We start from the raw sequence: 70,116 nt of genomic DNA on the forward strand, positions 1-70,116 counted from the left end.
CTGTAGGCCTAATGTTAAATGACGTTGGGCGCTTTTCCGCTGACTTGAAGTTTTTCAACTCGAGGCTTTAGGGGTGCTCCTGCAAAAATGCGAGGTGTATAGAGTGGAAAAACCAGAGGCGCCCAGCAACGCAAAAGAAAAAAAGAAAAAGAAAAAGTTTCAATCTCATTTAAAACAATTACAACATGCCACCCCCAGCTGCTAACTGCTCTGTCTGTTCAAGGCCTAAAACTGCTGTGCATTGTGCTATTAATAGGTGCAGGTTATAAACAATGCGGTTGTTATAAACAAGTAGCTTATCATAAAAACAGCAGAAAAGAAAAGGGCAGCTTCATGTCAGGCTTAACTGGGCACACTTGGGAACCAACCATGGTAACGTGTTTATGCTGCTTATTAGTTTGACAGGTTCAGTGTATAGGGAAGAAAGTTCAGAACATCCAAATTCAAAGGAATGGCACTTTCCTGAACACTGACCAACTTAAAGTATGCAGAGCTAAAGTGAGCCAGTTATTTACCGCGGAGTGACTCATCCTCTCTACACAGGATCTTGGACGCCTTCTTCCCTCCTCTGGGAATGTAAGCTTTTGACCCGTAGTGAAACTCTAACGGTGTCAGCAGTTCTGAGCCCGATATAAACCGTCGCCTGCTGCCTTTCACTCCCTCTTCTGTGTGTAGACACAGACTGCCAAACCGTTCACCAGAACTAAACAACCACCACTGCGTTCCTCCATACCAAAACAAAATGAGCACCGCTGCTCAGCCCATATTCAGCAAGGGAGAGAACTGCAAGGCCTCCTGGCACGACGCTAGCGCCGGATACAATGAGACGGATACACACCTGGAGATCATGGGCAAACCCGTGATGGAACGCTGGGAGACCCCGTACATGCACTCACTGTCGACCGTTGCAGCCTCAAAAGGTAAAAATCGAACCTCAGATCAGGAAAGCGAAGGCTAATAAGTCCGATAATGGACTCCTGCCCCACAAATAGCCGTTTTGAGATGGTGATTTACAAGTATAACAAGTTAATGTCATAAATTATAGATATTAGTTTTGTAAACAGGTATTAGGTATTAGGCCATTCATATGTTATATCATTCAAAATGTAGCTGTCAGGTGAATATAACCTTGAATCACAGAAAACAAGTACACATTCTCAGTAAGCTATGTATTAAATCAGCACACTACCTGCACACTGTTGCTTGAGTGGAGTGGGGTGTAAAAGACAAGGTAATTGTGTTTTTAAAAAGGGTCAGAGGAAATAAAAACACTTGAATCACACAAAATGGATTATTGTCATACATGTACCCTACCTTTTGGAAAACAAAAATCTAACATTTTCATTTATAAAAGTGTTTACAATCGTGTTTTGATTTATTTTTCGATATTTAAAATGGTGTGATAATGTACTAAGTACCAGGGTAATTTTTTACAGATTTTAGCCTTTTCCTTAATTTTTTTGAGGACGTGTGAGAGTGCTTGCATGGTGCTCAGTGCTCTGTGAGTACTACAGCAGCTGTTTTCTCTACTCATGGGAACGGCCACAAAGTCTGCAGGGGGGAACAGGCTCATCTGCCCTGAGCTTTATGTGAAAATAGACTGTTCCACACACTGCAGACATGTGGGAAGGCCTTTTAGCATAGTATGTAGTTTAATTGGGAATTTTGGACACTGAATATGCATTTCTCACCATAATGTTGTCCACTAATCTGCATTATTTCTGCAAGTATATTCCATCTACGATGCATTCTGGCCAGTCAAAATATATTTGGATAATACTTAATTGCAAGTTTTGATTGATTGATTAATTTCATGATTCTACAAAACCAACATGCAAACCCCACTTATAAAAATACATGCATTTAAAGCAGTGGACAGTTTGCACTTTTTTTTTAATCATATAAAAAAATGTTTGCCTGCCATTACATGCACGAATTGTGAAAATTGTATTTCATGTAGAGGATGTAAAAAAAATCAAATTGAAAATTTCGCATATTTTTCAAGTGTCTCTGTTGACTTGTGAAAATGTGAAGCTGAGCTGCCGATTAAAGGTTAAGAAAGTCATCATGAAGGGGTCAAGGTACAACAAGTAGCCTTTACCCCACCTCTATTAATAGATCCATATTCTGAAAGGATATGAAACCCTTGGGCCTTCTGTCCACCACGTTACAGCCTATACAGTGAGTCTATGGTTACAACTTACTGGCTTTCCCTCCACACCCAACAGAGGGAGAAACCTTAAACTACAAAAATCAGAGAGTATGGTCCTTCTAGTCCATGAGAGCAATGGCTCAAAAATGATTGAGTCCCAACAACCCCCTTTATTAAAGGGGGTTTTCGTTTTCACTATTCTTTCAACATTTCATAGTGAACACACACAAACGCACAGACACTTGTATAACATAGTGATGTTTTTTGTGTCGAGTTTGACACATTAGACCACTGGTCAACAGAATGCCTGAGAATCAACTTTCAATGGAAAATGAATGCCACAGTGCTCATAGACATTCCGAAGTTGTACCAATTTGTCATACACAGTATCATAGCACCCAAGCTTTCCAAGGACATTTCTAATAAAGCTCTTGGAGCCGCTGGAAAGCTTCAATAGATTTACATTTTCTGTTTGTTGCGTTATGTCTGGTAGGCGGTCGGGTTCTGGAGATCGGTTTTGGCATGGCCATCGCCGCCACTAAGGTTGAGTCTTTCCCCATCGAGGAGCACTGGATCATTGAGTGCAACGACGGTGTCTTTGCCAGACTGGAGAACTGGGCCAAGTCTCAGCCACATAAGGTCAGTAGACCCAATCACCAATATTATCTGGCAGTGTTGGTTCATCACAGATGTTTGTTGCACTGCATGCTTACACATCTAGTTAACCATTACTGTCCTTAAAGATGAGTGATGTTTCTGTTGCTGCAGGTTGTCCCTCTGAAGGGCCTTTGGGAGAACGTTGTTCCCACACTTCCAGATAACCACTTTGATGGTAAGAAATGAGTGGGGTATCAGTAACCACATTAGGGAAAAACATTACTGAACTTTGGTTTGGCCACTCAGTTTAAGTTATTGATTGTTGAAAGTCAGTGTTGTCAGGATGTTGAAAGTCAGGATGCATAATCCACTCAAGGGTCATCCAAACTTCAGCCACTGAGGTCTAAGAACTCCTGTTTGATGAACACACTCTGAGACCATGTCCCATTTTACTTACTTGACGGATAAAAAGATATTAAGAAACGATTAAAAAAAAAACCTGCAGAAAACTGAATAATTACCTTGTATGCACTCTGCTAACTGTGTTCCTCTCTCAGGTATCCTGTATGACACATACCCTTTGTCAGAAGAGACATGGCACACTCACCAGTTTGACTTCATTAAGGTATGTAGTTAAAATCCACATAAAACACCCCAGTAAGTTACACAAAGCCCTAAAAAGGATACAAATTCCGAAAGAGGACAATTGCTGGATTCTTGGAATTGTTTGCATGAAAAGTGTATGTAAGATACTGAGTAATAGTACACACTGTAGAGTGTGCAACCCACATAGGCTGAGTCCTTGGCAGTGGCCCAGGTTCGAAAGGACTGTTTGATTTGGTCTGTGTGTCTCTGCAGGGTCACGCTCACAGGATGTTGAAGTCTGGCGGGGTCCTCACCTACTGCAACCTGACCTCCTGGGGCGAGCTACTCAAGACCAAATACGACAACATTGAGAAGATGTTTGAGGTTGGTCACCTTCATTACCTCAAGTAGGGTTATATGAAGTACTTATCCATAGTCAGTCTTTAACCTACAGTAGACGGCGATCAGCATGCCCCCAGTTTGGAGGAGAGCTAAGTAATGTACTGCTGTGGACGGGGGCAGCAGCAACTAGCATATTACCAACCTAAAGTGTACACTATATTTAGAATATTTTTAAATTGCTTTACCTTACCCCATATGGCCCTTTTTGTCAGGGAAGTGAAGCCATTATTTTCATCTATGCTTGCTTCACAACCACTAGACTCCTTTGACAAAAGCAGTCATTTTAGCTTGCAGAACAAAGGAGCTGCCTCGATCGGTTAGTTTATTTGTTCTATTGTGTTACCTTGGTGAATCCGAACTAATCCTTTAAAACACCAAAATCACAAACTAACCTATTTAGGCATCGTAGACCAGCCTGTTCTGCAAGGAAAAGTTACTATTTTTGTCAAAAGAGTCTGGTAGTTTTGAAGTGAGTATCATTTTTTTTTCTGTATTTGTTGTTTATTTTATATTAATGTTTAATATGTTTGTTTTAGGGCTTTCAGCATTAACGCGTTAATTGCGGTGTGATTAAGGGCCGAGCATAACGCGTACATTTTTTTTTAATCGCATGCCGCCATTTATTAATTTATTTTACACTTCACTCGGCTTTGCGTCGTGCCTAACAACGGCCCTTAGCTGTTCTAAAATCACTAGACTCCAGCTAGGCTACTATTTTGACCCTTTGCTGCACCTTTACTTATCATCAAGTTGCCATATTTCCTCGTAACACATCCTGCTGCTGCAGGCATGATGGAGAAAGACAGCAGCAACGCAATTCGGAATGGCGCTTTTTATTTTCCAAAACTCCCGTACGGCGCAGTAGACAAGTCGAAAGCCATATGCACATTGTGTAAAGCTGAATTAAAATATCACCGAAGCACATCAAGCTTGAGCTACCACCTACGAACTAAGCATAGTACAGTAAACGTGACTGAGGTTGATGCTAGCGGGCTCAGGCAAAGCACTATTTTGGAGAGTGCTACTAGTTGCCGACCTGTGGATGAAACCAAATCCCAAAAAATTACTACAGCTCTTGCAAAATGGGTGACAACTAACTGCAGACCTGTCAGCATCGTAGAAGTCTCGGGTCTTAAAGACATACTACAGTTGGCATGTTCTGAATTGTGCAATAATGACAGATTCACACATTTTTCTTTTGTTTACAGTAAATAAATAATAAACAAATACAAATCTTAAAGTCAAGTTTATAAAGCAACTTTCGTTGCATTCATTTGATTCCCAATCAAGATACACTGGTAAGAATTGCTTTTCATTGTTAATATGTACTTAAAAACAGTTCTGAAATGCAAAAGAATAGAATTTTAATCATGTGATAAAACATGCGATTAATCGCAATTAACTATAGAAATTCAGCGATTAATTGCGATTAAGAAAAAATTAATCGTTTGACAGCCCTAGTTTGTTTGTTTGTTTATGTATGCACCTTTCACCAAGGCAAATTCCACATGAGTGTACTTATTGTGGCAATAAAACATTTCCTGATTCTAATGAGTTCAAGTTATTGAATACTGACAGTCATAATACATTTCAGTAATTATAGGATCGGTACGTGTGAATCTCCACAGTGTGATTGTCCTTCCTGGCCTGGAACATGTGTTTCAACAGGACTGTCTAGACTTTACTGTTGATCTTTAACCATGTAGAACAGCGCTGAGTGTAACCTGCATTACATGTTGCGATAATTTCAAGGTTAACAATAAACAGGATCAGGCTGAAGGGCCTGATAAAGCCACCGAGCCGCCTCACACTGACCAGCATCTGATTTTCAGGAGACTCAGGTGCCTCATCTGCTCCAAGCCGGCTTCAAGAGGGAGAAGATTAGCACCACCGCCATGGACATTGCACCACCCACCGAATGCAAATACTATTCCTTCAATAAGATGATCACTCCCACCATCATCAAGGAGTAAAGTTTGAAAATGCTGCTGCAACCTTTTTTCTTTCTTTTTTAACGATAATGTGCCTTTTCATCTGACCATCCTGACCTCCTCACCGTTTATTTCAAGGTCTGCAATAATTCAATAAACTCAAGTCCATCCCAACTCAGATTACAGGTGCTCGTAATTTTTATACATTTATCGTAGCATTAGTTCCTTTACCTCTGTGGTTTTAATTTCAAAATGTCAAGCTATTTACAGACTAACTTCTTGATTTGAATTGAAGTTTTGTTGTTCAGTGTGGTCGTGTAGCTACAGACTGTTCTTTATCAATCCATTGATACATTTTACTCTTCACAGCAGCAAATATGTGAAACAACAGCAGACTGAAACCACCAAAAATGCATATACAGCCCACCCAGCCTCATCTGTTTTAGGTCTTAAATCACCCAGTATCTTTCTTGCCACACATTTAGCAATTTTAGACCAAGCAGTAAATATATCACGGCATTCTTAAATGTTTAACTTGTCATGAACTTCAGAAAGTCTTCTCTACTCTCAGTGTTAAACACTCCAGACTGTTATTCCTGTGGGAACTTGTCTATGAAATGCCAAATCAATGAATAATTGCTTAACGGCCTGTAGGTCAAGAGCAGTGGTGGAGGAAATACTCAGATTGTTTACTTGAAGTGCTCATATTATGGTGTTTCCTTTTCCTTCATTGTGTTATATATATTTTTTGTGCATGTAATAGGTTTACAAAGTGAAAAAGCCCAAAGTCCACCCCAAAGGGACTTACCATCTCCAACAGAAAACACAAACTGCTCCAAACTGCTCTATTGTAGTCCAGCCTTTACTTCCGTGACGAACGTGCGTCACTTTGTAACACAATTATAATGCTCGCCTAGGCTAGCTGCTAGCGTGGCACGCCCTCATACTCTGCAACTGACTAGCTTGTAGTGCTGACCTAGGTACTGTGCATGTGCGACTCCCAACAAAGATGGAACAGAAGTGTGATGTCTCACTCTGTAGCTAAAACAGAGAGCTCAATACACAGGGTGAAAAAAGGAGCTGCAGCGATGTGCAGTACAACAAAAATATGGTGTTTTTTTGAAAATTAAACCATGTAAACCTATTCTGATTTAACAGCTAAATACAATTATTATTTGACAGGGACAATGCAAAGCTCCTTAGAAGTACCAGAGTTAGCTATAAACTAATTTTCATCTGCAGTCCCTGGGCAGGAAATGGAGAATAACAACTTGGTCAGAAGGGAAACCTAACAGTGGAGTATATGGATACGTTGTTTACTACTGGGAAGATTGGTAGCACAGTACTACATCATATATAAGCATTTGTTTTTTTATGTAAAAGTAACCAGTAACCTCTTTAATTTTACCTAAGTTACAATACACCTGTAAAGTGAGGTTAAGTTTATTGACAATATGAACAATATGCATATTGTACTCTTGTCACGGACCTTTAATGTGTTCTGCTATTAAATAGTCCACTGAGATGGACACAGAGTACAGCACACAGCGTGTTTTAATTTATAGTTGTAGATAAGATAACAGTGCATGTTATCTGAACACCACCTGGCAAGGACACATTAATCATTAGATGTATGGATGATGCAACACCAGGCTACAGTCAGTTGGGAATCTACAGCAGCTGGCAGATCTCGGATCTGAATCAGGAGCAGATAACTGTTATATTTTAAGAAGTTAAGTCAACAGTCTTATACAGAGAAATATGAGGAGGCAGAAACACTTCTTGTAGCTAAGAGTGCAAGACATATCCAAATACAAATCTTGTTATAGCTTCTCAAATGTGAAGATTTGCTTTTCTTTGTCTTATTATCTTTGAGGTTTTATACTGAGGTTCTCCTGACAAAAGACCAATACCCACTCAGTGCTTTATCAAAGTCTTTCAGTAAACTGGCTGCTCTCTCCATGTTAAGCAAGTCTCTGTAATCCTCCAGCCATGACTCCTTTAAGAAGCAAGCTGGCTTTTGTTCCGGTTCTTTCCAGTTGAGAAGTATCAATCTCTTAACTGAGAGGCAACCTAATCCCCAAAGGTATGTAATCATTGGACTAGTTTTGTCAAGCTTTTTACCCAGAATGCATACAAGATAGGGGAAGCTCAACATCAAGAAATAAAACACTCCGTCATCATGGCATGCATTTCTAACCACAAAGATTTCACAGCAGGATAGTCCCATAACAAATTAATTAATTAACCATGACTACCACAGTTATGGCAACGCAAATCAGAGGCATCGGCAATCATCTTTGCTAGTATGATAGGAGTCACATAAGCTCTACCTAGAATCACTGCTTTTTTTTTTTTTGTAATTTCCCAATTTGGGATTAATAAAGTCCATCTATCTATATTGAATGATCTTGTATCCAACATATTTGGATATATGTGTGCCTGATCTCCATACAGAGGCCCAGTGTGACGTGGTGATGAGTTGTATTGAGGTTATGTTCCAAACCCACCTGAGTGACAACTCTTTGATGTGTTTTAATGTGTAAAACAATCCCAGTAAGAGGGTGTACATTATAGATGCAGTTATAAAACAGAACATGTCAATCTTTAACCAGCACATGGCAATCATCAACATAACAATGTTTCGCTTTTAATTGTTTTGGTGCTGCACAGCCATCACAACACAGAAGCACACAGTTATTCAGAGCAACTTAAAACAAACTGGTGAAGGAATTAAGTGTCTCACTCAAGAACCCTTCAACAGCACAGAGGACTGAACCTACGAGTCTGTTGATTCACACTGAAGATGCTTAAAAGCAACTCTGCCTTCTCTCTGCATGCATAATCACAGCAGCTGGTTTACAGTTCTAGCTGAATATACATTACATGTCATTTAGCTGACGCTTTTTATCAAAAGTGACTTACAATTGCTATATATATATATATGTCAGAGGTTGCATGCCTCTGGAGTAACTAGGGGTTAAGTGTCTTGCTCAAGGATACATTGGTTGATGTATTGCAGTGGCAATTGAACCCAAGTCTCCCACACCAAAGGAATGTGTCATAGCCACTGCGCCATCACCACCACCCCTCCTATACAAAATACTGCAGCTTTGTTAACAGAAATCCACGTTTGACTTTGTGCTCTAGCATTTCACTTTGTGGGTTTGCATAGTGTTTTAGCAGACCATGACTTCTGAGTTAAATAAAAAGTGTGGTTTGCTTCGAACCACTACAGAGCGGACACAGAGCAGTGAAGGTCAGAGTTGGTGATCACAGGAGCCACCTAGTGGTTTAACTTGGCTTTAGTGGTCACATTGGAAAGAATGACACGCTAGATGTTAAAATAATATATTTTCATGTGAGCCCAATTTATTCAAAACGATATTTAAGATAATACAGTATGACACTCATCTTACAGTCATGACTGACTGAGAATTTGTTTTCAAAAATGAGAAAATATGGCTAGTTGATTGAAGAATTATAATTTAAACTGTGGGTAATATGCTGTTACATAAACAGTTTCTAGATATTAATACTGAACTAAAGAAGCAGACAAACTGAACTGAGTGACCGCTGCTGTGTTTGGTTGAAAATAAGCAGAAGTGCACTGTGTGTAAATTACAATGATGATTTTATTGAGGTTGGTTCCTGCAGCTCTACATTGAGGAGGAGCAGCGCTCCAAATGAAACCAGAAATACAACATTTACATACCAGATACAAACACACATATAACACATTCACTTCCGATACCAGATCTTCAATTTCTTCTCACGTTTGATTTTCTTCTGCAGCTGTAAAGTCCCGTAGAGGAGAGCCTCTGCAGTGGGGGGACAACCTGAGGACAGGTGGGGAAAAACAGAGCAACTCTTATTATTGTTTGGTAGAGATTTACTACCACCAGTACTACTTATATTACCAGTAATTATTAATAATCCAAGTATATATAGTATTATATTTGGTAATAAATCTACTACTGCTACATTACAGCTGCTACCAATAAGAACAATAATTACTAGTGCTTTTATTACTACTACTACTACTACTACTACTACTAGTTATAAACTACTTCTACTGTTCCTAAATGTGATCCTTAATTGTGCACCAGAGCGATGATACAATGATCACTGACATTTAGCAGTTACAACAGCTGACAGGAACATGTCTGGACTCAACCTACACGGCCAAAAGTATGCGGACGAAACCCAATGGGCCTGGCTTTGTGCACGGGGCATTGTTATGTTGAAACAGAAAAGGGTTTTATCCAAAGTGTTGTCACAAAGTTGAAAGCACACGACTGTCTCAAATATCACTGTATGCTGTAGCATTCACATTTCTCAAACACCAAGGCCGTCGACATACTTTTGGCAATAAAGTGTATGTTGGAAATAACCTCGTTTTAATGGACAGTCTTTTTCATTGCCGTTTATAAAGGAATTTGTAGATTTTGTCATTTTCATATAGTGCAGTAAATGTTTACCTGGAACATAAATGTCTACCGGGACGATTCGGTCGCAACCTCTGACGACAGCATAGGAGTAGTGGTAGTAGCCGCCACCATTAGCACAGCTGGAAGAGGAAAATTATGAGGACACTTTTATTAAGACACCCTAACCCTAAACACACACAGTAGGTATTAGACAGCTATAAAAATGCAAAATCATTTCACTTGCAGCACACCATGACCACAATTAAAAGACACAACCAAATATGACATATTTACATTTCATGTAAATGTTTGTGGCCATAAAACAGAAATAAGGAACATTGGACAAAATCAGTAATTAACCAAGTCACAGAAACGCAGTAACAGCTGTGGAGACTATGGAAACAGGAAAGACTACAGATGACTGGCAGGTGTTGGTGCATGAAAAAGATTTGCTGAGGAAGAGGAGGGCACTGCTGTTAACTTACCTTCCCATGGATATGACGTATCTGGGCTCAGGCATCTGGTCGTACACCTGTTGGAAAGAAGATGCAGTTCAGTCAGTCTTATATAATGTCTGACTAAGATCTAATCTGTCCTTTCAGCTGGAGGAAAGCTTAATGCCAGTCTACCAATCCTGCGACAGACTGGTCATAATCCAGCCAGCATTTAAACAGCTATACTGTTCTCAGCGCCCCCATCCTGCAGACAGAAAAGGCTGAGAGAGAGTAACTTGCAATGTCTATGAGCAGGAAACCAGGTTTATCCATAGTTTTTCCTTCATGTCACAGACCTGAATCAAACCTGAGACAGCTGTTGGGATGTGGTTTGGAGCATCATTTGTTGAATTACACAAAAAAAAAAAAAGCTGATTAGCTGTGGTTACATCCCAACCGTTCCCTCCCTCACCTTCCGCAGAGCCGGAGCCATCTTATTGGTAAGCGTTCCTGCCACAATCATGACATCCGCCTGTCGGGGACTTGCTCTGAACACCACTCCGAAACGGTCCATGTCGTAACGAGGTGCCGCCATGTGCATCATCTCCACTGCGCAGCATGCCAGGCCAAAGGTCATAGGCCACAGAGAGCTCTGATGGGGTCGCAGAGCAGCGATAAGTCAGCAAAACACAACAGAGCAGCCACATTAACACAGTTACTTAGGGTACCGTCCAAAACACACATCTTCAAAGCATTGTGTTCAACTAGTTTGAGACCAGCAGGGAGCACATCAATATATCAGCTTTAAGAGGCAAAGCCAATATAGATTGACATTATTATCTGCTGACATTTGGCAGATTTTGAAGTTTATTCTTTTTTAGATTTTTTCCAAGAAATTCATGGACATGGACAAAATAACACCTGCAAATGCAGCAGCCTGGCAGTAAATAACAGTTTGATGAAGCTCATGAGGGTCAAGTTATGTTTTATTGAGACCCCATAACTACATTCCAGTCAGTGTTTGTGAGGATCCACTTAGAAACCCGCGTTTTGGCATGTGGTTGTTTTTAGGATTTTTCCTTGTTGCTAAATTACTCAGGTGTGCTGTGTTTGCGGGCAACAACTCTCTAGCTTGTTAATACCTCTTTCATTTGACTTTTGTTCCCTTAAAAACTTAAAATCTGTGACCATCAGACCTCTGGTCAGTCAGTGGTATTCATCTGATTAAATATTCCCTTAATTGCTGTGTGTGTGTGTGTGTGTGTGTGTATATATATATATATATATTTTTTAAATCTTTTAAGAAATACCTCATCTAAAAATTGCTGGGGAACATGGTGCAAAACTAAGGCTAATGAGCAGTTAGAAGGCTCAGATTGTTTACAAGCTCAGGAAGATGAACCTTCAGATTACAAATTGACGGTGGCAATTTTAAGTGAAAGACAAAAAGATCCATTTACAAAAGGCAACAGCACTGACAATATGATATTTCAAAGCCCTGACACACCAACCCGATGGTCGGCGTTGGTCAAAGTTAGACTGGTGACCAAACAGTAACACGCTGCAAGCTGAAGTCACATCACGTCTCGAGATAGAAAAACACTGCAAACTTTGATTGATTCACTGCCAACATCCTCTCATCTACTCACCCTGCGTGCCCAGTTAACCAAGTCGTCCAGCTTAGTGATAACATACTCCCCTTTGCTGCTGGCTACAGCTGCTGGTTTGGCTGCTGCTACTGCCGTGCTCTTCTCTCTGACTGGAACCACACTGCAACAGAAGGATGGAGGGGATCGTTACTGTGCAGTGTTTACCGAGTGTCCGTTTCTTCATTCTGATATTTACAGCAGAGTATATTTTGTAAACTCACCTTGTGGTGGTATTCTCGCTTTTTGCACTGTTGTGCAGACTTCTCTGATGACTAGCAAACACTGAAATAGGCCTGTAAAAAAATAATTGAATGCCAATGAATTAAATGACCCATGAATTAATGGGATAAGTTGTAAGTTGAGTTTCAGCTTGCTATTATCTTCAATAGGAAATACTATGAGCTCTCCAAATAACAGGAACTGATAAAATATAACAAAATAAAAACTGTATAGGTTGGAAGTGAGTTGTTAGAAACAGAAAATACTTATCAGTGCTACATGACCTACTGTGTGATGTGGTGAATAAATATAATCTTGGTGGATATACCACTCTGTATTTAGCCTACTGAGGTTAACTTCAATTAGTAGGCTCTTTATAGCTGAGTAATAAATGTATTAATGTGGGTATGCAAGACCAACTCCACCTCTGTAATACTAGAGCAGCTGTGTGACCAGCAGGAAGGAGTGGGATTACATTAAGGGTTAACAAGAGATACAGGATTAGAAGGTTCTTACCTTGTTGAAAAGCAGCCAAACATGGCCAGGCGAGGCGCTGCAAAATAAAAGCATTAAACAAACTGAAGAAATTTTATGATAGTGATGTATTTATATAAGTAGTACTTTATGTTTAATCAGATGTATTGTCCAATCACTGACCAAGGGGTGTCCTTGCTTAAAACAGTGCATTTAGTTGTGACATAAATCGTTACTTTACTGTCAAGCGGCACAGACAATTTAGTCAGTGATGTATGTCTACAAAAGTTTAACCCTGGTGAGATTACCAACCTAAAGATTTACTCCACAGTGCTGTGGAGATAGGACTGCCTCAAGACAAACACTTTTGCAATTGTGGCCTCAGCCAACAGGTAGAACGTAAACCGTCTGAATCATTCAGCTCTTCTGGTTAATTGGCGACACTGTGCTTTGCAATTAAATGTACCCGTCGTATTGTAACAACAGTACAATAATACGTAATTTATGGACATTGTTTTTACTGTATTAAGTGCTGGTTAGTGTGTTTAATGCATGCCGAATTGGAGACTAGCCACTTGCGAATTGTGAAAGCCCCTAAGTACTATACTTCACACAGCATAATGTTCGCAAATACAGATGAGACCCTTAAAATTGTAGAGTTTCCAAAAGTAGTTTGGCTTAACAATCTTATCGATAGCGGGTGACACGCACTGGGGCTAACGACATATCTGACATTGTAGTCCACCCACAATGTAAATGAACATTTACTGATAAAACAGGCACCCTGGTTAGTTTAAAGTTGAGGGGTGTTAGCTAACGGTAGCTTTGCGCTTTGACTGCTACTGGGATTGCAGCTGGAGTTCATATCAGCGCTAACCTGGTTAGCCGCCATGCTAACGCAGACAGAGCAAGGTCAGTGTGCGCATTCACTAAAAGCTACAAATCCGATTACCGACACAGTCAACTCACTGGTTCGTGCACTTGTATGTAGTTAACGTTTTAAATACTGTACATCACATAAGTCTGACAGCACTGTAATGTTTATTAAAAGCAAGTTAGTTTGATCAAAACATCACTTACCAGCTAACGCCGCCATCTTTGGGAATGGTTACGTCAAACTGCTTCCTGTGCGTATGACCTCGAGCTGCTGAGGGCGCTGCTGTATCAGAAAATCCTGACCAGATACTACAAAGAATTACTTTAAGAATATTTAAATGTATTTTTCTTATTCATCTTATTCAGTCATTCCTCATTGCCAGGACTAAAATTCTGGAAAAACTAAATCCTTTATTTGTGTGTTAGTTTAAAGCATATACTTTTTATGGACTTTATGTTAATAAGTGTCTGTGCAGAGGTGCAGAAGCAGAACGTGGCTGGACTATTGGCAGCTGGAAAGCAGGATTAATGACTTTAGAAAATAAAACAGCCTGTTTTATGTCATGCAATGTATTTTAGAGCCCTTATCAACTTCTTTATAGCATGCAACACATAATATTTAAGCATATACTTGACTACCTTAAAAATACAATAGTAACAATCACTTCCACAATGTGTCTGTGGATTAAATTAACAACTGCACTTTTATTTAAACATAATCTGCCCCGGTTACTCACAGTAGTCTTTAAAATAACTGGTTTTGTACTTTCACTTAAGAGGTTAAGACTTGACCCAGATAATCAAATTTGGAGCGACAGCCAGGATCTACTGGTTTAGCTTCACATGTTGCCATAACAAACACATTTATTAAACTACACATATCAGAATCACATTATACCTCTCATGTCAGACAGAACTACCTGACTATGATTCCCAAACCCTCTGTTACAACTGTGGTTGTGTTTTGGAGCTCATGAGCAAGGCACTGACTGGAGCTGCTCAGTGGCTCGCAGCAGCCGACTGTGGTTTTACTGGGCAGCTTCCAGTGGAGAGAAAGAAAGAGAGAGAGAAGAGAATGGAAAGTGAAGTTCAGCTGTCTTTCCATGGATTTAAAAAAATACTGTATATCCTAAATCCCAGAGGGCTGTGGCAAAACAGCATCACAGGCAGAGCAGCCTGGCACTGCAGCTAATAGAGTAATAATTAATCAGACAATTATTATTTGATGAATCATTTAGTCTATAACAAGAGTCGAGAGCTCAAATTACCTCAGTGGAAAAAATAAAACTCCAGTTGAGATCGAAAGTTCATGCCAAACTGGAAAAAGTCACATCAGATGCAAGTTGGCCTAGTTGTCATGGAAATGTCGATTTAGCTGAGCATTTTTAAGGACACCTCATCTTCAGAAAGATTGTGTAATATGGATCAAGAAGAAGACATTTCACCTGCACAATACCTCTCCATCATACCTGTCAAACTGCTCTGCATGCAATACTGTAATGTATGCAATGTAATTCTAGAGAAATTAGATGCAGATGAGACAGGAAGCAGTCACATTAAACTCCATGAACAAATATTTAGTCATCTACCTGTCTTTAAATCGTCTAAACCTAAAACAAAGGTTGAAGTGTAGAGACAAAAAGGTACATTTTGGTGTCAGGTTGGTATTGTCCCAGTACTGTCCCTTTTATGGACTGTTTTACTTTATGTGTTTTCTGTACTGTTACCTTTTTGTACCGTTTTCACCCCTCTATGCACCTCTGACCAAATTAATTTCCACTTTGGATAATAAAGTTATATTTGATTTTGTTATGGGTTTGGTGTATTTTGTCTTGTTTTGGTAGGTTTTTCTGTCTTGTCTCCTTGTGATTTTCGGTCTTGTCTTGTTTTATGTTCTGTTTCCTGTTTTATTTTGATAGTCTGGTTTTCTTGTCTGGTTTTACTTCATGTCTTGTGTTTTCCCGCTCTTGTGATTGCCTGATGTTTTCCACCTGTTTCCCAGCCCTTGTGTCACCTGCCTCTTGTTACCTCGTTACCCTCTGTATTTAGTCTTTGTGTTTCCCTTGTCCTGTGTCAGATCATCGTATGTTGTTTGGAATGTCTGTGTGTCATCTACCATGTTGATCTCGGTGTTCCTGATGTTTTCCCTGTTCCTGTTTTTGTTGGATTTTTTTTGCCTGCTGTTCCAGGACACCTTTTGTTTGTTGGATTTTATTTAAATAAATCCTTGAGCTTACTCGTGTGTCTGCCATCTTGCATTTGGGTCCTACATCCCCTGAAACTCCCGACAGATTGAGATGGATTTGAGTGCTGCTGGCTGTAGTTTAAGAGTTTTGTCACTGTAACTCATTGCACAGATAGGCACAGCTAATTAATTGTTAAATTTGACTTTTTATGCTCAGATTTTGCAAAGAGAAATACCCAAAATGATATTATATTACCTAAATTTGTCTAAAGTTTTGACAGTAAATTCTAAACATGCAGTAAGTGCTTATGAGATGTTTCGTGGTCTGGATCTAGTCCCCAGACAGCTAGTTTGAGACCCCTGGTTTACTCAATATCAAATATGATGACATTGCCCAAACTTCAAACTTGATTACTTAGTCTGACCTGCAGGCAAAAACAAGATTTATTTTAATTTTATACTGGTATTAAATTGGTAAAATGTGGTGCGTAGGCACTGTCAGCACTGCGTTTATTAGAGACACAACGCTTCAGTCGTGTACCTTTGTCTGGCAATTGGTAAAAGCAAGTAAATCTTTGCATTTGAGGCTGACGAATGTCAAATGAATTGCCTTTAATTAAAGTAATTTGGAAAGCTCTTTAATCTCCTGTTGACTAAGTGTTCAAAAGAAAGTAAGTGCATCCTGTTTTTGTTTTGCCCTCATTTTGCTCCACAAAGCAGAGTGAGCAGCATCAGCATCAGCAGCAGCAGCGTGGACGCCAGCAGGGTGGAGATAGAGAGCAACCAGAGAACATTGAAAGCATGTTATCACGTAATGATAGTCCCAGCACTGAAAACACACACTGCAGTTTCTCCAGGAATAGCTGCTCAGTTAAACTTGTCCACATCAGCGAGGGAACTGAGAACTGGCTGGAAAAGATGAAAAAAAGTTTTTACAAATGGCTTTTATTCTGTCTTCATCATGTACAAACTTTTTGGACAAGTTAAAATAATAAAGTCTGACAACTGCAGTTGCTTTGCTTGTGGTTTTCTAGGTCAAACCAAATTCAGCCATATATATATATATATATATATATGAGAGATTTTATGTACTTAGAGTTCAAAACATTAAATATAGGGACTGGAATAGCGTAAAAGGACAAATGTTTCAAGACTACAGCATTGTTCAAAGGCGTCCCCTGCCACTAGCAGACAAAGAGCTTTGGCATTTCAGATAATAAGCATGAATCCACATTTTAAAAAAGTCCTGTATAGGAGGAGCAAAAATACAAGTTAAGCCGTCACAGACTTGGAGGTTATAGTGGCAGCGTGTGTTGCTGTGCTGAACTGCAGACCACAGGAATGGCCTATTTTGGGAAAAGATCTCCTCCTCTGAAAGAAGAAAGCGCAGCTCGCCTCCTCATTGAGCGTCCAGGATGTCTGTGGGTAGGATGTCTGGTTTGCCACTCGGGCTCTGTGATGTCTCCCCTGACCAGGAAGAGGGGGTGACCTGATTATAGAGGACGTCCTGAGAGCCAAAAAGTGGCTCTTTGAGATTCAGGGTGTACATGAGGAACAGATTGAGAGCCACCATGGCGAGAAGCGGGAAGACGGTCAGGCCGGAGCCGAAGCCTCTCCAGGAGCTGCATGTGTTCAGGCTGATCCAGTAAACAAGCCTGTAGAGGATTAAACACAAAACAGGAAATCAGGTCAAGTTCAAACTTCACTGATAACCACGCACAACCTCCCTGACGGTGTTTAATAAAGCAAGATTACCAGTTAAACTACCTCAGCAGAAGTATTCAGGAAACCTAAAAGGACCAAATACAACAATGCAAAATTACTCCATCACATTTGTGGTTTTGATTTTATTCTTTATATCAAATAAAAATAAGTTTAATATGTGCTGCTTTGTGGTCATGAACATCACAGTTCTGTCTTTACATGTCAGTTTTCTTTATTGTGAACTGATGTGACCTGTGTTTAATGTCTGTGTATCAAAGTCACAAAGGATCAGTTTATTTATTTTTTTAAAGATTATTTTTTTGGGGCTTTTCCGCCTTTAGGACAGGACAGCTAGGTGAGAGAAGGGAGAGAGAGGGGGAAGACATGAAGTAAATCGTCACAGGTCGGACTCGAACCCTGGACCTCTGCATCGAGGCATAAACCTCCACGTCTATGTGTGCCTGCTGCACCCACTGATCCAACCCGGCCACACAAAGGATCAGTTTTTAAACCAGAATTAACACAGTTTAATTCTGGATCAGTTTCCTTTATCAAACACCCCTTCGGTCCACATTTGGGCCTCACCTTCCAAAGATGAACATGGCGACCAGTATGGGCACCAACTTCAGCTGGTCTTGAGGCAGTAAAGCGGCCATAACGACGAGGTTGAGGACGTAGAGGAGTAACTGTTCCAAGGACGCCGTGACAAACAGTTGCTGCAGCGCCCGTCTTCTGGGAAACGACTCCTGCAGACTGAAGGAGCCTTTGCAGAACTGGCAGGCTGCACCCATGAGCATCGCTGCGAGGGATGAAAGAGCAATAAGTCAGTTAGCATCTTGACTCTTGGCCATCTTTCCGCAAACAACTCCTAGCTGCACTTGATCTCGTCTGACAGCATATTTTGTCAATATCTTCAATTGAATACAGCAACTGCCAGCAGAATGGCCTACATGCAAGTACTCCTCACTGTCATCAGCTTGACAAATAGGTGAGAGGAAAATGGTCTTTGGTTTGGATGTTTTTGCCACCTGCCCTCTCCTTTCTGGTCGCCCAGATTGGAAAATGATTAAAATATTCTGAAACAATTAGGCCACAGCCTGGGAGACGACAGACGCTGCCAACCTCTTATTGTAGTTTCCATTTAAAACTATGCGCAGGAGAAGGAAATTATGCTTCTCTCTAGAGGCCCTGGGAGACGTCTGCTGCACTGAGGTTGAAAGCGCATGAAATTAAAGGGGACAGGATACAGTGAAACATTCCAAGACAAGGCGGCTAGACAAACCAAATCCTCTCTTAATCTTTATCTTTCATTTGTGGCGCTCACATGGCTGTTTTTCTATGTCAGTGTACAGGTGTTTGAAGCGTACCGAGCAGGATGGGGACGGCTGCCACCACGCAGCAGCAGAAGGTGAAAACGATGCGGCTGGCTATGTCGGGGCAGTCGGGGGGTTTAATGGGGACATAGAAATAGAGTGCATAGAGGATCCCAGCTGCACACAGAAGAGAAGCCAGGACTGAAAAGAAAGCAGGAACTCGGCCGCTTTGACAGCATTTACACTGGCAGCAGCGACAGCAGCATCGTCCCCGATCTGAAGCCTCCTCTGCGGCCTCGCAAGTCTCTCCCCGCCCCACTGAGCTCCACACAGTCAGCTCCACGCTCTCTGGCAGCGGGCCTATCAGAGGTCGACCCTCGTCCACAGTGCAGTCCAGATTGGTGGATTCTGGACTCCATCTTGGTGTGTCTGTGCCGTTGGACATGTCTCCCTGAGAGGCTGGGGTTGGAAAGCTGATGCAGTTTTCCGTGGCGGCATCCAAATTGTGCGCTGTGATGATCGGACTGGAAAGAGTTTGATTGAGCTCTCCCTCCTCTGTCTGATCTGCTCGTGGCTCATCTGGGAGGTCGTCGCCGGGCTGCTGGTGGCAGGGAGCAGAGCCTGTTCAAACCAGAGCACATTTTACTACACAATCCAAAACCAGATACTGAGAGCAATCAACTGCATACTCATACTAATCCATCATTCCCTTACTTCATGTAAGGCCTGGCCTCATGTAACATTGCAGAGGGGTGGCCCCATGGATTAACCTAATAGCAGGCCCCGGGGCCAATAATTGCTGTTGGGCCCCTATTGACCCACCCTCTGTGTGTTTATGCCCTGTCCCCTCCTCCACGTTCCTACAGTTTCAGTGGACACAGAGACCCAGAAACCAACCAGTACTCCTGTGCAAGAATATTATAACATGATCACAAGTTTTCTTTGTGTCAATTAATTTGTGATAATTTGATCAAACATTAAGTAATTTAGGAATATGCACCACATAAACACAATATAAATAAACATAACTACAGTACTGAAACTAGAGCCTCTACAATACATGAGCACACTGGGGATCTGGGGCCCTGGCCGGTTGATAATCCAGCTTTGGGCATCTTGTTAAACTGATAAAGTTCCCTCTTCACCTTTTAATCAATAGAATCATATTATATAGAATCAATTATTTACTTTCTATCAAGCATCTGGTGGCAATGTGCCGAAAGACGACTTGTGGACATCTACGGATGTTCTCTCAACTTTTACAAGTGTTTTTATCGTTGCTACAGGCGATCGTATCAACATCCATGACACTTCTAAATTATTTCTTGGTTGAAGGATTGCAAACATTCACCCACTTCACATTATAGATGATGTCTCCCTCCTGCAGGACTGCAGCACTTCAGACTCTAAATACGTCTGAAACTTGTCTCACTTTTTTTCTAATAAGTTAAGTTTGTTACGTTATTATATGCATGTGCCTGGTCCACCTGGACTTCATAAGCCACTACAAATACAAAGAACATAACTTTTTATATATAACCAACAAACAAAGAACTTTGTCTCCTGTCCTGAGCTTGACAAACAAAGGCTCCTTTCCTATAACACAACTCAAGTTTTTTTTATTATTTTTTTTATATTCCATCCAGAAGAAATCATGCAGGGCATTTTACTAAAAAGTTCATTTCTTAAATCGGCATACAATGAGCAATTAAATATAGTCTTCAATCTCACATAACTTACATAAGAAAACGAAACCCTTTCTTTTCAGGGAGACACTAAAGCAACACTAAAGCACTTTTCCCGCTTTGCTCCCCCTACAGGTTGGAAGCGGAATTGTTCATTACATTACATTATGTAAGTTTGCCAGATCAGGCAGCGGATCTGTAGTTCGAATGAGACATAATGAGACATTACGACAGCGGTAATGAACAATTCCGCTTCCAACCTGTAGGGCGACCGAAGCGGGAAAAGTGCTTTAGTGTTGCTTTAAATCTGCCTGTTTCTAAAGCTAATGGTTATGTAGCTGAATGTAACTGTACTGGACTCAACTTATTACTAATTTTCACCTCACAGTGCTTTGTTATGTCCTCACTAGCACTACAAACAACTTATACAATTTCAACCTGTATAAAAATCTTTTATGCAAGGCATAAATGTCGATTTAGTCCAGAGCTCATGTAGGTACATCTACACATGTGTTTAACCTTAAAAAACTCATTTTATTGTGCATTGCTTAATAACTGTTACTTTGCTTTAATTAGCCCTGACTCTGTCTCAACTCTCTTTGGATCCAGTCTGGACTCAAACTCCACTTCACTTCTATGCTAATTTGCTCTGGCCTCCCCTCAAATCCTGCAGCTCCATCAGACAGACAGTAAAAAACAGCAGTAATAACTCACTCCTTGGTTGATTGGTTGCTGGTGGTGGTTCAAGGGAGCGCTGGGAGCCGGAGACAGAGTGGGAGGACGAGTGCAGCTCCTCCACCGAGGACTCGGGACTGTCTGACACAGGCGCCAAGGAGATCTGAGTGTCCAGGTCCAGGAAGGGGGAGAAGGAGAGCCTGGTCGGGTCGATGTCCTGGAGCTGGTTGATAATGTCGCTGATGGACTCCTTCATGCTGTCGAGCTCCTTCACATTCTGCCGCTTAGTGGCCTGAAGCCCCGAGGTGCTCATAGTCACACAGCCTGAGAGGAGCAGGAAAAGGTCCAGACAAAAAAAAACCAGACCAGAAACCAGTTAAAAACACCAAAGCAGGGACTGACAGGGCAATAAAACCTCCTCCATTCTGCTCCAAGTGTCAGGGAAGCCAAATCAGTACACGTCTTCCCACAGTTCCACACTTTTTATTAAATAGAGTAAAATAGTCACTTTCTTTCAAGCATCAGGTGGCACTTGGGAAAAGAAACCACCTCAGAATAAATCCTGACAGAATATTTAAGGTCATTAAAAAAAAGCTTTGGAAACCAAAAACATTTAACATGTGAAGCACTTAGTAACTTCTGTTTTAGAAAAACATTTAGTTTACCACTTTTTATTAACAAAGGTAGCATTTAAAAATTAGCAATATAAAAATTCTTAAAACCCGAAACTTCACAGGGACTTTATGTGGTTATGTTATGTGAGGAAAGGGGCTTTTTTGGGAGGGAATAAAGGAAATCAGTGTTGATATGTCTGTATGTGGCTGTACAATAATCAGCACTGACAGGAAGTCAAAGTTTATCTTCCTCTGCAAGGTAACGCTGCCTGTGCAGGTTTGAACTGTTATCATTTTTAAGTTTTTAGTTTTCTTGAGATCATTTTCCCCAGAAAAATCAACACACATGTAAGGAATTATATTCTGATGTAATTTTGATTTTGATTTCTTTTAGGAATAACAAGAAGTAAGACTGATGAACAGTTCCAAATAAGAACAGATTGGCACACACTAAGAGGTTGAAGATGCTGCAACATTTGATCATGCAGCCGGGACAATGAGGTCATGTCCTCTGTGTTTTTTTCTAAGAATCTGGAGGCTTCAACAACCTGGGGAGAGTTTACGTTCGACAATTAAAAACATATTCATGGTGGGTGGTACAGGCTAATTCCAGTGTGTTTAGACTCAATACGTACATTTGACTGAAGTATTTGAAGAACTATGGTTCAAAAATGAATATGAGTGTCTGTAAAACACTTAAGTTTGGGGAATATTTCACTTTCTTTCTAAAAGTTAAATGAGAAGAATGATACTCTCATATCTGTACGTTAAATATAAATCTACAGCTGGCTGGCGTATTTCCCAAAATGTTGAACTATTTCTTTGACAAAATGTATCAAACTGCTAAATGAATCAGGGTTAAATAAAAAGCTTTGCCTATATTTATACATTTATGTTTATATATTTATGCATTTCCTGCTTTAAAGCCAAGAAGCTTTAGATGTCACGTTAATGGAAATAATGGAGCAATATTTTAGCACAGTGGTTTCCAAACTTCATGTTGTGTGGTTGTGAGCAGTGATCTTTGTCTTCCAGGATTTTTAGGGGCCTAAAGAGGTTAAAGTATCCAGTATTACACTTATTTTGAGGATGTTTAGAAGCCCAAGGAAGTGAAATATATAGTATTTCACAAAAAATAGCAAACTATATAAATATGTTTCTATAAAATGTTTTTTCTTGATCCCTTTAATCATCTGGTGACCTCTCAGATAAATGTTGGGATCCATTTATTTATTTATTTTTTTTGGGGGGGGGGGGGCTCTGAAAAAGCATATAGCAGATAGGATGATCACTAAGCAGGATTACGTCACTAAATACAGTGAAAGTTAATGCACAGGAAAAATATTTTCATGATTTCTTACATTTTTGTTGCCAATCCTAATGTACATCTGAGTACAATTTGAATGCAAGACTTTTACTTTAATACTTTACTTTTGCTACTTTACTTAAAGTAAATGATCTGAATACTTCTTTTAGCACTGTTTGTTACTTTTTCAGTCACTTCTTACCAGTGGTGGAAAATAACTTAAGTACATTTACTCAAGTAGGCCACTGTACAATTTTGAGGTACTTGTATTAATACCTTGAGTATTTACTTTATACTTCTACGCCACTCCACTCCATCTCAGAGGGAACTATTGTATTTTACTGCACTACATTTATTTAATGACTTTAGTTACTTAAATTTAGATTATAAATATAATCAATTCATAAATGATGATGTGATATTAGCCTGTAAGCTACCCAAGTCAAATTAGATACCAGCTGCAAGTGATGAGCACATGCATCAATAATTATAATCCAATAATATACATTATTCTGTATAATGAGTTCTTTTGGTACTCAAAATATATGTTGATGCTAATAATTTTGTATTTTTACTGTAAAATATGTCATATTTGATGTAATACTTTGAATGCAGGACTTTTACTTGTAAAAGAGTATTTCTACATTGTGGTATTGCTACTTTTACTTAAGTACAAGTTCTGAGGAGGCTACTTATTTTATCACTGCTTTTTACAGTTAGACGATTTGGACAAAACTAAAGCGTCTGACAAATGAATGTAAAACAACACCAACCACGCGCCTTTGTTGGTCTGCCGTTATTTGAACTGCATGGTGAATTTCAAAGTTTTTTATTAACATCTGCAGATTGCATTTGGAGCATTTTCTTCTGGATGTTTTTGGCGCACATCCAACTGTGGCGCAGAATAAGCACGCTAAATCTGCGGCGGGGATCTTTCTCCAAACAATTGGGGCTTTTACCATGTATAGAGCGCAAATTAGGACTCGTCGGGCTTTGGTTCGCAGGGGAATAAATCTCGGTGGTTATCAGAGTTGGCGTGGATGTAGAAACGCGCGTAGGGGGCAATGTGCTTATACCCCCCGCTGAAAAATGACTTTTCTCCCGCTGCTGAGCAGCAATTTCTTTTTTTATGATTCCTCTTCCACAAAGCAAGTAAAGTCTGGTCTTGTGTGGTTTAGTGTAGGGGCTGCAGGAAATGCCTAATTTAGTGATAAATAAATCAAACGCGCCCGCATGAATCTGCGCGTAAAGGATACACAAGTCTTTCTCAAATAGCAGCGCTGAAACCTTATATTGTGTGGCCATTCAGCAGCAATTACAGCAGTTAACAGTCAGATCTCAGACACAATTGAGATACATAGCTGCATGAAATGGCATTCAATTAGAAACATGCCGCGTATAAATGGACTTACTTTAGTCGGAGGTTGCAGAGTATTTGGTGAGTTTAATCTTCTCGCAGTTAAAAAAAAAACCTCTCCGTCCTTCTCTGCTTTTCTTCCCTCCCCCTCCGTTTGCTTTTTGTCTTTCAGGATCCTGAACTTCTGAATCAAATTTCAGGACGGACAAAATACTAGGATTTTCCTCCGCCCACAAGTTTTTTTCTTTTCTTTCCTGGGTACCATGTCCAACACCATATGGAGCAAATAAAGCCAGGAGGAGGAGGAGGAGGAGGAGGCACTTTCTCTCAGTTTACCTCCAAATTCAACATTAACAATCACATCCATGACAAACACGAGTTTAACTAAACAGGACAGTAAACATTTACACTCAAACTAAACCTCAGCACTCCTCTAATATTCATACACAAGTGTGTACTACTGTGTAATGACTTTCCTGTACTGTGTTTAAGACCTGTATTACTATTATGTCATTATAATGAACTACAAGATGGTCACAGGGACTTTTGTTTTTATCTACTGTAAAATACATCATGTCTTCCCTTTGTTTTCTTTAGCATTGATTTGGTATTATTAATCAATGGATAGATAATATTATATACCTATATACAGTGTATACATTACAATGACCAACATTGTGTTAAAACAGTGCATATTGATTGTATTGTACTTTGCTTCTTTTCTATAATATTCCTACAATGATTTTGATTAGACGATTGACAGACTAACTATTTTAATAACCGCTTAATCGTTTTAAGTCAGTAATGTAAAGTTATAAAGCATACATGCCAAACAATTTGCTGGGTCCACACTCTTCAATGTGAAGATCTGCTACTTTATAGCACTGTAGATTGAATATTTGTGTTCAGGACCGCAGAAAATACTATTTGATCAGGTCATCTTAGGCCTTTTTTTTTTTTTTTTTTACCATTTAATACTTTATAGTGTAAAGGACTCGTCTGTTCATAGGGTTTTCATTTTCTTTGGTAGCACTATATATTCATATAACTTTCCTAAACTGTTAAATATAGTTTAGTTTTGGCATTTCTATATTATAGCTCTAAAACTTGGGTGTGGTTTATTATTAAACATGAATACTTTTGTCTTATAAGGTTTAGGATATCTGTCAGAGATAGCAGACAACTTTAGATCCCCATCTGCTGTTAAAAATCTGATAAATGGTATAGTTTAATATGATAGCAGCAATACAACTTGAAGCTGTAATCTACCTCCGATAGTGATCCTACCTATTTCACACATCTTTTCCATTTGCTCTTCTAAACCCTCACACTCAAGGTTTTTCCTGCTGCACAGGAAGCGATGAGTTTTCATTTGTTCAACAGCAGGGACGGCATTTCTTTTTTTTTAGAAAATAACTACTACTGTCACAACACCACAGAAACCCTGCTGAAAACTAAGGGAATATGTCCAAAATATAAAACCATGACAAATACCTGACTATAGTTTCTGACTTTGAGGGAACAAACCGGCAGAGGATGTTGACCAGGTTCAGGCAGTCCTGTGGAATATGTATTCTTTCATCATTTTAAACAGTGACAGCATGACACAAATGTGATTCTCATTCTGCTGCATCACTTTACCTATCTGACAATATTCACAGCTGTGCACTTAAACACCTTCCTCCTCCTCTTCATCATTCTGAAGCTTTCATGACAAACCGCTCACCTCACATGTTGAGAGACGTACATGTAGTATTAAATCAAATATTTCAAAGAACTGAAACATATTGTATACAATGTACTGAAAGTAAAGCCAATATGACGTATTTATTATCAGGGTGATTCCATTGCATAAAAAGCATATCTAAAATATACAGAGAAAACAGCAGTTGATTAGCATATAATCAATAAATAAAAAATCATGACTATAAACATCATATTTCAAGTTTTGTCGTGTAAATGTACACAAACACTGGGCAGCAGTTCATTGTCCTGTGGAATGAGTCTTCGGGAAACAGGGTTTTGGTGACAAACGACCAGCAGCATGTTTGAAATACCGATCTGCCGTCCTTTAAAGTCATCAGGGAGGAGAGAGGAGGGAGAGCAGGTCCACCACAAAGGTTAGCTAGTTCCAACTGGATTCTGCTTTTAGCCAAAGCATAAAGAAAGCAAACAATGAGCTGGGAAAGTCACATAAAGTAGTTAAAGTGAGGGAGGGGGTGGGTGAGTCCTGTTAGTCCTCCGACAGCAGCCTGTGGAAGTGATCCTTCCTCTTCTTCAGCACCTCCCGAAAATCCTCCTGAAAAAACAACAGGAGATATTCGACTGAATGATGAAAGCGGGGGAGGAAAGACAGTAGATGCTGCTGCAGATAACCAGCTGTTTTATTCACAACTGACTGGAACATCTAGAGGCTGCACTGACACACACACAGAGAGAGAGAGAGAGAGAGAGAGAGAGAGAGAGAGAGAGAGAGAGAGAGAGAGAGAGAGAGAGAGAGAGAGAGAGAGAGAGAGAGAGAGAGAGAGATAAAAGTGGTTCACACTTTAAACAATAGTCCTCACACAGTGCTGAAACAAATCAACGTTTAACACTTTTACATATTAATGGACCAATTCTTTAACACTGGAAATACTTTTACTTTTGATACCCAAGTACATTTTAGGGATCCGACCTTTTCTCTTCCGATATTGATTCCGATATTCCAACTCAGGATGTTTTCTAAAATAGGATTACCCATCTGATGCCAGTGCTGTCTTTCTTCCTAATCTTCAAATCTGTAGGGCTGCAACTAACGGTTATCCATTATCCTGCCAATTATTTTCTCGATTAATTGTCTATATGTTGGAGCTGCAAACATTAGTCGATTCATTGATTGGTGATTGTCGCTCTAACAACCTGTAAACGTTTTATGCAAGATAACATGAGGCCAGCAGTTGCTGTGGCACTATTAAAAATGAGTCAGTAGCTCGCTGTGGCTGAATGAATGTTCAGTGACGTCAACAAAAAGCCCTGTATTTAATACGGCTCAGAAACATTGAGGCCGATACTCAGTCTGCTTAATAAGATCAGTATCACTGACACTGATCCAGCGTATCAGATCTGTGCATCCCTACACATTTAGCTTGTAACAATTATATAACTTTAATTCTAAGTAATGACAACAAAACTGTCAGCGCGTCCACATGATATAGCCTTCCGTGACCGCTGCTCCCCCCCCCATCCACGCAGTTGCTAGTAGCCAAGGAGGACACGGAGGATTAAAAAGAACATGATGACTCTTCAGAAGAGGTAATTATCTTTACTTGAGTTTCTGCGCGGGAAAGTCACCGGACGCCACAATCTTCTGAACGTAGCCATGCTGAGAAATACAGTGTTGTGTGGAGCCAATTGTCTTAATTAGCTTTGTAACAACTCATTTGCCAATGACTTGAATGAAACAGACGTTCATTAAAAGGTGCTCTAAGCGATGTCACGTGTTTTTTAGGCTACAACATTTTTTGTCACATACAGCAAACATCTCCTCACTATCTGCCTGTCCCCTGAACACACTGTAAAGAAACACAGTCTCTGTAGACAGCCCAGGCTCCACAAACGGCAAGAAAAACAAACTGGCCAACCTGCACCACTAAACATAACAGAGTTCCAGACTTCCAGCCAATAACCGACAAGACGGATTTGGGGGTGGGGGTTGGGGACTTAGTGCGCGGAAGTACGGAAGGGTGGGGGAGGGGACGGGAGGAGGAGGAGGGAGGGGCGAGCTAGCCTCGTTTTGTTTGACAATACTTCGAACGTCAACAAGAAGTAACGTCACCCAACATCGCTTAGAGCACCTTTAATATCAAAAAGTTACGCACTAAAGCTTTAAATCCCCCATTTATAAGACCTGAAAATGTCTAACTTTGTTCGTATAAAAAAAAAACAACAACACATAAGCAGAAATCTACAACCTGATGCCTACATGTAATATGTAATAATCAGAGAAGCTGATAAATGACGTACCGCCGCAGACATTTTCTCCATGTAGGGGACGAGCTTCTGGAGCTCTCGGTCCTCCGGCTCCCCGGACCAGCTTTTGATGGGAACCGTGTTCATCAGCTGCAAAAACACCACAAAAACTTAAATGAATAAAAACGGTCTTGTATTTGTTTTCACTGTGAAGTTGCAATTGCAAGATGATACTATCACCGGAGAACCAATATGGAGGAATTTCACTTACAAGTCTGACAAAAAAACAAACAAAACCTCAATAACATTTCTGATGTTAATAAAAGACAAGTCTGGTGATATTCTGTTTCTTATCGTCAGCAAAAACTATACATTTGTGTCTCATTTTTAATTAGCTCTGTCTGTTAAAAGCAATGAAAATGACAGTGTTAGATTCCGAACTGGCATCTAAAATCACAGTGCTGGGAGCCCAGATAGCTCAGTTGGTAGAGTGGGCGCCCATATATAGAGGTTTACTCCTTGACGCAGCGGGCCGGGTTCAACTCCGACCTGCGGCCCTTTACTGCATGTCATTCCCCCCTCTCTCCCATTTCATGTCTTCAGCTGTCCTGTCAAAAATAAAGGCCGAAAAATGCCCAACAAAAAAGAAAGAAAAAAAAAAATCAGTGCTTACATGGTACGGGTATGTGTGGGGTGCGTTGTCCAGGACGACCGTCTTGGCGAGATCCCTCCCGAGAACGCTGAGATCTTTGATGTAGTGGCCGAGAACGCAGGCACAGTCGTCCTGATACAGACGATGTCTACAAGAGAAATCATCAACATGTGAAAAACAGTTGCACCCGTTTCTGTGAACCAAGTGTGTCAGTATGTTATGTGTAAGTTGTTGATGTCTGCATCTGAAACATGTCTATGTGGAGGAGTGCATCTCTCCCTCTCAGATTATACAATATGCATCTCCACTCAGTGACGGCACCGTCAGTGCACACGTCACCTTCGTAAACCTGCATTAACTGAACTGCCTGAGCGCCGAGAGTGAACCAAAAACAGTAAAGTTGTCGGCCGGACAGTTAAACAATGACCTAAAACTCGCTATAAACTCCGTAAAGCCGTGGGGAACTTCAGATCCGGATGATAATTATCTGTAGCTTCATCACTACAAGTGACCCCTTTCACATTGTTTTCACACTTCTGTCACTATAATACATTATGGAATACAGCCGCTTTAAATGAGTAGCGCGGTTTGAGGAATATTCTATTATACAGGCCACATTGTACACGGAAATACAACATTTCTTTCAGTGCGGGGATGTTGCACACCAACACGCCTTTTTTCTGAATTTCATGTAGAATTTGGGTTCTGGAATCTGTGGGGTTTTTATCAATCTGACTCTTATGTCGTTTTTTTTTTGTAAATTATCTGTTCATCTTCACATCCCTTCTTCTAAGTCACATTAACCACCTGAAGCCAAAAGGAAAACTAATCTCTACTGTCCTCACCATATGGCACAGACACATCTGCACTCATTGTTATTCACTGTGGGTAACAAGTCAGCTACATCCCTCACACTGTTAAATGAGAACATCACAGAGTAACCGACAACGTTTCAGAGCGGAGTCCAAAGGTCAGCGTGCTGGTCACAGACGGGTCAGCAGCAGGCTAACACTCGCCGCCTGAGTGTGATAAACCTGACAGAGTGCACGTCTCTGAGGTCGAGCAAAGAGTTTATGAAACACAAGTGGAAGCAGATCTTCGGAACAGAGACATACCGAAACAGTTTTCTCTGCGGGTCCAGGATGTCCAGTATCTTCTCAGCGTATTCCTTCTTTGCACATGTGTAAACAAACAGCTGGAACAGAACACAAACAGCAGCTGGAACCGATTGCAAGAAACCAAAACTCAACGGGCATCGGGATGCCACGAAAACTACATTTTGTTTCCATTTATTTTCATATACAAAGAAAAATAAGATACGGTGGAAATAAATTGGTTCCGAATAATTCAATTAACAATAAAGGGGTTAGGTATGATAGATTATCTGTGTGCAAAGACGGGGTTCTGAAAACTGAAGCAGATCAGTTCATCAGTTCAAGTTTTGCAGAATAAAACATTACATGAATTCACTAAAAACAAACAGACTGTAGACAGCATTTGCCTTGAGCCAGTCGTGTCAATTCTAAATTTTATATCAGATTAGCACATACCTCATAGACTTTTGCCATGGACTGCAGAAACTCTTTGACATGTGGTCGTAGGATCATGAACACCTGTTGATAGCAGGGGAGCAGAGAGGATGACAGAATAAATTAAGTTCATACATATTCAGTTCCTATTTAATTATCTAAAAAAGGTCAAATTGTTCACTAAATCTGCAATTTAGAAAATTGTCTTTTTCTGCAATTTAGTGCAGCAAATCACTGATTACTGAATGAAATCAGAGACAACATGGTGGAGAAGATTGCTTGCTTGTCCCACCAGTGTGTTATTGTTAGTTCTGGTATTTCTCCACATTAAGACTAGATTCCCTCTATCTCCTGCTTCCTGTCATCCCTCACGGAAGAGGACAAACACACTGAAGCGATTCGTCCATCATCCTGTCTGTCTTGTGCAAATAACCCCAAGTCTGTCTAGTGCAATATTTTTTTAAGTGCAATAACTGTATATGTAATTAGTGCCACCTTATTGTGTTTATTTATCTTGAGTTTTATATTTCACTACTCAAATTTTGCTATTTTATATTTTTGTTTGTGATTCTTATCTTTTACTATTTAAATGCTGCTATTTTATATTTATACTGTCAACTGAGAGCTGCTTAACCGGGTTTCGTTGCTGTGAAACAATGACAATAAAGATTATATTCTATTCCATCTGCTCAGTGTGCTTCAGATTCACAAACCTTGTACTGATGGTCCTGGAAAGCTGTGTGGAAGGTGTGCTCTGCTTCCTCGATCACATTCAGAGAGCTGAACATCAAGGTCTCCTCCTGGAAGGACATAGATCAATGTGACTTAGGGTACGTCCCATAGCACTCAAATTGCATCCCTGACTCCTCCACTTGTCTCCCTTTAGGAGGAAATCATCGGAGGAGAGAGGCAACGAGCAAATGTGTTTTAGAGGGATGAGACGTCCTTTCCTCTGAAGCGTCACATGAATTTGTCAGCTGTTTGGGCGGAGTTAGCAACTCCTTCCGCTGCGCGGCTAAAACTCACTCCTCTGTCTTCGGGGCAGAAATAAGAGCTTTGAGACGGCCTTCACCGAGGAGGGACAGAACAACTTCCGGTTCAGCTGAGGACCGAGGAGTCGAGGAGCTATCGAATAAGGGTGATGAGATTCAGCCCTAGTTTATTTCAGTATTAAAACCCAAGAATGCTCCGATTATGGTTATGGTGCTAGGTCTCTGCTTTAACTAGCCACATAGAGAAATAAACTGCCAGATCGACCCACCATAATCAACTCCTTGTTACATTCATACCAGTTAACACAATTTAGATCACAAAACAAACCAGATATAATATATTTCTGGCAACTGAACTCTGTCACAGACTTAGCCTAAAACCAAAGCACATACATGAACTCACACTCCTGTCTCTGTGTCGCAGAGTCATACGTTCTCCATAACAGATCTCTCTGAATTAAGCAACAGCAAATAAGAACATCTGAACCAAAAAAGGCGAGATTTAAGACAGATGGGAAAAAACAAAACAACCACTGCGTTTGAGTCGCAGCAGTGGTTGTGAGGTACATTTAGACTCCTGAGGCGCAGCACAACTTATTTGCAATCAGGACAGCAGTGTTCTTGCTGACACCACCAGCTCAGTTGTATCTTACTGTGACAAAATAATCTTTAAGTCCACTAAAATACTTTTTTGGAAGAAAAAAAAAAACTAACCAACTAAACCTGAATGACAGTCAAAAGATAAAACCATTATCCAAACTGTAATCTGTAATGTGTAATGTGTGTATATATGTATAAAAAAGAAACAAAATATAATATAGATGTCACTGCCTCTGTTCCTTTTCCATACATCTATTAAAATGAGGTGATATCTGTACATATAATAATAAGCCCAAAGTCCACAGAGGTAGTGCTGCTGTAATGTCCAAGAAAACATGAACCTTAACTTTACATTCAGACAAAACAAATGTGGCAGCAAAAAATACTATTTTTCTCTCTCAACCAAAATGTATCTTCCAAAAGTAAATATATCATATTTGAAAACGCTAAAGACACATTGGCGGTAAATTAGGAAAGGGCTTGTCTGGGGCCGGTTTGACCGGCAGCTGGGCTGCTAGCTGACAAGATGTCCACACATTTATCTATCTATCTAAAATATCAAAATGTAATAAAGTGAATAATAGCAGTCACACAAGTCAGCTTCCAAAGTATCCTTGATAAAACAGACAGAGCATGAACACTTATTTTTGACTGTACTTGGCTAGATGTTGACTTTGAATTGGAGCAGTACTTGGGCTGTGAGTGATGTTTCACAAGAATACAAGTACAGAAAAAAAAAAATCTAGTGTTTGGCAAAGAGACCAAGACTCTGGAGAAACCTGCTCGGTCCCAGCTGGTTGCTGTTGGCTTATTTGTGATCCCTCCATCATGGTGTCTTAATAAATGAAAGCTCTTTGTAATACATGCCAGCATCTAAACACCTGCATCATACATACATCATACTACATTCTACCAACCCAAGGGTACCACTCACGGTAATTATTTATACCTTCGTTTTAAGAAGAGGAGCTCATTAAAAAAAATAAAATAAGTGGATCTTGAGTTACGATTAATTTATCAAAGTTAAAGATCCATGTTCCTTCTTCATGTATCTGACTTGCTGTGCCCATATGCGAAAGCAGATTGCTCCAGAGAATTAAACTCACCAGGTCGACCACCAGGGTGGCCTCTGGGGTGCTCCTGGTCTTGGGGGGAATATCTCTGAGTTGGGGTCGAGAATGCTGAGATTGTGACGGTATGTTCTTGATAAATGTGGAGCTGAAAAAGAAAATAATGCTCTTAGATATAGAAATAATCACTAAAACAGGAGAGTTATGTACATAAGGACATAAAAGAGGGACGAGTGATAAGTTCTGGCACTGCAGAATCAATTCAAAAAGCAACACTCAAGTAAGAATAGCGTTATTTTTATACTTTAAGCACTAGTCTCTCTTAACTTCCAGGATATGAAAAAGTATAAAAATATCTTGTAAGGTTGTTGATGTCTGAAAGGGGCTTAATACTTACGGATTGAAGATGTCATCATCCTCTTCTCCAGCCAGAAGGTCAATGGAGCCAAAACCAAAGACACCTTGTTCTGGGCTCATCAACACGTTGCTTCCAGTACCTGCACACTTCACATCTGGACGGAATAAACAACAAAATGTACAAACTATAAGCAACACAAGTCTGTTAATCTCCGAGCAGCCAGGGAAACGTAATACTTCCAGCAAACGGTTGACATATTTGATAAACTATACGTATAAATTGTCTTAAGGATGGAAAGCTCTGAAGTACTTGTTTCCTGTCTGTTCTCAATGTTATTTGAGGCTTTATTATTTACATCAAAGCGTAATATTATCAAAGGAATGACAAAAAAAATAAGCTGCACCTGACCACAACATGGATGCAATTGGAGCCTCTCACATAATGCACAAACCACAAGAGTGAGACTCGTTTACTAAAGCTGTTTACAGTGTCAACGGGAATAGCAATGACTCATACTGGGTCCGAATTATAGCACACCAAGTCCTCCACCAATAAAATAAATACCAACTGTCAGCTCACCACATTAATGGCTGCTGAGCAGTTCAATGGGCTCACAATGTTCTTTCTATTTGATGCATCCAGAGTTGGAATTTACTACAAGCAACCAGAAAGACGCAGGTACATTTATACTGTGGTTGGTAAGTGAGTTTACTCCACCAGGCACTTTCGTCATAAGAAAACAATCTTGACGACTGGATATCTCCCAAAGTTAAATGGTAAAATAGTGAATGTGATGAGTACATTTGTTCTCTCCCACAACACCAAATTAAATCAAATATCTGGAGGGCTTGTTGAGGACTTTTTGATGTCTTGCATTCATATAAGTAGAGTATGTTTAAGGTAGTACAACCCATATATAGAACAGGGATTGCAGTGATAGTAGCTGTACTCACTCTCTTTGGTGGGTGTGAGAAAACGCACGATGGGCGAGTAGATGTTTCTGGCTGTTGTATTGCGAGGAGACCCTGGGTCGATCTCTGACAGTATGCGCTCAGGGCGCATGATGGGCCTGATCGGAGTCTTGAATGCCAAATCTAGACCACAAGAAGATGATCATTCAGAAAACACAAAAACAAGAGCAGTGGACAGCGTAAGGAAATTTGTATTCAGGAAAAACAAAATGACAAAATATGTTTAAAAAAAATCCTTGAGAATAACAGAAGGCTGCCAAATATACCAGTTTCTCTGTCATCAACAGCAATGGCTCTCTTCCTTGGCCGGACACGAGGCAGCGGTCTCCTCGTCACCGTGGGAATTTCGTCATCTGAGTGGTGGGAGTCATTATCCAAGGTTTCTTCACCCTACACAGTAAAGAGTAAAAAAGAATTGATAAAAAAAACTGGAACGTATGATTGTCTAGATGTGAACAAAATACCAAACACTACCAAAAATGTTGCCCTAAGAGGTCTGTTATCAAGCACAGCAATGCCAAGTGACGTCCTTCTGTTTTACTACTAGGGCTGTCCTCGACTAAAGAAATTCTTAGTCGACTAACACTTATATGATTTTGTCGATTAATTGATTAGTTGATGTAATCGACAGAGCTGTGCTCTTTGAGAGGTGATTAAGACTAGAAAAGCACAATATAAATGTAGTTAATTAACCATCTGTAAAACTGAGTTTCTCCACAATTAATCCTGCAAAAGCATCACTTTAAATCTTGTGTTTACCAGAAATGTGCCCATAAGTTTCTTGGAAATGAGTAATTAAGCATGAATAAGCATAAAAAATGACTCATCAACTAAAGAAATCTTAGTCGACTAAGACCAAAACGACCGATTAGTCGACTAATCGACTAAGAGGTGGCAGCCCTATTTACTACAGCTGTGGGAATAATGAGGGTGACTCAGGGTTCATACGCATTTTAACCAATACTTTTCCATAACTTTTTGGCAAATTTCCATGACTATGTATTCCTGAAAATGTCAGTCGACATTATACAATAAGAATACAAATCTGTGTTAAAGTTTACCCTCAGAGGTTTAACAATAAAATGAATGACAATTTATGTGGTTCATAGTGGGATTCGTAATATCGCGCCCCAAATAGAACGTTGAGGTTAGGACGACGTGAAATAAATTTATTAATCACATATTATTATGCTGTGTTAAAAAACAAAATCCATGACTTTTCCTAAACTTTCTGGGTCTTTTTATGTTTCCAAAACCTTTCCAGGCCTGGAATTTGCATTTTTCAAATTCCATAACTTCTCCAGGTTTTTTCAAAACGTATGAACCCTGTTGACTCTTATCGTTCAGGTTAAAAAGAATGTGTCAATTGCAATATTATTATCTAAAATAGATCCAAATGTCTGTGTAACTGAAGTGGAAAACAAACACCTAAAATACTATAATAATCTAAGAAGAAGGAATACTACAGTTACTCACTACTACGCTACCTCAATAAGTGTTTTTAGTTGCATGGACTTTGTGCAACATTGTGCATAAAGCCTGAGCAAGTCTGTTTGAAACAGACTAACACCAACATGAATACTACATGATTGTGCCATTATTCAAATGCAAAACAGACACAAAAAGACAAAAGATTTACCTACGACAAATCAGAACCGTTTCAGAGTTGTACAATGTAACTTGTACTGCCTATAAGGTACTGTAATGGTGTAACAGTAGATAAATGCATAGCAAAAAATCATAATATTGGTATCCGTGTATTGCGAGATTATGCATCATTATTTGTTGTTGTTTTGCTCATGCCCACGTTAGCGCCAGGTAATGTTTGCATTATAAAGCAACAGACACTGTGCATCAGCCCTGCACTATATGGTGTAGGGGTGGGGGATGGATTCTTAGATTTATCGTGAAAGAGTATGTCTCGATGCAGAAAAGTCAATAATCTGACATTTAAAACCCGGTTCTCGACATTTTGGTAGTATGTAAAACAGTCTACATGGTTCAGGCTCAAACTCACGGAGCTCTGGAGCAGACCCGTGCGTCGCTTTGTGTCTGTTCTGTATATAAAATGTAAGAATGTAAATGTAATAAATGTGACTGAGGTCTACTAAAAGTCCTGAAAAGTTTGAAAAAAATACAGAAGCCATTGGGTGATTGTCAGACGTTGCTGTCCTGAGTTGGGGGGGGGGGGCAGTCACATTTCGGCAGGTCCCATATAGGCTACCCCTGCCAAAAAAGGACTGCACCCCCATAACTCGTTACTGTAACTTTTTAAATAACATTTTATTTACTCTTGGTTTGGATATCAGGACACATGACCAACATTGCCCTCCAGCGGCGTGCAGTCGTATTTCGGCAGGCAGTCGGTTTTCGGCACAACGTAGCTAACTCTCCATCACGCAGCAGTTTCGGGTGCTCGTAAACCAAGATTGTATTTAAATAACTCCGAAGACAAAACAAGTGGTTAGCTAGTTAACATAGCTAAGTAAAGCAGGGATAAAAAGCGACCTATCGTCCAGAAGCCAGTTTAAGCAGCTAACGTTAGCAACACCGTCTACAGTTTCCCATTATTTTTCCTAGGATGGCGAAGGCATGACCCGCCCTACTCTCTATCTGATTGCTTAGTACTCGTTGCCTTCGTTGGTTAGGTTTAGACAAGAAACGTGGGATTGGTTAGGTTAGGGTAAGAAAGTCAAGGTAAGCCAATCAGGGGCAGAGTAGGGCGGGACTTGACGTCGCTATCCTGGGAAAAAAAAATACTCGCCAACTGTTTGCCGTTTGTTATGAAATCACCAGCTAGCATCAGAATAACGTTAACCGAAACCACGATTACTTATACTAATTATTACTGTATCCGGAAACTAACACGACGTTTATTGGTACCACTAGCATTTGCGAGGCTAGTATAAGGTCACTGACTGAGAAACTAATCGTTGCAAAATGAAATATGTTACCTTGGTTTGTAGAGGGCTTTCGACCCCCGATAAGCGCGTTGTTCTCGGCGTCGCTTTGTTGGCTCGTCGACGTGTGCTCCTCGGCGTCTCCGAGTAACATGTAACGGTTCTTTGAGACCTAAGTCTCATTTTTCTACTTCAAATGGGACTTATTAACATCAACACACAAACTCCACTGTGATGAAGCTATTGCTAATCGCTTTGAGTTTGGGTGCTATGATCTTCTTCTCCCACCCGTTTCAGTAGAGAGTCGGTGTAGCTCCGCCCCGCTCGTCCCCGTGTCTTCTCGAATCATTTCGTGTGTTTAAATCTGCCGGGGTGCGATAGGTTCACTACTGCAGGACACTGTTATTGGGCGGTGCTTCAGAAAGCTCCAGCGTCAACGTGAGACGTGTGCAGGCTGGACTGTGGAATGTGACAAGCAGCGACTGGTCATCATCTAGATACCTTTTTTAAAAATGTAAAACAATTGATGAAGAATATCAAATTGTAATAATAAATGAAATCCCTAGTGGAATCCTCCAACTGATAAAATGCCACTCTGAGAGACAAGAATAGGAACAGAAGTGGCATAAACCACGAACAATGGTTTGGATAAATGAAGTGTCTGGCACAATGTTTGTTTTGCTATAGTCTTTATGGTCTTAATGCTATCTAATAAATAAGGTGTGAAGCAGGGACCAGCGGATGCCATTGTGGTAGTGAAGCCCAAACCAGGTGCTACTTTATGGGGTGCCGTTTGTAAAGCGGCTCACGCTGAAAATAACAGCAACATTTTGTCACATTTAGCTTCAAACAATGTTTAATTTAAAATTTAAAAAACTGGGATGAATTTTTGACGGTCACTTTTTAGCACATTTACAACAATATTTGTCAACTTATAGATATTTTAAATAGCTAAATCTAAATCTAAATGTTAAATCTAAATGTTAAATCTAAATATTAAATCTAAATCTAAATGCTAAATCTAATTGTTAAATCTAAATGATAAATCTAAATGTAAATGTTAAATCTAAATGATAAATCTAAATCTAAATGTTAAATCTAAATATTAAATCTAAATCTAAATGTTAAATCTAAATATTAAATCTAAATCTAAATGTTAAATCTAAATCTAAATCTAAATGTTGAATCTAAATGTTTCGGGTGAAACGAAATATTTAACTAATATGCAAATTCAAAATGCCGGTAACCGGAAGTGCCAAAATAAAAGCTCGAGGAGGTCAGTGTGTGTTTATAGTGTCAAATAACGAATAAAAACCATCTCATCCGGGGAAATGGACTCTTGGACATGGATTATCGTGATAATAACTACCTAAAATAATAAACACGTTTGGAGAAACTGTATTTGAAGAGTAGGCTACTTTGAGTTTTTAGTGTCACTTTTATGAAGGGTGCGGATGGCGAGGGAGCTATAGGATGGCGAGGGAGCTAGCTGGGGATAGGATGGCGAGGGAGCTGGCTGGGGATAGGATGGCGAGGGAGCTGGCTGGGGATAGGATGGCGAGGGAGCTGGCTGAGGATAGGATGGCGAGGGAGGTGGCTGGGGATAGGATGGCGAGGGAGCTGGCTGGGGATAGGATGGTGAGGGGGCTATAGGATGGCGAGGGAGCTGGCTGGGGATAGGATGGCGAGGGAGTTGGCTGGGGATAGGATGGCGAGGGAGCTGGCTGGGGATGGGATGGCGAGGGAGCTATAGGATGGCGAGGGAGCTATAGGATGGTGAGGGAGCTGGCTTTAGATAGGAAGGCGAGGGAGTTGGCTGGGGATAGGATTGCGAGGGAGCTGGCTGGGGATAGGATGGTGAGGTAGCTGGCTGGGGATAGTATTGCGAGGGAGCTGGCTGGGGATAGGATGGCGAGGGAGCTGGCTGGGGATAGGATAGCGAGGGAGCTGGCTGGGGATAGGATGGCGAGGGAGCTAGCTGGGGATAGGATAGCGAGGGAGCTGGCTGGGGATAGGATGGTGAGGGAGCTAGCTGAGGATAGGATGGCGAGGGAGCTGGCTGGGGATAGGATGGCGAGGAAGCTGGCTGGGGATAGTATTTCGAGTTAGCTGGGGATAGGATGCTGGGGAGGTGGCTGGGGATAGGATGGCGAGGGAGCTGGCTGGGGATAGGATGGCGAGGGAGCTGGCTGGGGATAGGATGGCGAGGAAGCTGGCTGGGGATAGTATTTCGAGTTAGCTGGGGATAGGATGCTGGGGAGGTGGCTGGGGATAGGATGGCGAGGGAGCTGGCTGGGGATAGGATGGCGAGGGAGGTGGCTGGGGATAGGATGGCGAGGGAGGTGGCTGGGGATAGGATGGCGAGGGAGCTGGCTGGGGATAGGATGGTGAGGGAGCTAATGGATGGCGAGGGAGCTAGCTGGGGATAGGATGGTGAGGTAGCTGGCGGGGGATAGTATTGCGAGGGAGCTGGCTGGGGATAGGATGGCGAGGGAGCTGGCTGGGGAAAGGATGGCAAGAGAGCTGGCTGGGGATAGGAAGGCGAGGGAGATATAGGATGGCGAGTGAGCTGGCTCAGGAGCCATAGGATGGCAAGGGAGCTAGCTGGGGATAGGATGTCGAGGGAGCTGGCTGGTTATAGGATGCCGAGGGAGCTGGCTGGGGATAGGATGGTGAGGGAGCTATAGGATGGCGAGGGAGCTAGCTGGGGATAGGATGGCGAGGCAGTTGGCTGTGGATAGGATGGTGAGGGAGCTGGCTGGGGATAGGATGGCGAGGGAGCTGGCTGGGGATAGGATGGCGAGGTAGCTGGCTGGGGATAGGATGGCGAGGGAGCTATAGGATGGCGAGGGAGCTTGTTGGGGATAGGATGCCGAGGGAGCTGGCTGGGGATAGGATGGCGAGTTAGCTGGCTGGGGATAGGATGGCGAGGGAGCTGGCTGTGGATAGGATGGCGAGGGAGCTATAGGATGGCGAGGGAGCTGGCTGGGGATAGGATGGTGAGGGAGCTATAGGATGGCGAGGGAGCTGGCTGGGGATAGGATGGCGAGGTAGCTGGCTGGATATAGGATGGCGAGGGAGCTATAGGGTGGCGAGGGAGCTAGCTGGGGATAAGATGGCAAGGGAGCTATAGGATGCGAGGGAGATGGCTGGGGATAGGATGACGAGGGAGCTATAGGGTGGCGAGGGAGCTGGCTGGGGATAGGTTGGCGAGGGAGCTATACGATGGCGAGGGAGCTAGCTGGGGATAGGATGGCGAGGGAGCTGGCTGGGGATAGGATGGCGAGGGAGGTGGCTGGGGATAGGATGGTGAGGGAGCTGGCTGGGCATAGGATGGTGAGGGAGCTATAGGATGGCGAGGGAGCTGGCTGGAGATAGGATGGAGAGGGAGTTTGCTGGGGATAGGATGGCGAGGGAGCTGGCTGGGGATAGGATGGCGAGGGAGCTGGCTGGGGATAGGATAGCGAGTTAGCTGGGGATAGGATGCTGGGGAGGTGGCTGGGGATAGGATGGCGAGGGAGCTGGCTGGGGATAGGATGGTGAGGGAGCTATAGGATGGCGAGGGAGCTGGCTGGGGATAGGATGGCGAGGGAGTTGGCTGGGGATAGGATGGCGAGGGAGCTGGCTGGGGATGGGATGGCGAGGGAGCTATAGGATGGCGAAGAAGCTATAGGATGGCGAGGGAGCTGGCTTTAGATAGGAAGGCGAGGGAGTTGGCTGGGGATAGGATTGCGAGGGAGCTGGCTGGGGATAGGATGGCGAGGGAGCTATAGGTTGGCGAGGGAGCTAGCTGGGGATAGAATGGCGAGGGAGCTATAGGATGGCGAGGGAGCTGGCTGGGGATAGGATGGTGAGGGAGCTATAGGATGGCGAGGGAGCTGGCTGGGGATAGGATGGTGAGGGAGCTATAGGATGGCGAGGGAACTGTCTGGGGATAGGATGGCGAGGGAGCTGGCTGGGGATAGGATGGCGAGGTAGCTGGCTGGAGATAGGATGGCGAGGGAGCTATAGGTTGGCGAGGGAGCTAGCTGGGGATAGAATGGCGAGGGAGCTATAGGATGGCGAGGGAGCTGGCTGCGGATAGGATGGCGAGGGAGTTGGCTGGGCATAGGATGGCGAGGGAGCTGGCTGGGGATAGGATGGTGAGGGAGATATAGGATGGCGAGGGAACTGGCTGGGGATAGGATTGCGAGGGAGCTGGCTGGGGATAGGTTGGCAAGGGAGCTGGCTGGGGATAGGATGGCGAGGGAGTTGGCTGGGGATAGGATGGCGAGGGAGCTGGCTGGGGATAGGATGGCGAGGGAGCTGGCTGGGGATAGGATGGCGAGGGAGCTGGCTGGGGAAAGGATGGCGAGGGAGCTGGCTGGGGATAGGATGGCGAGGGAGCTATAGGATAGCGAGGGAGCTGGCTGGGGATAGGATGACGAGGGAGCTGGCTGGGGAAAGGATGGCGAGGGAGCTGGCTTGGGATAGGATTGTGAGGGAGCTATAGGATGGCGAGGGAGCTGGCTGGGGATAGGATGGCGAGGGAGCTATACGATGGCGAGGGAGCTAGCTGGGGATAGGATGGCGAGGGAGCTGGCTGGGGATAGGATGGCGAGGGAGGTGGCTGGGGATAGGATGGCGAGGGAGCTGGCTTTAGATAGGATGGCGAGGGAGTTGGCTGGGGATAGGATGGCAAGGGAGCTATAGAATGGCGAGGGAGCTAACTGGGGATAGGATGGCGAGGTAGCTGGCTGGAGAAAGGATGATGAGGGAGCTATAGGATGACGAGGGAGCTAGCTGGGGATAGGATGGTGAGGTAGCTGGCTGGGGATAGTATTGCGAGGGAGCTGGCTGGGGATAGGATGGCGAGGGAGCTGGCTGGGGATAGGATAGCGAGGGAGCTGGCTGGGGATAGGATGGCGAGGGAGGTGGCTGGGGATAGGATGGCGAGGGAGGTGGCTGGGGATAGGATGGCGAGGGAGCTGGCTGGGGATAGGATGGTGAGGGAGCTAATGGATGGCGAGGGAGCTAGCTGGGGATAGGATGGTGAGGTAGCTGGCGGGGGATAGTATTGCGAGGGAGCTGGCTGGGGATAGGATGGCGAGGGAGCTGGCTGGGGAAAGGATGGCAAGAGAGCTGGCTGGGGATAGGAAGGCGAGGGAGATATAGGATGGCGAGTGAGCTGGCTCAGGAGCCATAGGATGGCAAGGGAGCTAGCTGGGGATAGGATGTTGAGGGAGCTGGCTGGTTATAGGATGCCGAGGGAGCTGGCTGGGGATAGGATGGTGAGGGAGCTATAGGATGGCGAGGGAGCTAGCTGGGGATAGGATGGCGAGGCAGTTGGCTGTGGATAGGATGGTGAGGGAGCTGGCTGGGGATAGGATGGCGAGGGAGCTGGCTGGGGATAGGATGGCGAGGGAGCTATAGGATGGCGAGGGAGCTTGTTGGGGATAGGATGCCGAGGGAGCTGGCTGTGGATAGGATGGCGAGGGAGCTATAGGATGGCGAGGGAGCTGGCTGGGGATAGGATGGTGAGGGAGCTATAGGATGGCGAGGGAGCTAGCTGGGGATAAGATGGCAAGGGAGCTATAGGATGCGAGGGAGATGGCTGGGGATAGGATGACGAGGGAGCTATAGGGTGGCGAGGGAGCTGGCTGGGGATAGGTTGGCGAGGGAGCTATACGATGGCGAGGGAGCTAGCTGGGGATAGGATGGCGAGGGAGCTGGCTGGGGATAGGATGGCGAGGGAGGTGGCTGGGGATAGGATGGTGAGGGAGCTGGCTGGGCATAGGATGGTGAGGGAGCTATAGGATGGCGAGGGAGCTGGCTGGAGATAGGATGGAGAGGGAGTTTGCTGGGGATAGGATGGCGAGGGAGCTGGCTGGGGATAGGATGGCGAGGGAGCTGGCTGGGGATAGGATGGCGAGGGAGGTGGCTGGGGATAGGATGGCGAGGGAGCTGGCTGGGGATAGGATGTCGAGGTAGCTATAGGATGGCGAGAGAGCTAACTGCGGATAGGATGGCGAGGGAGCTATATGATGGCGAGGGAGCTGGCTGGGGATAGGATGATGAGGGAGCTGGCTGGGGAAAGGATGGCGAGGGAGCTTTAGAATGGCGAGGGAGCTGGCTGGGGATAGGATGATGAGGTTGCTATAGGTTGGCGAGGGAGCTAGCTGCGGATATGATGGCGAGGGAGTTGGCTGGGGAAAGGATGGCGAGAGAGCTGGCTGGGGATAGGATGGTGAGGGAGCTATAGGATGGCGAGGGAGCTGGCTGGGGATAGGATGATGAGGGAGCAATAGGATGGCGAGGGAGCTAGCTGGGAATAGGATGGTGAGGTAGTTGGCTGGGGATAGTATTGCGAGGGAGCTGGCTGGGGATAGGATGGCGAGGGAGCTGGCTGGGGATAGGATGGCGAGGGAGGTGGCTGGGGATAGGATGGCGAGGGAGGGGGCTGGGAATAGGATGGCGAGGGAGCTGGCTGGGGATAGGATGGTGAGGGAGCTATAGGATGGCGAGGGAGCTGGCTGTGGATAGGATGGCGAGGGAGCTATAGGATGCGAGGGAGATGGCTGGGGATAGGATGGCGAGGGAGGTGGCTGGGGATAGGATGGCGAGGGAGCTGGCTGGGGATAGGATGGAGAGGGAATTGGCTGGGGATAGGATGGCGAGGGAGGGGGCTGGGGATAGGTTGGCAAGGGAGCTGGCTGGGGATAGCGAGGGATGGCGAGGGAGCTATAGGATGCGAGGGAGATGGCTGGGGATAGGATGGCAAGGGAGCTGGCTGGGGATAGGATGGCGAAGGAGGTGGCTGGGGATAGGATGGCGAGGTAGCTATAGGATGGCGAGAGAGCTAGCTGGGGATAGGATGGCGAGGGAGTTATAGGTTGGCGAGGGAGCTAGCTGGGGATATGATGGCGAGGGAGTTGGCTGGGGAAATCATGGCGAGAGAGCTGGCTGGGGATAGGATGGTGAGGGAGCTATAGGATGGCGAGGGAGCTGGCTGGGGATAGGATGGCGAGGGAGCTGGCTGGGGATAGGATGATGAGGGAGGTTGCTGGGGATAGGATGGCGAGGGAGCTATAGGATGGCGAGGGAGCTGGCTGGGGAGAGAATGATGAGGGAGCTATAGGATGGCGAGGGAGCTAGAGGGAGCTGGCTGGGGATAGGATGGCGAGGGAGCTATAGGATGCGAGGCAGATGGCTAGGGATAGGATGGCGAGGAAGCTATAGGATGGCGAGGGAGCTTGCTGGGGATAGGATGGCGAGGGAGCTGGCTGAGGGTAGGATGGTGAGGGAGCTGGCTGGGGATAGGATGGCGAGGGAGGTGGCTGAGGATAGGATGGAGAGGGAGCTGGCTGGGGATAGGATGGCGAGGGAGGTGGCTGGGGATAGGATGGTGAGGGAGCTATAGGATGGCGAGGGAGGTGGCTGGGGATAGGATGGCGAGGGAGCTGGCTGGGGATAGGATGGTGAGGGAGCTATAGGATGGTGAGGGAGCTTGCTGGGGATAGGAAGATGAGGGAGCAATAGGATGGCGAGGGAGCTAGCTGGGAATAGGATGGTGAGGTAGTTGGCTGGGGATAGTATTGCGAGGGAGCTGGCTGGGGATAGGATGGCGAGGGAGCTGGCTGGGGATAGGATGGCGAGGGAGGTGGCTGGGGATAGGATGGCGAGGGAGGGGGCTGGGAATAGGATGGCGAGGGAGCTGGCTTGGGATCGGATGGTGAGGGACCTATTGGATGGCGAGGGAGCTGGCTGGGGATAGGATGGCGAGGGAGCTATAGGATGCGAGGGAGATGGCTGGGGATAGGATGGCAAGGGAGCTGGCTGGGGATAGGATGGCGAGGGAGGTGGCTGGGGATAGGATGGCGAGGTAGCTATAGGATGGCGATAGAGCTAGCTGGGGATAGGATGGCGAGGGAGTTATAGGTTGGCGAGGGAGCTGGCTGGGGATAGGATGGCGAGGGAGCTGGCTGGGGAAAGGATGGCGAGGGAGCTGGCTGGGGATAGGATGGCGAGGGAGCTATAGGATAGCGAGGGAGCTGGCTGGGGATAGGATGACGAGGGAGCTGGCTGGGGAAAGGATGGCGAGGGAGCTGGCTTGGGATAGGATTGTGAGGGAGCTATAGGATGGCGAGGGAGCTGGCTGGGGATAGGATGGCGAGGGAGCTATACGATGGCGAGGGAGCTAGCTGGGGATAGGATGGCGAGGGAGCTGGCTGGGGATAGGATGGCGAGGGAGGTGGCTGGGGATAGGATGGCGAGGGAGCTGGCTTTAGATAGGATGGCGAGGGAGTTGGCTGGGGATAGGATGGCAAGGGAGCTATAGAATGGCGAGGGAGCTAACTGGGGATAGGATGGCGAGGTAGCTGGCTGGAGAAAGGATGATGAGGGAGCTATAGGATGACGAGGGAGCTAGCTGAGGATAGGATGGTGAGGTAGCTGGCTGGGGATAGTATTGCGAGGGAGCTGGCTGGGGATAGGATGGCGAGGGAGCTGGCTGGGGATAGGATAGCGAGGGAGCTGGCTGGGGATAGGATGGCGAGGGAGGTGGCTGGGGATAGGATGGCGAGGGAGGTGGCTGGGGATAGGATGGCGAGGGAGCTGGCTGGGGATAGGATGGTGAGGGAGCTAATGGATGGCGAGGGAGCTAGCTGGGGATAGGATGGTGAGGTAGCTGGCGGGGGATAGTATTGCGAGGGAGCTGGCTGGGGATAGGATGGCGAGGGAGCTGGCTGGGGAAAGGATGGCAAGAGAGCTGGCTGGGGATAGGAAGGCGAGGGAGATATAGGATGGCGAGTGAGCTGGCTCAGGAGCCATAGGATGGCAAGGGAGCTAGCTGGGGATAGGATGTTGAGGGAGCTGGCTGGTTATAGGATGCCGAGGGAGCTGGCTGGGGATAGGATGGTGAGGGAGCTATAGGATGGCGAGGGAGCTAGCTGGGGATAGGATGGCGAGGCAGTTGGCTGTGGATAGGATGGTGAGGGAGCTGGCTGGGGATAGGATGGCGAGGGAGCTGGCTGGGGATAGGATGGCGAGGGAGCTATAGGATGGCGAGGGAGCTTGTTGGGGATAGGATGCCGAGGGAGCTGGCTGTGGATAGGATGGCGAGGGAGCTATAGGATGGCGAGGGAGCTGGCTGGGGATAGGATGGTGAGGGAGCTATAGGATGGCGAGGGAGCTAGCTGGGGATAAGATGGCAAGGGAGCTATAGGATGCGAGGGAGATGGCTGGGGATAGGATGACGAGGGAGCTATAGGGTGGCGAGGGAGCTGGCTGGGGATAGGTTGGCGAGGGAGCTATACGATGGCGAGGGAGCTAGCTGGGGATAGGATGGCGAGGGAGCTGGCTGGGGATAGGATGGCGAGGGAGGTGGCTGGGGATAGGATGGTGAGGGAGCTGGCTGGGCATAGGATGGTGAGGGAGCTATAGGATGGCGAGGGAGCTGGCTGGAGATAGGATGGAGAGGGAGTTTGCTGGGGATAGGATGGCGAGGGAGCTGGCTGGGGATAGGATGGCGAGGGAGCTTGCTGGGGATAGGATGATGAGGGAGGTTGCTGGGGATAGGATGGCGAGGGAGCTATAGGATGGCGAGGGAGCTGGCTGGGGATAGGATGATGAGGGAGCAATAGGATGGCGAGGGAGCTAGCTGGGAATAGGATGGTGAGGTAGTTGGCTGGGGATAGTATTGCGAGGGAGCTGGCTGGGGATAGGATGGCGAGGGAGCTGGCTGGGGATAGGATGGCGAGGGAGGTGGCTGGGGATAGGATGGCGAGGGAGGGGGCTGGGAATAGGATGGCGAGGGAGCTGGCTGGGGATAGGATGGTGAGGGAGCTATAGGATGGCGAGGGAGCTGGCTGGGGATAGGATGGCGAGGGAGCTATAGGATGCGAGGGAGATGGCTGGGGATAGGATGGCGAGGGAGGTGGCTGGGGATAGGATGGCGAGGGAGCTGGCTGGGGATAGGATGGAGAGGGAATTGGCTGGGGATAGGATGGCGAGGGAGCTGGCTGGGGATAGGTTGGCAAGGGAGCTGGCTGGGGATAGCGAGGGATGGCGAGGGAGCTATAGGATGCGAGGGAGATGGCTGGGGATAGGATGGCAAGGGAGCTGGCTGGGGATAGGATGGCGAAGGAGGTGGCTGGGGATAGGATGGCGAGGTAGCTATAGGATGGCGAGAGAGCTAGCTGGGGATAGGATGGCGAGGGAGTTATAGGTTGGCGAGGGAGCTAGCTGGGGATATGATGGCGAGGGAGTTGGCTGGGGAAATCATGGCGAGAGAGCTGGCTGGGGATAGGATGGTGAGGGAGCTATAGGATGGCGAGGGAGCTGGCTGGGGATAGGATGGCGAGGGAGCTGGCTGGGGATAGGATGATGAGGGAGGTTGCTGGGGATAGGATGGCGAGGGAGCTATAGGATGGCGAGGGAGCTGGCTGGGGAGAGAATGATGAGGGAGCTATAGGATGGCGAGGGAGCTAGAGGGAGCTGGCTGGGGATAGGATGGCGAGGGAGCTATAGGATGCGAGGCAGATGGCTAGGGATAGGATGGCGAGGAAGCTATAGGATGGCGAGGGAGCTTGCTGGGGATAGGATGGCGAGGGAGCTGGCTGAGGATAGGATGGTGAGGGAGCTGGCTGGGGATAGGATGGCGAGGGAGGTGGCTGAGGATAGGATGGAGAGGGAGCTGGCTGGGGATAGGATGGCGAGGGAGGTGGCTGGGGATAGGATGGTGAGGGAGCTATAGGATGGCGAGGGAGGTGGCTGGGGATAGGATGGCGAGGGAGCTGGCTGGGGATAGGATGGTGAGGGAGCTATAGGATGGTGAGGGAGCTTGCTGGGGATAGGAAGATGAGGGAGCAATAGGATGGCGAGGGAGCTAGCTGGGAATAGGATGGTGAGGTAGTTGGCTGGGGATAGTATTGCGAGGGAGCTGGCTGGGGATAGGATGGCGAGGGAGCTGGCTGGGGATAGGATGGCGAGGGAGGTGGCTGGGGATAGGATGGCGAGGGAGGGGGCTGGGAATAGGATGGCGAGGGAGCTGGCTTGGGATCGGATGGTGAGGGACCTATAGGATGGCGAGGGAGCTGGCTGGGGATAGGATGGCGAGGGAGCTATAGGATGCGAGGGAGATGGCTGGGGATAGGATGGCGAGGGAGGTGGCTGGGGATAGGATGGCGAGGGAGCTGGCTGGGGATAGGATGGAGAGGGAATTGGCTGGGGATAGGATGGCAAGGGAGCTGGCTGGGGATAGGTTGGCAAGGGAGCTGGCTGGGGATAGGATGGCGAGGGAGCTATAGGATGCGAGGGAGATGGCTGGGGATAGGATGGCAAGGGAGCTGGCTGGGGATAGGATGGCGAGGGAGGTGGCTGGGGATAGGATGGCGAGGTAGCTATAGGATGGCGATAGAGCTAGCTGGGGATAGGATGGCGAGGGAGTTATAGGTTGGCGAGGGAGCTAGCTGGGGATATGATGGCGAGGGAGTTGGCTGGGGAAATCATGGCGAGAGAGCTGGCTGGGGATAAGATGGTGAGGGAGCTATAGGATGGCGAGGGAGCTGGCTGGGGATAGGATGGCGAGGGAGCTGGCTGGGGATAGGATGATGAGGGAGGTTGCTGGGGATAGGATGGCGAGGGAGCTATAGGATGGCGAGGGAGCTGGCTGGGGAGAGAATGATGAGTGAGCTATAGGATGGCGAGGGAGCTAGAGGGAGCTGGCTGGGGATAGGATGGCGAGGGAGCTATATGTTGGCGAGGGAGCTAGCTGGGGATAAGATGGCGAGGGAGCTATAGGTTGGCGAGGGAGCGGGCTGGGGATAGGATGGCGAGGGAGCTGGCTGGGGATAGGATGGTGCGGGAGCTGGCTGGTTATAGGATGCCGAGGGAGCTGGCTGGGGATAGGATGGCGAGGGAGCTATAGGATGCGAAGGAGATGGCTGGGGATAGGATGGAGAGGGAGCTATAGGATGGCGAGGGAGCTGGCTGGGGATAGGATGGCGAGGGAGCTGGCTGAGGATAGGATTGCCAAGGAGCTGGCTGGGGATAGGATGGCGAGGGAGCTGGCTGGGGATAGGATGGCGAGGGAGCTGGCTGGGGATAGGATGGCGAGGGAGCTGGCTGGGGAAAGGATGGCGAGGGAGCTATAGGATGCGAGGGAGATGGCTGGGGATAGTATGACGAGGGAGCTATAGCATGGCGAGGGAGCTGGCTGGGGATAGGATGGCGAGGTAGCTGGCTGGATATAGGATGGCGAGGGAGCTATATGTTGGCGAGGGAGCTAGCTGGGGATAAGATGGCGAGGGAGCTATAGGTTGGCGAGGGAGCTGGCTGGGGATAGGATGGCGAGGGAGCTGGCTGAGGATAGGATTGCCAAGGAGCTGGCTGGGGATAGGATGGCGAGGGAGCTATATGATGGCGAGGGAGCTATAGGATGCGAGGGAGATGGCTGGGGATAGGATGGCGAGGTAGCTATAGGATGGCGAGGGAGCTGGCTGTGGATAGGATGGCGAGGGAGCTGGCTGGGGATAGGATGGCGAGGGAGCTGGCTGTGGATAGGATGGCGAGGGAGATGGCTGGGGATAGGATGGCGAGGGAGCTATAGGATGGCGAGGGAGCTATAGGATGCGAGGCAGATGGCTAGGGATAGGATGGTGAGGAAGCTATAGGATGGCGAGGGAGCTGGCTGGGGATAGGATGGCGAGGGAGCTGGCTGAGGATAGGATGGTGAGGGAGCTGGCTGGGGATAGGATGGCGAGGGAGGTGGCTGAGGATAGGATGGAGAGGGAGCTGGCTGGGGATAGGATGGCGAGGGAGGTGGCTGGGGATAGGATGGTGAGGGAGCTGGCTGGTTATAGGATGCCGAGGGAGCTGGCTGGGGATAGGATGGCGAGGGAGCTATAGGATGCGAGGGAGATGGCTGGGGATAGGATGGAGAGGGAGCTATAGGATGGCGAGGGACCTGGCTGGGGATAGGATGGCGAGGGAGCTGGCTGAGGATAGGATTGCCAAGGAGCTGGCTGGGGATAGGATGGCGAGGGAGCTGGCTGGGGATAGGATGGTGAGGGAGCTGGCTGGGGATAGGATGGCGAGGGAGCTGGCTGGGGAAAGGATGGCGAGGGAGCTATAGGATGCGAGGGAGCTGGCTGGGGATAGGATGGCGAGGTAGCTGGCTGGATATAGGATGGCGAGGGAGCTATATGTTGGCGAGGGAGCTAGCTGGGGATAAGATGGCGAGGGAGCTATAGGTTGGCGAGGGAGCTGGCTGGGGATAGGATGGCGAGGGAGCTGGCTGAGGATAGGATTGCCAAGGAGCTGGCTGGGGATAGGATGGCGAGGGAGCTGGCTGGGGATAGGATGGCGAGGGAGCTGTAGGATGCGAGGGAGATGGCTGGGGATAGGATGGCGAGGGAGCTATAGGATGGCAAGGGAGCTGGCTGGGGATAGGATGGCGAGGGAGCTGGCTGGGGATAGGATGGTGCGGGAGCTGGCTGGTTATAGGATGCCGAGGGAGCTGGCTGGGGATAGGATGGCGAGGGAGCTATAGGATGCGAGGGAGATGGCTGGGGATAGGATGGCGAGGGAGCTAAAGGATGGCAAGTGAGCTGGCTGGGGATAGGATGGCGAGGGAGCTGGCTGGGGATAGGATGGCGAGGGAGCTGGCTGGGGATAGGATGATGAGGGAGGTTTCTGGGGATAGGATGGCGAGGGAGCTGGCTGGAGATAGGATGGCGAGGAAGCTGGCTGGGGATAGTATTTCGAGTTAGCTGGGGATAGGATGCTGGGGAGGTGGCTGGGGATAGGATGGCGAGGGAGCTGGCTGGGGATAGGATGGCGAGGAAGCTGGCTGGGGATAGTATTTCGAGTTAGCTGGGGATAGGATGCTGGGGAGGTGGCTGGGGATAGGATGGCGAGGGAGCTGGCTGGGGATAGGATGGCGAGGGAGCTGGCTGGGGATAGGATGGCGAGGAAGCTGGCTGGGGATAGTATTTCGAGTTAGCTGGGGATAGGATGCTGGGGAGGTGGCTGGGGATAGGATGGCGAGGGAGCTGGCTGGGGATAGGATGGCGAGGGAGGTGGCTGGGGATAGGATGGCGAGGGAGGTGGCTGGGCATAGGATGGCGAGGGAGCTGGCTGGGGATAGGATGGTGAGGGAGCTAATGGATGGCGAGGGAGCTAGCTGGGGATAGGATGGTGAGGTAGCTGGCGGGGGATAGTATTGCGAGGGAGCTGGCTGGGGATAGGATGGCGAGGGAGCTGGCTGGGGAAAGGATGGCAAGAGAGCTGGCTGGGGATAGGAAGGCGAGGGAGATATAGGATGGCGAGTGAGCTGGCTCAGGAGCCATAGGATGGCAAGGGAGCTAGCTGGGGATAGGATGTCGAGGGAGCTGGCTGGTTATAGGATGCCGAGGGAGCTGGCTGGGGATAGGATGGTGAGGGAGCTATAGGATGGCGAGGGAGCTAGCTGGGGATAGGATGGCGAGGCAGTTGGCTGTGGATAGGATGGTGAGGGAGCTGGCTGGGGATAGGATGGCGAGGGAGCTGGCTGGGGATGGGATGGCGAGGTAGCTGGCTGGGGATAGGATGGCGAGGGAGCTATAGGATGGCGAGGGAGCTTGTTGGGGATAGGATGCCGAGGGAGCTGGCTGGGGATAGGATGGCGAGTTAGCTGGCTGGGGATAGGATGGCGAGGGAGCTGGCTGTGGATAGGATGGCGAGGGAGCTATAGGATGGCGAGGGAGCTGGCTGGGGATAGGATGGTGAGGGAGCTATAGGATGGCGAGGGAGCTAGCTGGGGATAAGATGGCAAGGGAGCTATAGGATGCGAGGGAGATGGCTGGGGATAGGATGACGAGGGAGCTATAGGGTGGCGAGGGAGCTGGCTGGGGATAGGTTGGCGAGGGAGCTATACGATGGCGAGGGAGCTAGCTGGGGATAGGATGGCGAGGGAGCTGGCTGGGGATAGGATGGCGAGGGAGGTGGCTGGGGATAGGATGGTGAGGGAGCTGGCTGGGCATAGGATGGTGAGGGAGCTATAGGATGGCGAGGGAGCTGGCTGGAGATAGGATGGAGAGGGAGTTTGCTGGGGATAGGATGGCGAGGGAGCTGGCTGGGGATAGGATGGCGAGGGAGCTGGCTGGGGATAGGATAGCGAGTTAGCTGGGGATAGGATGCTGGGGAGGTGGCTGGGGATAGGATGGCGAGGGAGCTGGCTGGGGATAGGATGATGAGGTTGCTATAGGTTGGCGAGGGAGCTAGCTGCGGATATGATGGCGAGGGAGTTGGCTGGGGAAAGGATGGCGAGAGAGCTGGCTGGGGATAGGATGGTGAGGGAGCTATAGGATGGCGAGGGAGCTGGCTGGGGATAGGATGGCGAGGGAGCTGGCTGGGGATAGGATGATGAGGGAGGTTGCTGGGGATAGGATGGCGAGGGAGCTATAGGATGGCGAGGGAGCTGGCTGGGGATAGGCTGATGAGGGAGCAATAGGATGGCGAGGGAGCTAGCTGGGAATAGGATGGTGAGGTAGTTGGCTGGGGATAGTATTGCGAGGGAGCTGGCTGGGGATAGGATGGCGAGGGAGCTGGCTGGGGATAGGATGGCGAGGGAGGTGGCTGGGGATAGGATGGCGAGGGAGGGGGCTGGGAATAGGATGGCGAGGGAGCTGGCTGGGGATAGGATGGTGAGGGAGCTATAGGATGGCGAGGGAGCTGGCTGTGGATAGGATGGCGAGGGAGCTATAGGATGCGAGGGAGCTGGCTGGGGATAGGATGATGAGGGAGCAATAGGATGGCGAGGGAGCTAGCTGGGAATAGGATGGTGAGGTAGTTGGCTGGGGATAGTATTGCGAGGGAGCTGGCTGGGGATAGGATGGCGAGGGAGCTGGCTGGGAATAGGATGGTGAGGTAGTTGGCTGGGGATAGTATTTCGAGTTAGCTGGGGATAGGATGCTGGGGAGGTGGCTGGGAATAGGATGGCGAGGGAGCTGGCTGGGGATAGGATGATGAGGGAGGTTTCTGGGGATAGGATGGCGAGGGAGCTGGCTGGAGATAGGATGGCGAGGAAGCTGGCTGGGGATAGTATTTCGAGTTAGCTGGGGATAGGATGCTGGGGAGGTGGCTGGGGATAGGATGGCGAGGGAGCTGGCTGGGGATAGGATGGCGAGGGAGCTGGCTGGGGATAGGATGGCGAGGAAGCTGGCTGGGGATAGTATTTCGAGTTAGCTGGGGATAGGATGCTGGGGAGGTGGCTGGGGATAGGATGGCGAGGGAGCTGGCTGGGGATAGGATGGCGAGGGAGGTGGCTGGGGATAGGATGGCGAGGGAGGTGGCTGGGGATAGGATGGCGAGGGAGCTGGCTGGGGATAGGATGGTGAGGGAGCTAATGGATGGCGAGGGAGCTAGCTGGGGATAGGATGGTGAGGTAGCTGGCGGGGGATAGTATTGCGAGGGAGCTGGCTGGGGATAGGATGGCGAGGGAGCTGGCTGGGGAAAGGATGGCAAGAGAGCTGGCTGGGGATAGGAAGGCGAGGGAGATATAGGATGGCGAGTGAGCTGGCTCAGGAGCCATAGGATGGCAAGGGAGCTAGCTGGGGATAGGATGTCGAGGGAGCTGGCTGGTTATAGGATGCCGAGGGAGCTGGCTGGGGATAGGATGGTGAGGGAGCTATAGGATGGCGAGGGAGCTAGCTGGGGATAGGATGGCGAGGCAGTTGGCTGTGGATAGGATGGTGAGGGAGCTGGCTGGGGATAGGATGGCGAGGGAGCTGGCTGGGGATAGGATGGCGAGGTAGCTGGCTGGGGATAGGATGGCGAGGGAGCTATAGGATGGCGAGGGAGCTTGTTGGGGATAGGATGCCGAGGGAGCTGGCTGGGGATAGGATGGCGAGTTAGCTGGCTGGGGATAGGATGGCGAGGGAGCTGGCTGTGGATAGGATGGCGAGGGAGCCATAGGATGGCGAGGGAGCTGGCTGGGGATAGGATGGTGAGTGAGCTATAGGATGGCGAGGGAGCTAGCTGGGGATAAGATGGCAAGGGAGCTATAGGATGCGAGGGAGATGGCTGGGGATAGGATGACGAGGGAGCTATAGGGTGGCGAGGGAGCTGGCTGGGGATAGGTTGGCGAGGGAGCTATACGATGGCGAGGGAGCTAGCTGGGGATAGGATGGCGAGGGAGCTGGCTGGGGATAGGATGGCGAGGGAGGTGGCTGGGCATAGGATGGTGAGGGAGCTATAGGATGGCGAGGGAGCTGGCTGGAGATAGGATGGAGAGGGAGTTTGCTGGGGATAGGATGGCGAGGGAGCTGGCTGGGGATAGGATGGCGAGGGAGCTGGCTGGGGATAGGATAGCGAGTTAGCTGGGGATAGGATGCTGGGGAGGTGGCTGGGGATAGGATGGTGAGGGAGCTATAGGATGGCGAGGGAGCTGGCTGGGGATAGGATGGCGAGGGAGCTGGCTGGGGAGAGAATGATGAGGGAGCTATAGGATGGCGAGGGAGCTAGAGGGAGCTGGCTGGGGATAGGATGGCGAGGGAGCTATAGGATGCGAGGCAGATGGCTGGGGATAGGATGGCAAGGGAGCTGGCTGGGGATAGGATGGCGAAGGAGGTGGCTGGGGATAGGATGGCGAGGTAGCTATAGGATGGCGAGAGAGCTAGCTGGGGATAGGATGGCGAGGGAGTTATAGGTTGGCGAGGGAGCTAGCTGGGGATATGATGGCGAGGGAGTTGGCTGGGGAAATCATGGCGAGAGAGCTGGCTGGGGATAGGATGGTGAGGGAGCTATAGGATGGCGAGGGAGCTGGGTGGGGATAGGATGGCGAGGGAGCTGGCTGGGGAGAGAATGATGAGGGAGCTATAGGATGGCGAGGGAGCTAGAGGGAGCTGGCTGGGGATAGGATGGCGAGGGAGCTATAGGATGCGAGGCAGATGGCTAGGGATAGGATGGCGAGGAAGCTATAGGATGGCGAGGGAGCTTGCTGGGGATAGGATGGCGAGGGAGCTGGCTGAGGATAGGATGGTGAGGGAGCTGGCTGGGGATAGGATGGCGAGGGAGGTGGCTGAGGATAGGATGGAGAGGGAGCTGGCTGGGGATAGGATGGCGAGGGAGGTGGCTGGGGATAGGATGGTGAGGGAGCTATAGGATGGCGAGGGAGGTGGCTGGGGATAGGAAGATGAGGGAGCAATAGGATGGCGAGGGAGCTAGCTGGGAATAGGATGGTGAGGTAGTTGGCTGGGGATAGTATTGCGAGGGAGCTGGCTGGGGATAGGATGGCGAGGGAGCTGGCTGGGGATAGGATGGCGAGGGAGGTGGCTGGGTATAGGATGGCGAGGGAGGGGGCTGGGAATAGGATGGCGAGGGAGATGGCTTGGGATCGGATGGTGAGGGACCTATAGGATGGCGAGGGAGCTGGCTGGGGATAGGATGGCGAGGGAGCTATAGGATGCGAGGGAGATGGCTGGGGATAGGATGGCGAGGGAGGTGGCTGGGGATAGGATGGCGAGGGAGCTGGCTGGGGATAGGATGGAGAGGGAATTGGCTGGGGATAGGATGGCGAGGGAGCTGGCTGGGGATAGGTTGGCAAGGGAGCTGGCTGGGGATAGGATGGCGAGGGAGCTATAGGATGCGAGGGAGATGGCTGGGGATAGGATGGCAAGGGAGCTGGCTGGGGATAGGATGGCGAGGGAGGTGGCTGGGGATAGGATGGCGAGGTAGCTATAGGATGGCGATAGAGCTAGCTGGGGATAGGATGGCGAGGGAGTTATAGGTTGGCGAGGGAGCTAGCTGGGGATATGATGGCGAGGGAGTTGGCTGGGGAAATCATGGCGAGAGAGCTGGCTGGGGATAGGATGGCGAGGGAGCTGGCTGGGGATAGGATAGCGAGTTAGCTGGGGATAGGATGCTGGGGAGGTGGCTGGGGATAGGATGGTGAGGGAGCTATAGGATGGCGAGGGAGCTGGCTGGGGATAGGATGGCGAGGGAGCTGGCTGGGGAGAGAATGATGAGGGAGCTATAGGATGGCGAGGGAGCTAGAGGGAGCTGGCTGGGGATAGGATGGCGAGGGAGCTATAGGATGCGAGGCAGATGGCTGGGGATAGGATGGCAAGGGAGCTGGCTGGGGATAGGATGGCGAAGGAGGTGGCTGGGGATAGGATGGCGAGGTAGCTATAGGATGGCGAGAGAGCTAGCTGGGGATAGGATGGCGAGGGAGTTATAGGTTGGCGAGGGAGCTAGCTGGGGATATGATGGCGAGGGAGTTGGCTGGGGAAATCATGGCGAGAGAGCTGGCTGGGGATAGGATGGTGAGGGAGCTATAGGATGGCGAGGGAGCTGGGTGGGGATAGGATGGCGAGGGAGCTGGCTGGGGAGAGAATGATGAGGGAGCTATAGGATGGCGAGGGAGCTAGAGGGAGCTGGCTGGGGATAGGATGGCGAGGGAGCTATAGGATGCGAGGCAGATGGCTAGGGATAGGATGGCGAGGAAGCTATAGGATGGCGAGGGAGCTTGCTGGGGATAGGATGGCGAGGGAGCTGGCTGAGGATAGGATGGTGAGGGAGCTGGCTGGGGATAGGATGGCGAGGGAGGTGGCTGAGGATAGGATGGAGAGGGAGCTGGCTGGGGATAGGATGGCGAGGGAGGTGGCTGGGGATAGGATGGTGAGGGAGCTATAGGATGGCGAGGGAGGTGGCTGGGGATAGGAAGATGAGGGAGCAATAGGATGGCGAGGGAGCTAGCTGGGAATAGGATGGTGAGGTAGTTGGCTGGGGATAGTATTGCGAGGGAGCTGGCTGGGGATAGGATGGCGAGGGAGCTGGCTGGGGATAGGATGGCGAGGGAGGTGGCTGGGTATAGGATGGCGAGGGAGGGGGCTGGGAATAGGATGGCGAGGGAGATGGCTTGGGATCGGATGGTGAGGGACCTATAGGATGGCGAGGGAGCTGGCTGGGGATAGGATGGCGAGGGAGCTATAGGATGCGAGGGAGATGGCTGGGGATAGGATGGCGAGGGAGGTGGCTGGGGATAGGATGGCGAGGGAGCTGGCTGGGGATAGGATGGAGAGGGAATTGGCTGGGGATAGGATGGCGAGGGAGCTGGCTGGGGATAGGTTGGCAAGGGAGCTGGCTGGGGATAGGATGGCGAGGGAGCTATAGGATGCGAGGGAGATGGCTGGGGATAGGATGGCAAGGGAGCTGGCTGGGGATAGGATGGCGAGGGAGGTGGCTGGGGATAGGATGGCGAGGTAGCTATAGGATGGCGATAGAGCTAGCTGGGGATAGGATGGCGAGGGAGTTATAGGTTGGCGAGGGAGCTAGCTGGGGATATGATGGCGAGGGAGTTGGCTGGGGAAATCATGGCGAGAGAGCTGGCTGGGGATAGGATGGTGAGGGAGCTATAGGATGGCGAGGGAGCTGGCTGGGGATAGGATGGCGAGGGAGCTGGCTGGGGATAGGATGATGAGGGAGGTTGCTGGGGATAGGATGGCGAGGGAGCTATAGGATGGCGAGGGAGCTGGCTGGGGAGAGAATGATGAGTGAGCTATAGGATGGCGAGGGAGCTAGAGGGAGCTGGCTGGGGATAGGATGGCGAGGGAGCTATATGTTGGCGAGGGAGCTAGCTGGGGATAAGATGGCGAGGGAGCTATAGGTTGGCGAGGGAGCGGGCTGGGGATAGGATGGCGAGGGAGCTGGCTGGGGATAGGATGGTGCGGGAGCTGGCTGGTTATAGGATGCCGAGGGAGCTGGCTGGGGATAGGATGGCGAGGGAGCTATAGGATGCGAAGGAGATGGCTGGGGATAGGATGGAGAGGGAGCTATAGGATGGCGAGGGAGCTGGCTGGGGATAGGATGGCGAGGGAGCTGGCTGAGGATAGGATTGCCAAGGAGCTGGCTGGGGATAGGATGGCGAGGGAGCTGGCTGGGGATAGGATGGCGAGGGAGCTGGCTGGGGATAGGATGGCGAGGGAGCTGGCTGGGGAAAGGATGGCGAGGGAGCTATAGGATGCGAGGGAGATGGCTGTGGATAGTATGACGAGGGAGCTATAGCATGGCGAGGGAGCTGGCTGGGGATAGGATGGCGAGGTAGCTGGCTGGATATAGGATGGCGAGGGAGCTATATGTTGGCGAGGGAGCTAGCTGGGGATAAGATGGCGAGGGAGCTATAGGTTGGCGAGGGAGCTGGCTGGGGATAGGATGGCGAGGGAGCTGGCTGAGGATAGGATTGCCAAGGAGCTGGCTGGGGATAGGATGGCGAGGGAGCTATATGATGGCGAGGGAGCTATAGGATGCGAGGGAGATGGCTGGGGATAGGATGGCGAGGTAGCTATAGGATGGCGAGGGAGCTGGCTGCGGATAGGATGGCGAGGGAGCTATAGGATGCGAGGGAGATGGCTGGGGATAGGATGGAGAGGGAGCTATAGGATGGCGAGGGAGCTGGCTGGGGATAGGATGGCGAGGGAGCTGGCTGAGGATAGGATTGCCAAGGAGCTGGCTGGGGATAGGATGGCGAGGGAGCTGGCTGGGGATAGGATGGCGAGGGAGCTGGCTGGGGATAGGATGGCGAGGGAGCTGGCTGGGGATAGGATGGCGAGGGAGCTATAGGATGCGAGGGAGATGGCTGGGGATAGGATGGCGAGGGAGCTATAGGATGGCAAGGGAGCTGGCTGGGGATAGGATGGCGAGGGAGCTGGCTGGATATAGGATGGCGAGGGAGCTATATGTTGGCGAGGGAGCTAGCTGGGGATAAGATGGCGAGGGAGCTATAGGTTGGCGAGGGAGCGGGCTGGGGATAGGATGGCGAGGGAGCTGGCTGGGGATAGGATGGTGCGGGAGCTGGCTGGTTATAGGATGCCGAGGGAGCTGGCTGGGGATAGGATGGCGAGGGAGCTATAGGATGCGAGGGAGATGGCTGGGGATAGGATGGCGAGGGAGCTAAAGGATGGCAAGTGAGCTGGCTGGGGATAGGATGGCGAGGGAGCTGGCTGGGGATAGGATGATGAGGGAGGTTTCTGGGGATAGGATGGCGAGGGAGCTATATGATGGCGAGGGAGCTATAGGATGCGAGGGAGATGGCTGGGGATAGGATGGCGAGGGAGCTGGCTGAGGACAGGATGGCGACGGAGCTGGCTGGAGATAGGATAGCGAGGGAGCTGGCTGGGGATAGGATGGCGAGGGAGCTATAGGATGCGAGGCAGATGGCTAGGGATAGGATGGCGAGGAAGCTATAGGATGGCGAGGGAGCTGGCTGGGGATAGGATGGCGAGGGAGCTATAGGATGCGAGGCAGATGGCTAGGGATAGGATGGCGAGGAAGCTATAGGATGGCGAGGGAGCTGGCTGGGGATAGGATGGCGAGGGAGCTGGCTGGGGATAGGATGGTGCGGGAGCTGGCTGGTTATAGGATGCCGAGGGAGCTGGCTGGGGATAGGATGGCGAGGGAGCTATAGGATGCGAGGGAGATGGCTGGGGATAGGATGGCGAGGGAGCTAAAGGATGGCAAGTGAGCTGGCTGGGGATAGGATGGCGAGGGAGCTGGCTGGGGATAGGATGGCGAGGGAGCTGGCTGGGGATAGGATGATGAGGGAGGTTTCTGGGGATAGGATGGCGAGGGAGCTGGCTGGAGATAGGATGGCGAGGAAGCTGGCTGGGGATAGTATTTCGAGTTAGCTGGGGATAGGATGCTGGGGAGGTGGCTGGGGATAGGATGGCGAGGGAGCTGGCTGGGGATAGGATGGCGAGGAAGCTGGCTGGGGATAGTATTTCGAGTTAGCTGGGGATAGGATGCTGGGGAGGTGGCTGGGGATAGGATGGCGAGGGAGCTGGCTGGGGATAGGATGGCGAGGGAGCTGGCTGGGGATAGGATGGCGAGGAAGCTGGCTGGGGATAGTATTTCGAGTTAGCTGGGGATAGGATGCTGGGGAGGTGGCTGGGGATAGGATGGCGAGGGAGCTGGCTGGGGATAGGATGGCGAGGGAGGTGGCTGGGGATAGGATGGCGAGGGAGGTGGCTGGGCATAGGATGGCGAGGGAGCTGGCTGGGGATAGGATGGTGAGGGAGCTAATGGATGGCGAGGGAGCTAGCTGGGGATAGGATGGTGAGGTAGCTGGCGGGGGATAGTATTGCGAGGGAGCTGGCTGGGGATAGGATGGCGAGGGAGCTGGCTGGGGAAAGGATGGCAAGAGAGCTGGCTGGGGATAGGAAGGCGAGGGAGATATAGGATGGCGAGTGAGCTGGCTCAGGAGCCATAGGATGGCAAGGGAGCTAGCTGGGGATAGGATGTCGAGGGAGCTGGCTGGTTATAGGATGCCGAGGGAGCTGGCTGGGGATAGGATGGTGAGGGAGCTATAGGATGGCGAGGGAGCTAGCTGGGGATAGGATGGCGAGGCAGTTGGCTGTGGATAGGATGGTGAGGGAGCTGGCTGGGGATAGGATGGCGAGGGAGCTGGCTGGGGATGGGATGGCGAGGTAGCTGGCTGGGGATAGGATGGCGAGGGAGCTATAGGATGGCGAGGGAGCTTGTTGGGGATAGGATGCCGAGGGAGCTGGCTGGGGATAGGATGGCGAGTTAGCTGGCTGGGGATAGGATGGCGAGGGAGCTGGCTGTGGATAGGATGGCGAGGGAGCTATAGGATGGCGAGGGAGCTGGCTGGGGATAGGATGGTGAGGGAGCTATAGGATGGCGAGGGAGCTAGCTGGGGATAAGATGGCAAGGGAGCTATAGGATGCGAGGGAGATGGCTGGGGATAGGATGACGAGGGAGCTATAGGGTGGCGAGGGAGCTGGCTGGGGATAGGTTGGCGAGGGAGCTATACGATGGCGAGGGAGCTAGCTGGGGATAGGATGGCGAGGGAGCTGGCTGGGGATAGGATGGCGAGGGAGGTGGCTGGGGATAGGATGGTGAGGGAGCTGGCTGGGCATAGGATGGTGAGGGAGCTATAGGATGGCGAGGGAGCTGGCTGGAGATAGGATGGAGAGGGAGTTTGCTGGGGATAGGATGGCGAGGGAGCTGGCTGGGGATAGGATGGCGAGGGAGCTGGCTGGGGATAGGATAGCGAGTTAGCTGGGGATAGGATGCTGGGGAGGTGGCTGGGGATAGGATGGCGAGGGAGCTGGCTGGGGATAGGATGATGAGGTTGCTATAGGTTGGCGAGGGAGCTAGCTGCGGATATGATGGCGAGGGAGTTGGCTGGGGAAAGGATGGCGAGAGAGCTGGCTGGGGATAGGATGGTGAGGGAGCTATAGGATGGCGAGGGAGCTGGCTGGGGATAGGATGGCGAGGGAGCTGGCTGGGGATAGGATGATGAGGGAGGTTGCTGGGGATAGGATGGCGAGGGAGCTATAGGATGGCGAGGGAGCTGGCTGGGGATAGGCTGATGAGGGAGCAATAGGATGGCGAGGGAGCTAGCTGGGAATAGGATGGTGAGGTAGTTGGCTGGGGATAGTATTGCGAGGGAGCTGGCTGGGGATAGGATGGCGAGGGAGCTGGCTGGGGATAGGATGGCGAGGGAGGTGGCTGGGGATAGGATGGCGAGGGAGGGGGCTGGGAATAGGATGGCGAGGGAGCTGGCTGGGGATAGGATGGTGAGGGAGCTATAGGATGGCGAGGGAGCTGGCTGTGGATAGGATGGCGAGGGAGCTATAGGATGCGAGGGAGCTGGCTGGGGATAGGATGATGAGGGAGCAATAGGATGGCGAGGGAGCTAGCTGGGAATAGGATGGTGAGGTAGTTGGCTGGGGATAGTATTGCGAGGGAGCTGGCTGGGGATAGGATGGCGAGGGAGCTGGCTGGGAATAGGATGGTGAGGTAGTTGGCTGGGGATAGTATTTCGAGTTAGCTGGGGATAGGATGCTGGGGAGGTGGCTGGGAATAGGATGGCGAGGGAGCTGGCTGGGGATAGGATGATGAGGGAGGTTTCTGGGGATAGGATGGCGAGGGAGCTGGCTGGAGATAGGATGGCGAGGAAGCTGGCTGGGGATAGTATTTCGAGTTAGCTGGGGATAGGATGCTGGGGAGGTGGCTGGGGATAGGATGGCGAGGGAGCTGGCTGGGGATAGGATGGCGAGGGAGCTGGCTGGGGATAGGATGGCGAGGAAGCTGGCTGGGGATAGTATTTCGAGTTAGCTGGGGATAGGATGCTGGGGAGGTGGCTGGGGATAGGATGGCGAGGGAGCTGGCTGGGGATAGGATGGCGAGGGAGGTGGCTGGGGATAGGATGGCGAGGGAGGTGGCTGGGGATAGGATGGCGAGGGAGCTGGCTGGGGATAGGATGGTGAGGGAGCTAATGGATGGCGAGGGAGCTAGCTGGGGATAGGATGGTGAGGTAGCTGGCGGGGGATAGTATTGCGAGGGAGCTGGCTGGGGATAGGATGGCGAGGGAGCTGGCTGGGGAAAGGATGGCAAGAGAGCTGGCTGGGGATAGGAAGGCGAGGGAGATATAGGATGGCGAGTGAGCTGGCTCAGGAGCCATAGGATGGCAAGGGAGCTATAGGATGGCGAGGGAGCTTGTTGGGGATAGGATGCCGAGGGAGCTGGCTGGGGATAGGATGGCGAGTTAGCTGGCTGGGGATAGGATGGCGAGGGAGCTGGCTGTGGATAGGATGGCGAGGGAGCCATAGGATGGCGAGGGAGCTGGCTGGGGATAGGATGGTGAGTGAGCTATAGGATGGCGAGGGAGCTAGCTGGGGATAAGATGGCAAGGGAGCTATAGGATGCGAGGGAGATGGCTGGGGATAGGATGACGAGGGAGCTATAGGGTGGCGAGGGAGCTGGCTGGGGATAGGTTGGCGAGGGAGCTATACGATGGCGAGGGAGCTAGCTGGGGATAGGATGGCGAGGGAGCTGGCTGGGGATAGGATGGCGAGGGAGGTGGCTGGGCATAGGATGGTGAGGGAGCTATAGGATGGCGAGGGAGCTGGCTGGGGATAGGATGGCGAGGGAGCTGGCTGGGGAGAGAATGATGAGGGAGCTATAGGATGGCGAGGGAGCTAGAGGGAGCTGGCTGGGGATAGGATGGCGAGGGAGCTATAGGATGCGAGGCAGATGGCTGGGGATAGGATGGCAAGGGAGCTGGCTGGGGATAGGATGGCGAAGGAGGTGGCTGGGGATAGGATGGCGAGGTAGCTATAGGATGGCGAGAGAGCTAGCTGGGGATAGGATGGCGAGGGAGTTATAGGTTGGCGAGGGAGCTAGCTGGGGATATGATGGCGAGGGAGTTGGCTGGGGAAATCATGGCGAGAGAGCTGGCTGGGGATAGGATGGTGAGGGAGCTATAGGATGGCGAGGGAGCTGGGTGGGGATAGGATGGCGAGGGAGCTGGCTGGGGAGAGAATGATGAGGGAGCTATAGGATGGCGAGGGAGCTAGAGGGAGCTGGCTGGGGATAGGATGGCGAGGGAGCTATAGGATGCGAGGCAGATGGCTAGGGATAGGATGGCGAGGAAGCTATAGGATGGCGAGGGAGCTTGCTGGGGATAGGATGGCGAGGGAGCTGGCTGAGGATAGGATGGTGAGGGAGCTGGCTGGGGATAGGATGGCGAGGGAGGTGGCTGAGGATAGGATGGAGAGGGAGCTGGCTGGGGATAGGATGGCGAGGGAGGTGGCTGGGGATAGGATGGTGAGGGAGCTATAGGATGGCGAGGGAGGTGGCTGGGGATAGGAAGATGAGGGAGCAATAGGATGGCGAGGGAGCTAGCTGGGAATAGGATGGTGAGGTAGTTGGCTGGGGATAGTATTGCGAGGGAGCTGGCTGGGGATAGGATGGCGAGGGAGCTGGCTGGGGATAGGATGGCGAGGGAGGTGGCTGGGTATAGGATGGCGAGGGAGGGGGCTGGGAATAGGATGGCGAGGGAGATGGCTTGGGATCGGATGGTGAGGGACCTATAGGATGGCGAGGGAGCTGGCTGGGGATAGGATGGCGAGGGAGCTATAGGATGCGAGGGAGATGGCTGGGGATAGGATGGCGAGGGAGGTGGCTGGGGATAGGATGGCGAGGGAGCTGGCTGGGGATAGGATGGAGAGGGAATTGGCTGGGGATAGGATGGCGAGGGAGCTGGCTGGGGATAGGTTGGCAAGGGAGCTGGCTGGGGATAGGATGGCGAGGGAGCTATAGGATGCGAGGGAGATGGCTGGGGATAGGATGGCAAGGGAGCTGGCTGGGGATAGGATGGCGAGGGAGGTGGCTGGGGATAGGATGGCGAGGTAGCTATAGGATGGCGATAGAGCTAGCTGGGGATAGGATGGCGAGGGAGTTATAGGTTGGCGAGGGAGCTAGCTGGGGATATGATGGCGAGGGAGTTGGCTGGGGAAATCATGGCGAGAGAGCTGGCTGGGGATAGGATGGTGAGGGAGCTATAGGATGGCGAGGGAGCTGGCTGGGGATAGGATGGCGAGGGAGCTGGCTGGGGATAGGATGATGAGGGAGGTTGCTGGGGATAGGATGGCGAGGGAGCTATAGGATGGCGAGGGAGCTGGCTGGGGAGAGAATGATGAGTGAGCTATAGGATGGCGAGGGAGCTAGAGGGAGCTGGCTGGGGATAGGATGGCGAGGGAGCTATATGTTGGCGAGGGAGCTAGCTGGGGATAAGATGGCGAGGGAGCTATAGGTTGGCGAGGGAGCGGGCTGGGGATAGGATGGCGAGGGAGCTGGCTGGGGATAGGATGGTGCGGGAGCTGGCTGGTTATAGGATGCCGAGGGAGCTGGCTGGGGATAGGATGGCGAGGGAGCTATAGGATGCGAAGGAGATGGCTGGGGATAGGATGGAGAGGGAGCTATAGGATGGCGAGGGAGCTGGCTGGGGATAGGATGGCGAGGGAGCTGGCTGAGGATAGGATTGCCAAGGAGCTGGCTGGGGATAGGATGGCGAGGGAGCTGGCTGGGGATAGGATGGCGAGGGAGCTGGCTGGGGATAGGATGGCGAGGGAGCTGGCTGGGGAAAGGATGGCGAGGGAGCTATAGGATGCGAGGGAGATGGCTGTGGATAGTATGACGAGGGAGCTATAGCATGGCGAGGGAGCTGGCTGGGGATAGGATGGCGAGGTAGCTGGCTGGATATAGGATGGCGAGGGAGCTATATGTTGGCGAGGGAGCTAGCTGGGGATAAGATGGCGAGGGAGCTATAGGTTGGCGAGGGAGCTGGCTGGGGATAGGATGGCGAGGGAGCTGGCTGAGGATAGGATTGCCAAGGAGCTGGCTGGGGATAGGATGGCGAGGGAGCTATATGATGGCGAGGGAGCTATAGGATGCGAGGGAGATGGCTGGGGATAGGATGGCGAGGTAGCTATAGGATGGCGAGGGAGCTGGCTGTGGATAGGATGGCGAGGGAGCTATAGGATGCGAGGGAGATGGCTGGGGATAGGATGGAGAGGGAGCTATAGGATGGCGAGGGAGCTGGCTGGGGATAGGATGGCGAGGGAGCTGGCTGAGGATAGGATTGCCAAGGAGCTGGCTGGGGATAGGATGGCGAGGGAGCTGGCTGGGGATAGGATGGCGAGGGAGCTGGCTGGGGATAGGATGGCGAGGGAGCTGGCTGGGGATAGGATGGCGAGGGAGCTATAGGATGCGAGGGAGATGGCTGGGGATAGGATGGCGAGGGAGCTATAGGATGGCAAGGGAGCTGGCTGGGGATAGGATGGCGAGGGAGCTGGCTGGATATAGGATGGCGAGGGAGCTATATGTTGGCGAGGGAGCTAGCTGGGGATAAGATGGCGAGGGAGCTATAGGTTGGCGAGGGAGCGGGCTGGGGATAGGATGGCGAGGGAGCTGGCTGGGGATAGGATGGTGCGGGAGCTGGCTGGTTATAGGATGCCGAGGGAGCTGGCTGGGGATAGGATGGCGAGGGAGCTATAGGATGCGAGGGAGATGGCTGGGGATAGGATGGCGAGGGAGCTAAAGGATGGCAAGTGAGCTGGCTGGGGATAGGATGGCGAGGGAGCTGGCTGGGGATAGGATGATGAGGGAGGTTTCTGGGGATAGGATGGCGAGGGAGCTATATGATGGCGAGGGAGCTATAGGATGCGAGGGAGATGGCTGGGGATAGGATGGCGAGGGAGCTGGCTGAGGACAGGATGGCGACGGAGCTGGCTGGAGATAGGATAGCGAGGGAGCTGGCTGGGGATAGGATGGCGAGGGAGCTATAGGATGCGAGGCAGATGGCTAGGGATAGGATGGCGAGGAAGCTATAGGATGGCGAGGGAGCTGGCTGGGGATAGGATGGCGAGGGAGCTATAGGATGCGAGGCAGATGGCTAGGGATAGGATGGCGAGGAAGCTATAGGATGGCGAGGGAGCTGGCTGGGGATAGGATGGCGAGGGAGTTATAGGTTCGCGAGGGAGCTGGCTGGGGATAGGATGGCGAGGGAGCTATAGGATGCGAGGCAGATGGCTAGGGATAGGATGGCGAGGAAGCTATAGGATGGCGAGGGAGCTGGCTGGGGATAGGATGGCGAGGGAGCTGGCTGGGGATAGGATGGCGAGGGAGCTGGCTGGGGATAGGATGGCGAGGGAGTTATAGGATGCGAGGGAGATGGCTGGGGATAGGATGGCGAGGGAGCTATAGGATGGCAAGGGAGCTGGCTGGGGATAGGATGGCGAGGGAGCTGGCTGGATATAGGATGGCGAGGGAGCTATATGTTGGCGAGGGAGCTAGCTGGGGATAAGATGGCGAGGGAGCTATAGGTTGGCGAGGGAGCGGGCTGGGGATAGGATGGCGAGGGAGCTGGCTGGGGATAGGATGGTGCGGGAGCTGGCTGGTTATAGGATGCCGAGGGAGCTGGCTGGGGATAGGATGGCGAGGGAGCTATAGGATGCGAGGGAGATGGCTGGGGATAGGATGGCGAGGGAGCTAAAGGATGGCAAGTGAGCTGGCTGGGGATAGGATGGCGAGGGAGCTGGCTGGGGATAGGATGATGAGGGAGGTTTCTGGGGATAGGATGGCGAGGGAGCTATATGATGGCGAGGGAGCTATAGGATGCGAGGGAGATGGCTGGGGATAGGATGGCGAGGGAGCTGGCTGAGGACAGGATGGCGACGGAGCTGGCTGGAGATAGGATAGCGAGGGAGCTGGCTGGGGATAGGATGGCGAGGGAGCTATAGGATGCGAGGCAGATGGCTAGGGATAGGATGGCGAGGAAGCTATAGGATGGCGAGGGAGCTGGCTGGGGATAGGATGGCGAGGGAGCTATAGGATGCGAGGCAGATGGCTAGGGATAGGATGGCGAGGAAGCTATAGGATGGCGAGGGAGCTGGCTGGGGATAGGATGGCGAGGGAGTTATAGGTTCGCGAGGGAGCTGGCTGGGGATAGGATGGCGAGGGAGCTATAGGATGCGAGGCAGATGGCTAGGGATAGGATGGCGAGGAAGCTATAGGATGGCGAGGGAGCTGGCTGGGGATAGGATGGCGAGGGAGTTATAGGTTCGCGAGGGAGCTAGCTAGGGATATGATGGCGAGGGAGTTGGCTGGGGAAATGATGGCGAGAGAGCTGGCTGGGGATAGGATGGTGAGGGAGCTATAGGATGGCGAGGGAGCTGGCTGGGGATAGGATAGCGAGGGAGCTGGCTGGGGATAGGATGGCGAGGGAGCTGGCTGGGGAAAGGATGGCGAGGGAGCTATAGGATGGCGAGGGAGCTGGCTGGGGATAGGATGGCGAGGGAGCTATTGGATGCGAGGCAGATGGCTAGGGATAGGATGGCGAGGAAGCTATAGGATGGCGAGGGAGCTGGCTGGGGATAGGATGGCGAGGGAGTTGGCTGAGGATAGGATGGTGAGGGAGCTGGCTGGGGATAGGATGGCGAGGGAGGTGGCTGAGGATAGGATGGTGAGGGAGCTGGCTGGGGATAGGATGGCGAGGGAGGTGGCTGGGGATAGGATGGCGAGGGAGCTGGCTGGGGATAGGATGGTGAGGGAGCTATAGGATGGTGACGGAGCTGGCTTGGGATAGGATGGTGAGGGAGCTATAGGATGGTGAGGGAGCTGGCTTGGGATAGGATGGAGAGGGAGCTGGCTGGAGATAGGATAGCGAGGGAGCTGGCTGGGGATAGGATGGCGAGGGAGCTGGCTGAGGATAGGATGGCGAGGGAGCTGGCTGGGGATAGGATGGTGAGGGAGCTATAGGATGGTGACGGAGCTGGCTTGGGATAGGATGGTGAGGGAGCTATAGGATGGTGAGGGAGCTGGCTTGGGATAGGATGGAGAGGGAGCTGGCTGGAGATAGGATAGCGAGGGAGCTGGCTGGGGATAGGATGGCAAGGGAGCTGGCTGAGGATAGGATGGCGAGGGAGCTGGCTGGAGATAGGATAGCGAGGGAGCTATATGTTGGCGAGGGAGCTAGCTGGGGATAAGATGGTGAGGGAGCTATAGGTTGGCGAGGGAGCGGGCTGGGGATAGGATGGCGAGGGAGCTGGCTGGGGATAGGATGGCGAGGGAGCTATAGGATGCGAGGGAGATGGCTGGGGATAGGATGGCGAGGGAGCTTGCTGAGGATAGGATTGCCAAGGAGCTGGCTGGGGATAGGATGGCGAGGGAGGTGGATGGGGATAGGATTGTTAGTGAGCTTGCTGGGGATATGTTGGCGACTGAGCTGGCTGGGGATAGGATGGCGAGGGAGCTGGCTGGGGATAGGATGGCGAGGGAGCTGGCTGGGGATAGGATGGCGAGGGAGCTGGCTGGGGAAAGGATGGCGAGGGAGCTATAGGATGGCGAGGGAGCTGGCTGGGGATAGGATGGCGAGGGAGTTGGCTGAGGATAGGATGGTGAGGGAGCTGGCTGGGGATAGGATGGCGAGGGAGGAGGCTGAGGATAGGATGGTGAGGGAGCTGGCTGGGGATAGGATGGCGAGGGAGCTGGCTGGGGATAGGATGGTGAGGGAGCTATAGGATGGTGAGGGAGCTGGCTTGGGATAGGATGGTGAGGGAGCTATAGGATGGTGAGGGAGCTGGCTTGGGATAGGATGGAGAGGGAGCTGGCTGGAGATAGGATAGCGAGGGAGCTGGCTGGGGATAGGATGGCGAGGGAGCTGGCTGAGGATAGGATGGCGAGGGAGCTGGCTGGAGATAGGATAGCGAGGGAGCTGGCTGGGGATAGGATGGCGAGGGAGCTGGCTGGGGATAGGATGGCGAGGGAGCTAGCTGGGGATAGGATGGTGAGGGAGCTATAGGATGGTGAGGGAGCTGGCTTGGGATAGGATGGCGAGGGAGCTATAGGATGGCGAGAGAGCTGGCTGGGGATATAATGGCGAGGTAGCTGGCTGGATATAGGATGGCGAGGGAGCTATATGTTGGCGAGGGAGCTAGCTGGGGATAAGATGGCCAGGGAGCTGGCTGGGGATAGGATGGCAAGGGAGGTGGCTGGGGATAGGATGGCGAGGGAGGTGGCTGGGAATAGGATGGCGAGGGAGCTGGCTGGGGATAGGATGGTGAGGGAGCTATAGGATGCGAGGGAGATGGCTGGGGATAGGATGGCGAGGGAGGTGGCTGGGGATAGGATGGCGAGGGAGCTGGCTGGGGATAGGATGGAGAGGGAATTGGCTGGGGATAGGATGGC

At 49.3% G+C, this 70,116-nt stretch overlaps 4 protein-coding genes across 4 annotated transcripts; 1 reads left to right on the plus strand and 3 right to left on the minus strand.

The window, feature by feature from the left end:
- Window positions 1-592: 592 nt before the first annotated feature.
- gamt (guanidinoacetate N-methyltransferase) lies at window positions 593-5,847 on the plus strand. Its single transcript, XM_031303955.2, has 6 exons — window positions 593-920; window positions 2,646-2,791; window positions 2,921-2,984; window positions 3,307-3,374; window positions 3,608-3,718; window positions 5,569-5,847. The coding sequence occupies exons 1-6, from the start codon at window positions 743-745 to the stop codon at window positions 5,707-5,709; spliced, it is 708 nt and encodes a 235-aa protein (XP_031159815.1). The 5' UTR covers window positions 593-742; the 3' UTR covers window positions 5,710-5,847.
- A 3,437-nt stretch (window positions 5,848-9,284) lies between these two features.
- Window positions 9,285-14,057, minus strand: ndufs7 (NADH:ubiquinone oxidoreductase core subunit S7). The gene is made up of 8 exons (XM_031303931.2): window positions 13,954-14,057; window positions 12,916-12,952; window positions 12,402-12,473; window positions 12,181-12,301; window positions 11,004-11,183; window positions 10,583-10,629; window positions 10,149-10,237; window positions 9,285-9,506 (listed from the first exon to the last, which is right to left on the minus strand). Exons 1-8 carry the CDS (start codon window positions 13,967-13,969, stop codon window positions 9,409-9,411), a joined length of 660 nt encoding a protein of 219 aa, XP_031159791.1. The 5' UTR covers window positions 13,970-14,057; the 3' UTR covers window positions 9,285-9,408.
- Window positions 14,058-16,863: 2,806 nt separating this feature from the next.
- Window positions 16,864-24,784, minus strand: LOC116053057. The gene is made up of 5 exons (XM_031303929.2): window positions 24,644-24,784; window positions 21,351-21,635; window positions 19,006-19,572; window positions 18,224-18,437; window positions 16,864-17,589 (listed from the first exon to the last, which is right to left on the minus strand). The coding sequence occupies exons 2-5, from the start codon at window positions 21,622-21,624 to the stop codon at window positions 17,334-17,336; spliced, it is 1,311 nt and encodes a 436-aa protein (XP_031159789.1). The 5' UTR covers window positions 21,625-21,635; window positions 24,644-24,784; the 3' UTR covers window positions 16,864-17,333.
- A 1,626-nt stretch (window positions 24,785-26,410) lies between these two features.
- ctdspl3 (CTD (carboxy-terminal domain, RNA polymerase II, polypeptide A) small phosphatase like 3) lies at window positions 26,411-37,938 on the minus strand. The gene is made up of 11 exons (XM_031303956.2): window positions 37,663-37,938; window positions 34,975-35,098; window positions 34,691-34,831; window positions 33,777-33,891; window positions 33,416-33,527; window positions 31,431-31,517; window positions 30,739-30,801; window positions 30,304-30,383; window positions 29,210-29,336; window positions 28,591-28,686; window positions 26,411-26,887 (listed from the first exon to the last, which is right to left on the minus strand). The coding sequence occupies exons 1-11, from the start codon at window positions 37,789-37,791 to the stop codon at window positions 26,822-26,824; spliced, it is 1,140 nt and encodes a 379-aa protein (XP_031159816.1). The 5' UTR covers window positions 37,792-37,938; the 3' UTR covers window positions 26,411-26,821.
- Between the last annotated feature and the right edge of the window lie 32,178 nt (window positions 37,939-70,116).

The sequence above is a fragment of the Sander lucioperca genome, chromosome 11, assembly GCF_008315115.2.
Source record: "Sander lucioperca isolate FBNREF2018 chromosome 11, SLUC_FBN_1.2, whole genome shotgun sequence".
Lineage (NCBI taxonomy): Eukaryota > Metazoa > Chordata > Actinopteri > Perciformes > Percidae > Sander > Sander lucioperca.

Excerpts from the sequence above, each read along its gene's own strand:
- ndufs7 (XM_031303931.2), bottom strand. Across the intron at positions 12,474-12,915 it reads TTTGGCTGCTTTTCAACAAG|GCCTATTTCAGTGTTTGCTA; the intron begins GTAAGAACCTTC and ends ATTTTTTTACAG. Across the intron at positions 12,302-12,401 it reads AGCGAGAATACCACCACAAG|TGTGGTTCCAGTCAGAGAGA; the intron begins GTGAGTTTACAA and ends CTTCTGTTGCAG.
- LOC116053057 (XM_031303929.2), bottom strand. The coding sequence starts at position 21,624 with ATGAGCACCTCGGGGCTTCAGGCCACTAAGCGGCAGAATGTGAAGGAG. Across the intron at positions 18,438-19,005 it reads AGCCGTCCCCATCCTGCTCG|CGATGCTCATGGGTGCAGCC; the intron begins GTACGCTTCAAA and ends CATCCCTCGCAG. Across the intron at positions 17,590-18,223 it reads GCCATGTTCATCTTTGGAAG|GCTTGTTTACTGGATCAGCC; the intron begins GTGAGGCCCAAA and ends AATCCTCTACAG.
- ctdspl3 (XM_031303956.2), bottom strand. The coding sequence starts at position 37,791 with ATGAGACTTAGGTCTCAAAGAACCGTTACATGTTACTCGGAGACGCCG. Across the intron at positions 35,099-37,662 it reads AAAGCCCTCTACAAACCAAG|GGTGAAGAAACCTTGGATAA; the intron begins GTAACATATTTC and ends TTTACTGTGTAG. Across the intron at positions 30,384-30,738 it reads CCATGGCAAAAGTCTATGAG|CTGTTTGTTTACACATGTGC; the intron begins GTATGTGCTAAT and ends GTTCTGTTCCAG.
- gamt (XM_031303955.2), top strand. The coding sequence starts at position 743 with ATGAGCACCGCTGCTCAGCCCATATTCAGCAAGGGAGAGAACTGCAAG. Across the intron at positions 2,792-2,920 it reads CCAAGTCTCAGCCACATAAG|GTTGTCCCTCTGAAGGGCCT; the intron begins GTCAGTAGACCC and ends CTGTTGCTGCAG. Across the intron at positions 3,375-3,607 it reads ACCAGTTTGACTTCATTAAG|GGTCACGCTCACAGGATGTT; the intron begins GTATGTAGTTAA and ends GTGTCTCTGCAG.